The following is a 60,948-nucleotide window of genomic DNA, read 5'->3' on the forward strand; positions in this document are numbered from 1 at the left end:
TTCACATTCCTGCAACATCTTCACAGGCTCCCAACTCGATCAGATCGTTAAACATACAAGTCAGCGTTGCATATGAGCACTTGAGGACATTTAGCAGGACAGATCTGTTCATTTTCTTTGGCTGGAATGTTTTAGACCGAATGGAATTGGCCTCATGTATTTGCGCCGGGCCGTCTGTTTTTGTAATCCGCTCAGCAGCTTGCAAGTGGAAGGTCATTTCATGTCTGTAACATTTTGATCATTTGTCCATCATGGATGTTTTGGTATTCACTTTACTTTTTTTAGTATTGTCTGAAAGGATTGTTTATCTTGATTACCCAGATTTGACCACCTCCAGGGCCCTGCTTGAGGGAAGCACCCTACCTTACCACTGACCCACGAAAGAGCTTTGCAATGAATGCTGTGATGTCCAATGACTGAAAGCCTATGAAAGTCTCATTTCCCAGCGCGGTGTCCCTCCCAGCCTCCACCCGCTCACCCCCTCGCTCCCCTGGTACTCGCCCGCATCCTCTTTATTTAATTTTGTCCCTGTCTGTACAGCGTTTTCATTTATTCTGTGCCATAAAATAGTATCACCAGCGGTAGCCTGAGCGGAACATGAAAGAAGAGATTGTTCAGCTCATGTATCCTTCACAGAATAGCCTTTTTTTCTTCTTCTTCTTTTTTTTTGTCAGACAACTTTCCTCTGTGCTGATTGTCTGCAAACTGAGCCCTACGAGTTCTCTCATTAATGGTTCAGGGCCTGGACTACCGATGGAAACTGGGGCTCTGTCCCCTCACAGTCCTCCAGACAATCGACTCTCCTTTCAGTGTCCATTTGCTGAATGGTCTTCAACAGGGACCCTCTCAGAGTGTTAAAGAAGCTGCAGTCACAGCTTCTCTTGGGCCCTGGCTGGTGTGACTCAGTGCACTGAGTGCCAGCCTGCGAAGCAAAGGGACACCAGTTTGACTCCCAATCAGGGCACAAGCCTGGGTTGTGGGCTGAGTCCCCAGCAGGGGGAGCTCCAGAGGCAGCCACACATTGATGTTTCTCTCCCTCTGTCCCTCCCTTCCCCTCTCTAAATATAAATAAATAATAAAGTGTTTAAAAAAAAGCTTCTCTGGGCTTGGGTGGAACCGATTATTGTTTGTTACATTGATACTACAGGGAGCTGTCATTCAGTATGGACAGATTCTCCGCCTGTAATTGGCAAGTTTTCCGTCATTGAATCTTTCCAGTTTCCTGAAAGACCACTAGTCAAGTTGTCTCAGTGTTTTGGAATAGGAAACGAAAATCTGATGTCCTTTAAATTGAGGAGCCACGGACACATTTTGTCAGAAGGGAAGCCTTCTCCTGTCTCCCCACCCCGCAAGGTCCTTGCATGTGTTTCCCGCCCCCCCCCCCCCGGCCCACAGCCCCTCCCTCACTTTGCCCCCACTCCAGCCACCATTCGAGGAAGTTGTCTTCCACGAAACTGGTCCCTGGTGCTAAAAATATTGGGGACCGCTGCCTTGCCACCCCGGTCTGTAACGTCGTAACTTTGAAAAACACCTAGGCTAAAGCCCTAGCTGCTGTCCCCAGCTGCTGTGGCTCAGTGGGTTGAGCGCCGCTCTGCGAAGTGCCAGGACCCGGGTTGGATTCCCGGGTGCTTCCCCAACAGCTGTACGAGTCTGAGTTGCGGAGCCAGGAGCGCGTGAGAAGGAACTGATCCCTGTTTCGCTCCCGTACATCGGTGTTTTCCTCTCCGAGACGTTCCCTGTTCTCCGTACGTACATCGATGTTTTCCTCTCCGAGACGCTCCACGTTCCCTGTTCCCCGTACACCGATGTTTTCTCTCCGAGAAGCTCCACGTTCCCTGTTCTCCGTACCCCTCACTCTCCCTCACTCCTCGACCTGTCCAGGAAAGTTGTCTTACTTGTCTCCATGCTAAGCGGAAAAAAAAAGTTGGGGATTGTGGACCGCTGCTGTGTTTCACTACTCCTGACGCTTCAACACTAGGTTGAGCAGAGGTCCCCGTGTAAAAGACGTCAGGTTGGATTCCCGGATTGGTTCCGGTAGGGCACAGGCAGCGCCAGGAGGCCCTGTCCCCTGTTTGGGGAGTGCCAGCAACAGATCGCTGTTTCTATCCAGTACACCGTGTGCGCTCTAGGGGACAGCCAGCACTGCGATGCCCCATCCCGAGATCGGGCCGTGCGAAAAACACAGCGGTGTTTCTATCCGGTACATGGATGTGCGCTCTCGGGGACAGCCAGCACTGCGATGCCCCGTCCCGAGATCGGGCCCTGTGCAAAACACAGCGGTGTTTCTATCCAGTACATGGACGAGCGCTCTTGGAGACAGCGCTGCGATGCCCCGTCCCCAGATCGGGTCGTGCGACCAACAGATCGGTGTCTCCATCCAGTACACCGATGTGCGCTCTCTGGGACAGTCAGCCCTGCGATGCCCCGTCCCTAGATCGGGTCGTGCGACCAACAGATCGGTGTCTCCATCCAGTACACCATGTGCGCTCTCGGGGACAGCCAGCACTGCGATGCCCCGTCCCCAGATCGGGTCGTGCGACCAACAGATCGGTGTCTCCAACCAGTACACGGATGAGCGCTCTCGAGGACAGCCAGCGCTGCGATGCCCCGTCCCCAGATCGGGTCGTGCGACCAACAGATCGGTGTCTCCATCCAGTACATCCATTGCACTCTTGGGGACCTCTTCCTGGGCTTGCGTTCCGATCCCTTGGAGAAACCATCACGCTCTGATCCACGACGCTCAATACCCGCGGGTTCCACGGGTTCTGTGTAAAAGTGGCCTCTCTGCAGCCTGGACAAAAGTGTAGGAAAAGAAAACGAAAATGTAGGAAAGGCAAGGCGGGGCTCCCTGTGGAGTATTTAAGGCCATGTCCCCGGCAAGGCCGGGCACAGCGGATCTTTGCTCACGACGATCAGGATCCAAGCAGCACAAAGTTGCTGGGGGCGCGACGGCACGGTGTTTCTACTACTGTGCTGCGAACCGCACAGACCGAGCACACACGCGGGCTCCCGAGTTCGTGCTGCTAAAGTCCGGCGCCGGAGAAGGCCACCTGCGCGCCCTCTGGCGGTCCGCTGGAGAAGCGCGCTTTCCTCGGAACCTGCCCAGGACCGTGCCCTGAGTCGCCGGAATTCTCCATGGCCACGATCTGTTTGTGCCTGGCGGCGGGACTGATGCTCGGCTCCACCCCTGCTCGCTCTCTGGGCGGGGACCTGCTGTCTATCCACAGCCCAGACAACCACAAAATCTTTGCTCTTTTAAGACAGTTGAACAGTATCCCGACTCGGTCATGCCTGAATGACCGAAACGACTTCAAATTTCCTTGGAAAAGAGGGACCGTCACCCAAATGCAGGGGACACAACGCACCTGTTTCCATCTGATGCTCCAGCAAACCTTCGAACTCTTCACGACAGAACACAGCCGTGCGGCGTGGAACCGCACCGTCCTCTATCAACTACTCTCCAGCCTTCATCACAGCCTAGAACTCCTGGATGGGACAGAAGACGAAAGTCTGGCCTGTCCGTATTTAGAATCTCTTGTCCGCGAGTACTTCCAAAGGATCCGTGACTACCTGGAAGAAAGGAAATACAGCCCCTGTGCCTGGGAGGTTGTCAGAGTCCAAATTGCAGGGCGCCTTCTCCTGGTGTAACAATCCTCAAAGAAAGGTCCATAAATTAGAAAGTAGTTTATACTCGTGACTCTCCTGTTGAATTGCATTGTTTGCTAAGCTCGCAAACAATCTCCACTCACATTTCTGCTCCAGCTGAGAAATACACGAATCCAAAATCATGGGGTTGCTATAGAAAGAAAATACATAGGAACTCATGAGTTTACAAAATTATATTGAGAGAGAGGAACACGATCTACTTTCTTAATAAAACAATTGTATGACATAAAGAGTCTATTGGGGTTTTTGGGGGTGTGGGGCGCGGTGGGAGGAAGGAAGACCTTTGAAAGGTGACAGGCGATCACAGAAGATACGTTAAAGTCCGGAATTGCGGAGCCTTCCTCCTTCTGCTGAACTGGTGCACGCAGAAGAAGAGGTAGGGATGAGGGGAAGGGGAAAGATCAAAAACAAAAATGTACTTATCGACTTCTTTTATTGTTTATTTATTTCGTATGATCGTGTAGTCCGTTAGGGTTGTCTCCGTTTTCCCCCTTTGGCCTCGTCCGCCCAGCCCGCCGGCCCGCGCCCACAGCCAATCCCCACCCACACCGTCGTCCGTGTCCACGGTCGTTCCGTGCAGCCTTTCGCCTGATGGCTTCCCCTCCTTCGCACCGGATCCCACCTCCCCTCCGGCAGCGGCCTGTGCGCTCCGCGGCTGCGTGGCTGCGATCCAGGGCACAGACCCTCCCCTTGGGCCGCCCTGACGGCGAAGACGCTCCTCCCGGCGGCCCCGCCGGGGACCGGGCCTCACACCCGGCAGGCGGAGCCTGGCGGTGTCCTCGCTTTCACCCGAGTTGTGTGCTTCCCTGGCGCGCGGAAATTCCGGCGGGGCCGATTGGGCACAGAGTCCGTGCCGGGAGCGGTGTGAGGCTGCGGAGAGCGCGCTCGATCGTTCCGACGGCCGCGGAGAGGTTCCTGCGCGCGTCCGGAAGGCGGAGACCACCCGGCTCCCCGGGCGGCGTTGGGGGCGCCGTGGGAGTGAGTCGGGTCGCCGCCGGAGGAGAGCGCCTGAGCCCGGGAAGACGCCCCCGGGAGAGAACGTCGATGTGCTGGAGAGAAACGTGGGTCAGTTGCTTCTGGAACCGGCGCTGACCAGCAGTGTGGGTCAGAACTCCGTGCTCCGCACGGGCGCACGCCTCCTGCGGAGAGTGTCCCGCACTGCGGCGTCCCAGGGCCGTGGCTCGAGGCCGCGGTGCCGGGCACTTTTGGCACCAGGGAGCGGTTTCGTGGAAGACTGTTTCCAGGGACTGTGGGCAGGGTGGATGTGGTGTGTGTGGGGGTCGGGGGTGCTGCAGGGGAGTGGGGGTCAGGGAACGCAGGGGAGCTGGGAGGGACAGACAGGAGGTGGAGCTCAGGCGACCTTTGCTGGCCCCCAGGGTGTTGGGGACCCCTGGGGCAAGGTATAATAGCCCTGAGAAGAGGAAGGTTAGAGTTTTCAAAATATCACATTATTTTTATATTAAATATAAATATCGAACGTAAGATTTTAAAAGTATTCTAAACCTTAAAACATCATTTCATTAAACAATTTAAAATATTTCCACCAAAATAAGTTTTTAATATCATGTACGACTCTTGACAGTCACGGAAGTAGACTCAGAATCATACTGGGAAATTGACCAAAGAGAATAGTTTCTTTCATGGAGGTCCTGGCAGGGGAAACAGTGCTTAATGTTTTCGTCATCAAGTCGGCCCTTCTCGGTCTGTGAAGGACATGCATAAAATACGGAGACAGAGTGTAGCTCTTCAGTGTTACTCATGCTTTCTTGGAGAAATTTTTGTCTATGGTTGTTGATTCAATTACATCAAGTGTATGAATCAGAAACTGAAGTGAAACATAGAATCATAGAATTTAAATTTCTTCAAGTATGCAGTGTTTATGTAGCTCATGTTTGGGGGTTCTGTGGTGGGTTCTTGATGCAAGGCAATGCTGTGTATCCATTGCTTGCTGCTGCTGCTTTTGGGCTGGCGGAGCTGTGGATAATTAAGCATTCAGTTGAAGTAATGCTAATGCGTATGACATTAGCAGAGGCACCTGGGGTGTTGTAGGTGTTGTGTAGGTCAGGGAAAGCTAGCAGAACCAGCATCTGTCCCCTGACATCCCAAGGATCTTTAGAGTCAGCCAGGTAAATTCACGCTGATCCATTTTGGTTGTGTAGAGGGCAAGTATTCTAGGGTAGCAGATAAAAGCAGAGGTTTCACATTTGGAGTTATGTGGGGAACTGTTCCAAGAGTGGGAAATGTGGCTCAGCCCCCACTCGGAAAAGCCAGTGGGGAGCGAGGTTGGCAGGCAGGACCCACGTCCATGGGTAAGTTCTCCAGTGGGAAATCAGGCCTGCATTGTACCTAGGATGCTATGAGACTTGCTCTTGCTAAAACTCCCTCACCCTGAATTGAGGCAGCAAATGTTTACTGAGTATCTTCATCTTCCTAAAGTCTGTGCTAAACCTCCCAAGTATGGAGTGTGAGCAGTTTCCCCCTTGAGCTGTAACATCTTTCTCTTTGAGGTAATTAGCAGTGTCCTGTCCTTTGTCCTCCTTAAAAGGTAATCACCTGTGGTGAACCTGTGCATAGTAAATGAGGATCACCCTCAATGTAATGTGCCCAGAAAAACAATAAAAGCCTGTCAAGGCAAGGGTCTGTGTGCTCTCCTCTTGAGAGAGTGGCCGCGCCATCCCTTTTCCTCCACAGGATTTCTGTAGTCCGTGTGTATTTGAATATTGCTACCACAAGGATCCACATCACAGATAAGACTGAGCAAAGACATGCATATGCAAGTCATAATTATAGAGATGACATTTGGCACCATGTGGGAGGTTGAGGTTTTGTGCACAGAGGATGAAATGCAGCGCCTACGTTGGACTATTGAGGACCACCAAAATTCCCTAAGATGACAGGGGGTGGACAGCAGAGGAAGGAAGGCAGGAAGAGCAGAAAAACAGTAAATGACGATGACACAGAGGCCTGATAAAGATCAACTTTATTTATTTTTATTTTTAATTTATTTTTAGAGAGAGAGGAGGGGAGAGAAACATTGATTTGTTGTTACTCTTTCAAAAGATGTTTTAAAATTTATTTTTATTTTTAGAGAGAGGGGAAGGGAAGGAGAAAGGGAAGGAAAGAAACATCAATCTGTGGTTGCCTCTCGAGTGCCCCTCACTGGGGAGTTGGCTGGCAAGGCAGAATGTGCTCTAACTAGGGAATCGAACCGGCGACAATTTGGTTCACCAGTTGGTGTTCAATCTATTGAGCCACACCAGCCAAGGCTTTCAGAAGGTCCACTTTAAATGGAGGATGTGGTCAGTGTCACACGTTTGTGAAATTCCAGCTGTGTTGCCACCCTTCAAGGCCAGGCAGGGTCATGGTATTCGTGCAGACGGGAAAACATTCACGGAGCGGTTGGGATGTCTGGCATGCCTTTATTCACGGGTGGGTGAGCCACGAAGCTGCAAGCTGCATGTCTATCTGTGTGTCTCATGTCGTGGCCCTTGCTCCCCAGCGTGGCACCCATCATGGCACCTGTCCCCTCGTGTGTCTCTCATCATCATCGACCCCCACAGGGAGTCCCTACCTGTTTAAGTACTAGAGGGGAACAAAGCTGGCAAGATACCAGAAATTACATAACATAACATAATTCTGTGCATGCCCGCTCACTTCATGTTATGGAAACACTTTATCGGACCCAGTCTTAAGGCTATGCAAACACTAGATATCAGGCACCTCCAAGGCTATGGGAACACTACTTCCCTTAGTTACCCAGACACCTGTGGGGGGCGGGTGGAGCCAGACTGCCTCCACTTACCTACACCGGCCATGCTGCACTGATGCTGATCTCTGACCTGAGTAAGATGGGATTTACTGTGGACTTTGCCTGAGCAGGACAGGAGCAGAGGGAGGCTGAGGGCACAGGACGGGGAGTGGAGAAATGAGCTGCTTGTGCAGATGTAGGGTCAGACGCTTCATGTACAATGCATCCTCCATTTACTAAGAACTTCAAACATGAGAGGTATTTTCCTGTTTTTCTCCTGACAGCTCGATATGAAAGATTATTATTTGTCTCTTTCTATACATTCTTAGGATTAGCATCCTACTTTTCAGTACCTCACCTTCAAAAGAGGGAGGTAAAAAACAAAACAAAACCCAACAAAATGTCATGATGTAATTATGTCATGAATACTAGAAAAGCTGAAAAATTGTAGTTCCTCATTTTAAAGAAGTGTGTTATTTTTTTCCAGAATGATATGGTGTCTTGTATTAATATCTGAGAAAGGGGACTAAATGCCCAGATATGGGGCAGGAGCACGATATTTAGTGATCCTGTCACCTGCGCTTTCCCTCCCTCCCTCTCAGCATTCCAGCTGCTTCCCCACATCACACCAGTTTCCCTCCTGTCCAGGTAGAAACCTCACCTCCTCCTTCACTGTCTTTACCTCTCCACCCAATCACACAACTGCTTTTTTTCAGTCATGGTTTCAGCATCAAGGTTTCCCTAAGAGCAGAATGTCACAAGTAGAAATCAAAAGTTAAATGATATTTCTTGGTTTCACAGAAACACCTGCAAAGAAGGTGGGTTTTTTTAAAGACTTTATTTACTTATTTCCAGACAGAGAAGAAAGGAATGAGAAAAAGAGGGAGAGAATCAGTAGTGCGTGATTGCCTCTCACACACCCCCTAACGGGGACCTGGCCCTCAACCCAGGCATGTGCCCTGACTCAGCACCGAATCAGCAACCATTTGGTTTGCAGGCCTGCCCTGAGCCACATCAGCCAGGGCTGGAAAATGTTTCTTAATGTCTGTTCAATATGATGTAATAGAACCTGTATCGGAAAGGAAACAGAAAGCAGGATGCAGTAGGTGGGTGGGCATATGAAACTCCTCTCAGGGAAGGCTGTCCCCTGGTGACCAAGGCAATAAGCGCAGCACCAAGAGGAGGGGAGGCTTCTACTCTGGACAGAAATCCTACCACTTCCCTGGGATTTTCCTTCATGCTACAAAAAGGCTACTTCTTGGCTATTAGAATGGATTCTAATGCTGTCGTGAACCTGTTTCCAGAAGACGTATCCATTCCAAAAGAGTCTGCAGCATTGGGCAGTGAAAGGCAGAGAGAAAAATGGGTTCTCTGCCTACACCTTCCGTGCAGACCAGAGCCTCCTTGTGAATTTCCCATTGCACGGACTGTGGGACTCTAAGGGGCAGGTAGAGCTGCCAATGCGGGAATGAAATGAAGCACAGTGGTAATGAGGAAAATCTCAGTAAACATTAATTAAGCAACTCTCAACAGCACAATTTTAGCTCCACAGCTTATTCCTAATGCCAGACTTCATCTCTGAAAACAACATTCTTCTGGTCACATTGAACATCGGTCCTCACATCTCTGTCATGCAGTAGGAAACCCTCCCTGGAAGCAGAGGGGAGAGTTGTCACGTAAGCTAGAGAGTGTGAATGAATAGTATCATTGTTACCTGAGAGCTAGTGACCTTTTATTTATTCAAATGTATCAATTGTGGGATAATTTTGTAGGAAATTTCTACAATCAGCACAAAATGTTCACAGTGCCGTTCACCAGGACCTATGTGTGGATTGCTAGGGTGGCAGAGACCCTGCAACTGTGGAGGGGTCTGGCATCTGTTCCTTCCGTAACACACTCCTCATTTGGACGTGCTGCTCTCCAGCTTGGGCTTGCCCAGGACCTTGGTGACATTTCAACAGATTTCTGTGCTCTGCTGTCTCATCCCACCAGTTGGCGGAGTGATGAATGAAGTATTTTAGGAGGTGGAAAGTACTTGTAAACACTTGGTTTCTGAGCTGAGTTAGTGATGATTTTCCACAAAGAGAATGAACAGGTAGGAAAACCTGAGAAGAACAGCACCTCAAGTCTCCAGGCAGTTTGTGGGTGGTATTTTTTGTTGTTCTTGTTCTGGGAGATCATTGTTTTCCTATTATGCTCTTCAACTGATAGAATATTTGTAAAGCTCTCCACCCCCATTATGGAGGGTAATCTTCTTTACTCAAATTCTGTTAACTTAAATGTTAAATTGCCTAAAATCTCATGTGAAACATACATTGACAGAAACATCTAGAGTAATGTTTGCTCAAATATCTGGGTGCTGTGGCCTAGTGAGGTGACATGTAAAATTAACAATCACACTGCACCTCCCTCATTGATGTGCTGACATATTTGAATATTCTTCTTCCTCTAGTCTTTGCTTTGCTTGTGGTTTAAGTCTGCTTATGGGGTATTTTTGAGTATTTTTTTCATTGATTTTACAGAGAGAAAACCAGGACAGAGAAAAAGAGAGAAATATCAGTGTGTGAGAGAGATATTGATCGGTCTCCTCCCACACGCACCCCGGCCAGGAATGGAACCTGCATCCTAGCTTTGTGTCCTGACCGGGAAGAGAACCTGCAACTTTGTGGTGTACGGGATGACCCTCCCAGCAACTGAGCCACCAGGACAGGGCTGCTTATGCATTTTATATAATTTATTAATTTTCTTTAATTTGTGAATTTCATGTTGAGGTAATCGTGATATTCAACTTCAGTCAGCCACCTTGCCAGACAAGTCACTGTAGCCATATCCTATTTATATGATGTTAGAAATTTGTATACATTTTCAAATATCCAACCTTTCTTTTGTGGTTTGGCTTTCTCATAGGTTGAACATATTATCCTGGGCTTCCTCTGTCTTTTATAAATTCTAATCTTACTATCAACCTTTCATTTCCTCAAGATTTCATCATGATCTGTTGTAAAATGAGATTTTCCATAAATTTCTTCCTAGCTTGCTCCCTAATCCTCTGAGCACCGTGCATGCAAACCCTCTTTTCATCACATTAACATCAGATGTGTCTTTCACCTAAAATCTAAAGAACACAGGTAATACAGTTTCATAGATTATGTGCTTCAATAATTTGAGTACCGAATTTCTCTCTTTATCACACTGTTTTTCATGTCCCTACAAAATATCACTGTGCTTTTCAGACAGCATAGATAGGCCAAAAATTTTTGTGTTCTGAACATTATTTCTCTTCTTATTATTAAATTGATATTCCATTAAATTCATAAATCATCTATTTTTAAAAATCACAGGCTCTTGAAGGTATAGAAAAAAACTACATTATAGGGATGATAATAGTGACATAATTTTTTATAAGGTGTAAAGAGATTCTAGATCAAGGAATTTCCCTTCCACAATGTCTAAGGCAACTACAGGTGAATATCAGCAAAATAAAAGAAAAATGGCGCGCACCAAGAAAACGAAGACAAGGGCATTTAATTTGGGGATCAGAGTACATTTTAAAACTTAATGGAATTCTAAATATGATCATTTCAATTGGCTATTACAGTCTATACAATGTCAGCTTCTGTAATGAATGTTCATTCTGCCAGTAATTGTGTGGGATCCTGGGAAATCCACTTAATTTCTAGGGCTCCAGTTTTCTCAAACATAAAATAAAGTGGAAATATTCCTGGACTTTTAAAGAAACCGAAACATTTAAAAGACTTAAGCTATATTGCACCATACAAACTTAAATATGGTAACTATTTTCTTCTTTTTTCTATAGGTATGTACAGGAAGAGTGAACCTCCCACCTCTGGGGACCGATGCAGGACAGCAGAATAAACAAAATTCTGAGCTGTGTTGTGAACCAGACTCAGCGTAGTCACTATTCACATGGAAGGGAAGTCTGACTTGGACGTTCAGTTAGGGAATGGCGGCCTGCGTAGTCCTTTGGAAAGAAGTTTGTCACCGAGACTGGGAAACATACTCGTCTATAGTTCTTATCAATAACTCCTAGCACACGTTGGCCTTACCTCCCTGCTTTTCTAAATGACACTCTTCTATTCCTACACAACCATTTCCTCCTCTCCAGGGTAGACATTCCCAGCGTGCTCTCCTTTTCACTCCCCCTTCACAGGCACCCCCACCCCCACCCCCACTGCTGTGTCCTGTTCCTTTGAGCTTTGGGCCAGCAATTTCCATTTAAGAGTACAAAACCACCAATTGGAAGCAAAGTTGGGTGAAACTTCTAGGTTTTTCAGAAATCCCATATAAGAGAATATATTTGTTCCTCTGAAGAATAATTTTGGAACCCAGGAATGGCCCTGTTACAATGAAGTAACAATAGCTGAAGCTGAAGGAATTGGGGAGTCAGATACCTTTTACTCCCAGGACTGACTTCTTAGAACATTTACAGAGGAAGAGAGCCACCTATTGCCCATGACAGGCAAAGACAACCCCCAAGTGAGGGAAGAGCAGCCAGGCTTCTTTCTGTTCTGTGGGAAACAGTGTGGTCCTTTCCCCCGGTATCTTCAGAGCGACAAAGGTACTCTGTCCTGGAAAGAACTGAGCCTAACACTTGTGGATGCTCACTTCCTTAGCTTTTGTATTTTAGTGGAGAAAATGCACTGGGCATCAGGCAGGGCTTGTCCTCTCTGGGCAATGGGCAGGTCTATGGAGAGAAATAGTCAGAATGTGTTTCTGGCCTCCAGGCTGCTCAGCTGGCCAGAGCCTCCAGAATCAATATCCTTTACAGTTCTGTGGGCCACTGGGAGCTTAGAGTCTGTATTTCTGGGTGTGGAGAAGCAAGGGCCTATGAAGAGGAGTGAAAAAGAATGGCTCCTAGTCCATTTGGTGCTCAATTCTGACCGTGTTCCTCATTCTCTGTCAATTTGGCGTGTCTTCTCTGAACCACTGGCCTCCATGCCGCCTTTGAGAAGTAATGTGGAAAAAAAGGTCTTTAAGAGCAACTTGAGGATCACTGAAATGAAAAGGGAGAGAATGAGTCTTCCATTTATGATCAGACCCATGATTCTCATTTTGATGTTATAAATATTGAAAAGACATACTTGAAGAATATATGCCTGGAACCAAACAATTTTTTAAATACCACCTCAAACAATATTCTGTTATAACTTTTCTTGTAGAACCATGAAGTATTTATAAGGTACCTTTAGCTCTATTGTGTTCTCAGTTCATATCTATGAACTGAGTATATGTTGTTATTATTCATTCTCCTACTAGTATGATGATCGTTCTTTTTGTGAATATTGACCGAGCTCCTGAACTGTAGGGACTGGGATAGATACCTAGCAGACAAGGTTGGGTGAAATGATTTTTCCCTCCTTAATTATTTTACAAAATCCCGGGAGGTGTTCCAAAAAGAAAATAGGTCATGTCATACCTTAGTCCATTTGGACTACTTTAAGAAAGTAGCATAGGCTAAGTAGCTTACAAAGAATAGAAATTTTATGCTCACAGTTCTAGAAACTGAAATTCAAATCAGGGTATCAGGAAGGTCGGGTTCGGATGAGAGCCTGCTTCTTGGCACACACTGCTGATTTCTGCTTGTATCCTCACAAGGCAGAAACATGAGGGATCTATCTCAGTCCTGTTTTATGAGGGCTCTTATTTTATTACAGTGGACTTTACTATCAGGCCCTAAGTATTCCCCAAAGGCCCCACCACATTACACCATCACTTTGGGGGGTTGGACTTCAACATAGGAGTTCTCTGGGGACATAAACATTCAGACCATAGCAGGTAATTAAAGTCACATGCCCTGCATCTGGAAGAGAGAATATAGCCATGCTTAGAACATAAAGAAAAATGAGCAGGGCAGGAGGCAACACAGCAGTTGAAGGATCAGCATCCAAACTCTTGCCTTTTGACCTGAAGTAGCGCTGCCACTACTACATGCCAAGTGCCGGAGCTCCAGCTGAGGGGAGCAACTCTGCCCAGAAATGTTTGCAGGTGCCCGGAAGCATGTGATCCTTCACCAGTGTTTGGGAGGGGTCTCCAGAAAGCTCAGCGTGATGACACATCATTGCCACCTCGGGAGAGATCCACCGAAAAGTAGTGTGGTAAATCGTCTGATTGCTGTGAGCTGTGAATCAGGGAGAGCTTGAGTTTAGACTTACGGTTCTCTATGTGACACCAGGCTACTTATTTTTCTACCGTGACAAAGCAGGGAGCAAATTAGAGATTAGGGAGTACATGTGAGTTTAATATAAAGCTAGGCAAAGGCTGAACATTATGCTGCTGCTCTTGCAAGTTCACTTTCCACAGTCTAGGCACCTTTAAAAATTGCTAGGGATTTTAGCAATAAACTCAGTAGATGTTATTGACACCAGTATGAGGAGAGCGGAAACATTAGAGAGTGAAATATTACCATTGTCTACGATAATCCTAGTAAAATATGGCCATAATGAAGCCACATAGCCTGGTCATTCATGAATGCCTTCCAGTACATAGGAAATATCTGAGAAACCGCTTCAGTAAAGATTACTTTAGCAGCAATCACACTGGGCTTGGTGCCCAGGATAACAAGAAAATAAGACAGAGTCTAGTTCCTAGAGAGCTGATTTACCAAGGATGTCCTACCTACCATTTATTTTTTTAAAGACTGTTTACTTTTAAATGGAGGAAGGGAGGGTGAAAGAGGGAAACAAACAACAATGTGTGGTTACCTCTCATGTGCCCCTTACTGGGGACCGGGCTCAGTACCCAGGCATGCGCTCTAGACTTGTAATCGAACCAGCAACCCTTTGATTTACAGGCCAGCACTCAATCCACTGAGCCACAGCAGCCAGGGCTCTACCCACCATTTAAAGGGTAAGAATCTGGAGGGCTGAGACAATGTAACTTCTTAGGCAAAACAAAGAGAGTTTAGGATCCAATCTGAAAGTTAATTTTTTACATAGGCATAGTTAATAATAATTAAGTTTCATTACTTACAGACATTTTCCTTTTGTTTGAGAATAAGAGACTTGATGGGAAACTCTGAAAGTCCTTTGAGTATTTTGAGAAGTCATACAAAAAATAAAGAGAAGGATTCAAATTGATGTTGTGTAAATCATGTATTCTCACTGTGGGTAATATTGCCCCCAAGGGTGTGCAAAAATTAGTTCTTATGAGTGTGAACAAATCGTGCGTATTACAATGGGTTTTGGTGCTCCAGAACTCAACTTTATCCAAAAAATTGTATTTCTCAGTGTTCACTTTTCTCTTTGAATTTCCTTGTGTATCAATCACATTGGAAGGACTGGCCTTGAGCTGAGGGATGGGACACAACATGTGTGCCAGATCACTGCCACAGACCCATGGGGACCTGATGGCTCACTGGAGGACGTTCCTTCCATACTTCACTGGATCTCACAGTGATGTTGTGACAGGTGGCCCAGCCTTTGCTTACTCACGAGCTGCCGTCGACTGTCTCTGGATGCTGCTTAGGCTGGGGTCTCAGTGTGGGGGGCACTGAAGTTAAATGCAAATAGTTGTGTCATTTAGTGCTACTGAAGCTATTCAACAAAGTAAGTCAAATGCTACACAGAAAAAATGTTGACAAAATGTAGACATATATTAAGCAGGTGGTGAAGTTAAAAATTATTTTTTGGTATGAGTCAGATTTAAAAGTTAAATATAAATATTAAGAAAAGAATGTTAAAACAGTGTTTATTGGTTTTTAGTGATGTAAAATTATATCTATACATGGGTATTATTTTAAAGTGTTATAGAAATTTTTATTGGAATGTGTAATTGGATACATTAGTATTAATATAAGTTAATATATTATATTAAAGTTTGCTGTATAAAGCCCTGGCTGGTGTGGCTCAATGGACTGAGTGCTGGCCTTTGAACCAAAGGGTCTCTGGTTCAAAATAAAATGAAACTCAACCACTAACTTACACCATACACAAAATTAAGCTTAAGATGAATAAAAGACTTAAATAAAAGTCATGATACCATAAATTCCTGGCGGAGAATATAGGCAGGAAAATCTCAGATATTCCACACAGCAATATTTTCACCAATATGTCCCCTAGAGCAAGGGACATAAAGGAAATAATAAACAAACAAAATAAAAAGCTTCTGCATGGCTAAAGAAAATATTAGCAAAATGAAAAAGGAACCAACTGTATGGGACAATGAATTTGCCAGTGACAACTTGGACAAGGGTTTGATCTCCAAAATATATAAAGAACTCACATGACTATAGTTCAGGAAGACAAACAATCCAATTAAAAAAATGGGCAAAGGACCTGAACAGACACTTCTCCAAGGAGGACGTACAGAGGGACCAGAGACATATGAAAAGATACTCAGCATCACTAGCCATCAGACAGATGGAAATTAAAAGCACAATGAGATACCACTTCACACCAGTGAGAATGGCCATCTTAACCAAATCAACAAAAAACAAGTGTTGTAGAGGATGTGGGAAAAAGGGAGCCCTACTACATTGTTGGTGGGAATGCAGACTGGTGCAGGCACTGTGGAAAACAGCGTGGAATTTCCTCAAAAAACTAAAAATGGAATTGCCTTTTGACCCAGGAATTCCTCTGCTGGATTAAATCCTAAGAATCCTGAAACACTAATTCAAAAGAACCTACGCACCCCAATGTTCATAGCAGCACTATTTACAACAGCCAAGTGCTGGAAGCAGCCCAGGTGCCTGCCCATCAGTAAATAAATGGATCAAAACACTATGGTCCATTTACATGATGGAATTCTATGCAGCAGAAAAAAAAGAAGGAGCTCTTACCCTTTGCAACAGCATGGATGGAACTGGAGAGCATTATGCTAAGTGATATAAGCCAGGCAGTGATTTTATTTGAACATGTAATTGGATATATCACTATTTATATACATTAATATATTACTTTAAAAATTGCTGTATAATGCCCAGGCTGGTGTGGCTCAATGGGTTGAATGGTATCCTTTGAATCAAAGGGTGTCCTGTTCGATTCCCAGTCAGGGCACATGCCTGGGATGTGGGCCAGGGCCCCAGTAGGGGGCATGCAAGAGGCAACCACACATTGATGTTCCTCTCCCTCTCTTTCTCCCTCCCTTCCCCTCTCTCTAAAAATAAATAAAATCTTTTAAAAATTGCTGTACTACATTAGTTATAAAGTTACATTAAACTAATTAAAATAATCAAATATCACTTACATTGATATTTTAATTACATTAAATTGAATGACAATAGCTTTGAAATGTATCTGGAAGCATACAATTTATATTTATTCATTCTTAATCTGAATAAGAATAAATGTTCTCACTGAGTTAAATGAGTATATTTTACACTGTCTTCTTTTATTTATAAAACACAGGTATAAATACAGTACATTACTCTTTACACTCATATATATAATATATATACAATATATATCTGTGTTTATAGTTTTCTAAGGGCTCCAAGTAGAAAAATACCTGAAAGTCTCTGTGGACAGGGGGCGATAGTGAAAAAAATATGGTTGGGAAATACTGATCAAAATGCGTACAGAAAGTGCATAAAGGAAAGCAAAAGCAGAAGTAGAAAGGAAAGGAAACATTCAGAAATTGAAAAGTCCTATGGTCCCTATAAAGACCCCTGCACAAAGGGAGGTGTTACAGAGCCTAGAGAGCAAGGTTCAGAGAGTCACCCAGCTCAGCCAGGCGAGCAGCATCTGCAAGGTCCCCAATGGCCCTACGCTTTTCCTTCCTGGTGGCCCTGGTGGCACTCAGCTGCAACTCCATCTGCTCTCTGGGCTGTGACCTGCCTCAGACCCACAGCCTGGTAAACAGGAGGAGCTTGATGCTCCTGGGACAAATGAGAAGGATTGCCCCTTTCTTCTGCCTGAAGGACAGAAACGACTTTGGGTTCCCCCAGGAGGTGTTCAGTGGCAACCAGTTCCAGAAGGCTCAAGCCACTTCTGCCATCCATGAGATGGTCGGGCAGACCTTCCACCTCTTCAGCACAGAGGGCGCATTTGCTGCTTGGGACAAGACCCTCCTAGACCAACTCTGCAATGGACTTTATCAGCAGCTGAGTGACCTGGAAGCCTGCCTGACACAGGAGGTGGGGATGGAAGAGGCTCTCCTGATGAGTGAGGACTCCATCCTGGCTGTGAGGAAATACTTCCAGAGAATCACTCTCTACCTGCAGGAGAAGCAGCACAGCCCTTGTGCCTGGGAGATTGTCAGAGCCGAAATCAGGAGATCCTTGTCTTTATCAGCAAACTTGGAGGAAGAGGGGATTGCGTAGTGGGAAGGGACCCCTGGTTCAGCATGGACATGATTCTCTCTCATTAATAATATCACACTTCCCCCTGTTCTGCCAGCTCAGACTTCCTTTTGTTTCTGCTCTGATCTTTATGTGGATGGAATTGGTTTGTTAAAAGTTTTCAGGAATAGTAAGTCCAATCCTGTTCAGCCATACAGGCACCAGGGGCTACAGAGGCCTGTGCTGATGTTTTATTATGTGTGTATGTATTATTTATTTATTTATTCATTCATTCATTTATTTATTTAACTATTCATTTATTTATGTATTTGGAAAGTTTGCATTTTTTTCTGTTCATGTATTATTCGGCATGTGCACCTTTATATTGTGTTATTATAATAAAATATATTCTTTATTTTTAGTCGATTTATAATTATCTGTGTGTATTAAATTTTTACAATAGGAAACTTTTGTATTGCCTTATCTCAAAGTGATACAGCAAACCAGATTGTGCGACTTGATTAAGAAATGGATGGCACAATCCCTGTACCCATCACATTGTATTCACATTGTGAGTACTTCCTGGTCTTCTCTAAGGCAGGTTGGGCAGTGACCTCAGGATATAGAGGCGATTGTAACAAATACAGTTACTGTTCTCATGTACTTTTGATTTTTTTTGACAAAGAACCATAAACACAATAATGAAAATTAATCTCAGTTATATGAAATGGTATATTGAGAAGAAGGAAAGAGAAGTGAATTCTCTGAGCAGCAGCTACAGTGGAGAATGCCAGGGCTTACCAGTTGAAGCAGTAGGTCTGCTCTACAGTTGACTGGTGACATCTAAGTGCAAATGTCCATTGTCAGCTGGGTATGTGAGCTTGCGGTTTACAAGGATTGCCACGGGGGCATTCCAGGATACATGTCCATATCACACAAGTTTCCCTCCTCCGCAGGTAGAAATCCCCAGAGCACGCTTGCCATTCACTCTCTTATCTCTCCAGCCAACCACACAACTGCTTTTTTTCAGTCGTGGTTTCAGCATCCTGGTTTCAGTATCAAGGTTTCCCTAAAGAGCAGAAGGTCACAAGTAGAAAGCAAAAGTTCAATAACATTTCTAGGTTTTGCAGAAACATCTGCAAGAGACGCTCTCCTTAATGTCTGTGGACTATGATGTAACAGATCCTGTAGCTAAAAGGAAACAGCAAGATACAGTTTGTGGGATAGTGCAAGTGAAACTCCTCTCAGGGAAGACGGCCCCCTGGTGGCCAAGTGCAACAAGGGCAGCCACCAAGAGGAAGGCAGGCTTCTGTTGTGGACAGAAATGCTACCACTTCTTGAGGATGTCCCTTCATGCTACAAAAAGGCTACTTCTTGGCAACAATGGATTCTAATGCTGTCCCTAGTCTGTTTCCTTACCCTTTGTATTACAAAGAGACAGAGTCTCCAGCTTCAGGCAGGGCATGGACCCTTTGGGATTGGGCAATGAGAAGGAGAGAGAAAGAGATGTGTTTTCTGGCTACTCCTACTCTGCAGACCAAAGTCTCCCTATGATTTAGCCCTTCCACATACTACGGGACTCTAGCGGGCAGGGAGAGCTGCCTGTCCAGGAATGGGACCCCATGGTAATTCAGAAAATCCCATTAACATTAATTAAACAACTCTAAAACATGCACTTTTAATTTTATAGATTTGTTATATCAGACATCAACTATTACTTAATAGAACAATATTCTTATTGTCACATTGAATAACAATCTTTTTTACTGTTATTCTATTACAGTTGTCCTAATTGTTCCCTCTTTGCCCTCTTCTACTCAGCCCATCCCCACTCCCATAATCAATCACCATAGTGATGCCCATGCCCACGGGTCATTCATACATGTTGTTTGACTAATCCCTTCCCCTTCTTCCCAACTCATTCCCCTCTCTCCTCTACTCTGGCCATGTCAGTCTGTTCCATGTTTTCCCATCTGATTCTATTTTGCTCATCAGTTTCTTTTGTTCATTAGATTCCTTTTACAAGTGATATCATATGCTACTTGTCTTTCACTGGCTAGCTTATTTCACTTAGGATGCTATTCTCCAGTTCCATCCAATGAGTCCGCAAAAGGCAGGAGTTCCTTCTTTCTCTCTGCTGCGTAGCATTCCATTGTGTAAAGGTACCACAGTTTTTGGATCCACTCATCTACTGATGCACACCTAGGCTGTTTCTAGTACTTGGTGATTGTAAATAGTGCTGCTTTGAACAAATAGGTGCAAAAGTCCTTTTGAATCAATGATCCAGGATTTGTATTTCCAGAGTGGAATTTCTGGGTCAAAAGGCAGCTTGTTTTTGATTTTTGAGGAATTTCTATACTGTCTTCCACAGTGGCTTCCCTAGTCTGCATTCCTACCAACAGTGCATCAGGGTTCCCTTTTCTCCACATCCTCACCTGTAGCTGTTGTTTGTTGACTTATTATTGGTAGCCATTCTGACAGGTGTAATGTGATTCTCACTGTGGTTTTAATTTGCATGTCTTTGATAACCAGTGATGTTGAACATTTTTCATATGTCTGTGAACCATCTGTATGACCTTGGAGGTGTCTGTTCCTATCCCATGTTCATTTTTTAATTGGGATGCTTGTCTTACTGGTGTTTTGTACTATGAATTCTTTATATATGTTGGAGATGAAACCCTTGTCCAATGTATCATTGTCAAATATGTTCTCCCATACAGGCAGTTCCCTTTTCATTTGATGATGGTTTCTTTAGCCATGCAGAAGTTTTTAATTTGATATAGTCCCATTTGTTTATTTTTTCTTTTATTTCCCTTGTGCAAAAATTGTTATGTGGGATAACTGAAATTTTACTGCCTATGTTTTCCACTAGGACTTTTGTTGTTTCACAACTTATGTTAAGTCTTTTATCCATTTTGAGTTTATCTGGTGTACAGCGTAAACTGGTGGTCTAATTTCATTTTTTTGATGTCCCAGTCCAGTTTTCCCAACACTGTTTACTTTTTTTAAAAGATGTTATTTAATCATTTCTAGAGAGAGGGGGAGGGAGGAAGAAAGAGAGGGAAAGAAACATTGATGTGTGAGAGAAACATCAATGAGTTTCCTTTCCACGCCTCCAAGCAGGGCCCTGGCCTGAAACCCAAGCATGTGCCCAGACTTGGAATCAAGCCATCAACCTTTTGATTCATAGGCCAGCAGTCAACCCACTTACCCACACTAGCCAGGGCTGAACACCATTTACTGAAGTACAATTTTTATTTCATTGTATGCCCATGCCCCTTTGTCAAATATTAATTGATCATTGAGATATGGGTTTATTTGGGTTCTTTATACTGTTCCATTGATCCATGTGTCTGTTCTTATGCCAGTGCCAGACTGTTTTGATTAACTTGACCTTGTAGTATAGTTTTATATCAGGTATTGTGATCCCTCCAAATTTGTTCTTCTTTCTCAAGATTGCTATTTGGGGTCATTTTGGGTTCCATATAAATTTTTGGAGTATTTGTTCTAGATCCCAGAAATATGCCATTAGGATTTTAATAAGAATTGCATTGAATCTATAGATTGTTTGGGTAATATGGACATTTTAATGATGTTAATTCTTCCTATCCATGAACACGGTATTTGCTTCCACTTATTTGTGTCCTCCTCAATTTCCTTCTACAGTGTCTTGTAGTTTTCCAAGTGTAGATCTTTTACCTCATTGGTTAAATTTCTTCCTAGGTACTTTTGTTGTTGTTGCTATGGTAAATAGGATTTTTTTTTCTTATTTACTCTTTCTTAGTATTCACTGTTGGTGTACAAAAATGCCATCAATTTCTGAAGATTGACTTTGTATCCTGCTACTTTGCTGAAATCGCTCACTAGGTAGAGTACTGTTTTGGTGGAATCTATAGAGTATTCTATGTACACTATCATGTCATCTTGGAATAACTACAGTTTTACTTCCTCCTTTCCAGTTTGGATGCCTTTTTTTCCTTCTTCTTCTTGTCTGATTGCTGTGGCTAGATCTTGCAGTACTATCTTGAATAAGAGTGGTGAAAGTAGACATCCCTGTCTTGTTCCTGAACTTAAGGGAACTCTTCCTGTTTTTGCCTGTTGAGTATGATCTTGGCAATAGGTTTTTCTTATATGACCTTTATTATGTTGAGGTGTGCTCCCTCTATTCCCACTTTGCTGAGTGTTTTATCATAATTGCGTGTTGGATTTTACCAAAATTTTTTACCATCTATTGATATGATCATGTGATTTTTTCTCTTTATTTTGTTTATGTAGTGTCTTGCATTTATTGATTTGTGAATATTGTACCATTCTTGCATCCCTGGGAGAAATCCCTCTTGATCATGATGCATGATCTTTTTAATGCATTGCTGGACCCAGATTGCCAATATTTGGTTGAGGATTTTAGCATCTATGTTCATCAAAGATATTGGCTGTTAATTTTCTTCTTTGTTGTGTCTTCACATGGCATTGGACTTAGGATAATGCTGGCCTCATAAAGAGTTTGGGAGTCTTCCCTCTTTTTGAATTTTTTGGAATTGTTTGAAAGGGATAGTAGTTATTTCTTTTTTGAGTGTGTGGTGAAATTCACCTGGGAAGACATCTAGCTCAGGGCTTTTGTGTGCTGGGAGTTTTTGATTACTGCTTCAGTTTCGCTAGTCATCAGTCTAGTCAGGCTTTGTGTTTCTTCTTGATTCAGTAGTTGAAGATTGCATGTGTCTAGAAATTTATCCATTTTGCCCAGATTGTACAATTTCTTGTCATATAGTCATTCATAGTAATTTCTTACAATCTTTTGTATTTCAGTGGTATAAGTTGTTACTTCTCCTTTTTCATTTCTCCTTTTATTTATCTGGGTCCTCTGTCTTTTTTTATTCATGAGTCTGGTTAAAAGTTTGCCAATTTTGTTTATTTTTTCGAAGAACCGTCTCCTGGATTCATTGATCCTTCGAATTATTTTTTTAGTCTCCATGTCATTTAACTGTGCTCTGATCTTATTTCCTGCCTTCTACTTGCTCTGGACTTTGTTTATCAGTGTCCCTCTAGTTCATTCAGATGTAGGTTGTTTATTTGAGATTTTTCTATCTTCTTTACATAGACCTGTATTGCTAAGACATTCCTCTAAGGACTGCCTTCACTGTGTCCCATAGGATTGGGGTTGTTGTGTATTCATTGTCATTTTTCCCAGATATTTTTTTGATTACTTCCTTGATCTCATTGCTAAAACATTCACTATTTAACAGCATGTTGTTCAGCCTCCATGTATTTGAATCTTTTTGAGTTTTTTCCCATGAGGTTGGTTTCTAGTTTCAAGCCATTGGGATCTGGGAAGATGATTGATATGATTCCAATTTTTTTGATTTTAATGTTTATTTGGTGTCCTACCTTGTGGTCTATCTGTGGAAATGATTTATGTGCATTTGAGAAGAATGTATACTTTGCTTCTTTGGCATGAAATATTCTATAAATATCAACTAAGCCATTTGATCTAAAGTGTTGTTTCATGCAGCACTATCCTTGTTGATTTTTTGTTTGAAACATCTATCCATTGTTAACAGTGGGGTTTTAAGATCCCATATGATGAGCGTATGCTGTTTATGTGTTAAAATCCCCCACGATTTTCTTATATATTTAGGTGCTCCTATATTTAGGTGCATATATGTTTACTGGAGTTATATCCTATTTGGTAAATTCCCTTAGTATTACATAGTGACTTTTTTTAATCTCTCATTGGCCTTTGTCTTGAAGTTTAATTTGTGTGATGTAAGTGTTGCTACCCCAGCTTTTTTAATGTCCATTTGCATGAAATATTTTTTCCATCCCTTCACTTTCAGCTTGTGTATATCTTTTGTTCTGAGACTGGTTTCTTGTAGACAGCATATATGCAGGTTCTATTTTCTTATACAACCAGTTACCCCAAGTCTTTATCATAGCATGTAATCCATTTACAATTAAGGTTATTATTGATAGGTATTTATTCATTGACATTTTTCCCTTTGTACCTCTGTTCCTTTTTCTCTCTCTCTATTTCTTCTTCTTCTGAAAGTAGTCCCACTAGCACCTCTTGCAATGCTAGTTTGGTGGAGTTGTACTCTTTTACCCGTTTTTTTTTTTTTTTTTTTTTTTGTTATTGTTTGGGAAGCTCTTTATTTTCCTTTCCATTGTAAATGGCAGCTTTGCTGGATAGAGTAACATTGGTTGCAGGCCCTTGCTTTTCATCACTTGGTATATGTCAGTCACTCCTGGCTTGTAATGTTTCTGTTGAAAAATCAACTGATAGCTTTATCAGAGATTGTTTTATGTTACTAGCTTTTCCTCCCTTGCTGCCTTTAAGATTCTCCCTTTGTCTTTAAATTTTGCCATTTTGATTGTTAAATATCTTCCAGTGGGCCTCTTTGGGTTCATCTTGATTGGGAGCCTTTGTTTCCCTGGACTGGACTTTTCCCTCACCAAGTTAGAGACATTTTCTGTCAGTATTTTTTCAAACAGGTTTTCTATTCCTCGCTCTTTTTCATCTCCTTCTGGTATTCCTATGATGTGAATATGGTTATGTTTCATGTTGTCCCCAGGCTCCCTTAAACTGTCTGTATTCTTTCTGAGTCTTTTTCCCTTTTGTTGCTTTGATGAGTGTTTTTTTCTACCTTGTTTTCCCACTCACTGATTCGATCGTCTGCTTCATCTAGTCTGCTTTCAATTCCTTCTAGTGTACTCTCCATTTCAGATATTGTATGCTTCATTACTAGCTGGTTCATATTCACAATTCTATGTCCTTTTCATGCTGATGTAGTTACCACTACGTTCCTTGTAGCTCCCATAAAGTTCCTTGTAGTTTTCACAAAGCTCCTTGAGCATCCTTATAAGAATTACTTTGAACTCTATGTCTGATAAGTTGCTCCTCATTTTCATTTAATTCTGTTTCTAGGGATTCCTCTTTTCATTTTGACTGGGGGTTGTTTCTTTGTCTCCTTATTTTTGGTTATTCTTCTTGTTTGTTTCTACATATTAAATTGCTCTGCTTTGCCTGCCTGCCTTCATAGGGTGGTCTTCTCTGGGAGGACTCCTATGGGACTCAGTTGTGGAGTCTTGTTGGTCCCCTGAATTGGAAGCTCTAGGGATGTTCTATATGCAGTTTATGTGGTCCCTCCTATTGTATTTGTATTTTTATTTTTTGGGCTCATTCGTTGGTGGGGTTCTGCCCTCTGGTTGGCTGACTGAGAGACTCAAACTTCACCATCTCTTGTATGCTATCGTGCAGGTGCTGACAGAACAAAACTGAACAGCACAGAAAACAAACCCATGTCAGCAAACATACCCCCAACAACAACAGCAATATCAATGACAAATGAGCAAAGATTTAAAAGGGTGGAAAGAGAATAAGAATGTTATAAGAAAGAAAAAAGAGTATGAGATAATTAAAGTAAATAAAATTAATTTGAGAGTGTTGATGGAGAAGAAATAATAAGAATAGGAAATAGAATCAACACAAAGAAGGAGAAAAATAAAATTATAACATTGATAGGAAAGGGAAGTAAGAGGTAAAGTGGAACAAGAAAAGAGAAGTGTAAAATATGAGGCTTGAAATAAAGTGAAAAATTGGAACAAAATTGAAGAGAAACAGCAGCAATATCAATGACAAACGAGCAGTGATAAATAAATGTAGAAAGAGCATAAGAATATTATAAGAAAGAAAAAAGAATGTGAGATGACTAAAGGAAAGGAAATTGATTTTGAGAGGATAGAGGGAGGTGATATAACAAGAGTGAAGAATAGAAACAAGGTGAAGAAAGGAAAAAAAGAAAATTTGGTAACTTCTAGTCAAGATGGAGGCACAGGCAGACATGCTTTGCCTCCTCATGCAGCCACAAGAAGAATCACAGCTAACCTCAAAACCAACGTAGGAGGGGTCACAATACCTGATATCAGACTGTATCACAAGGTTAGTGTAATCAAACAGCCTGGTACTGGCAAAAGAACAGACTCATAGACCAATGGAAGAGAATTGAGAGCCAGAAATAAACCCAAGTCTCTATGGTCAATTATTGGACAATGGGGGCAGGAGCAAAAAATGGTGTAAAAAGAACCTCTTCAACAAATGGTGTTAGGAGATCTGGACAGCTATAGGCAAAAAAAATGAAGCTCGATCCCCAACTTACACCATACACAAAAATAAATTCAAGGTGGATAAAGGACTTAAATATAAATCATGACACCATAAAAGTCCTAGAGGAAAACATAGGCAGGAAAATCTCAGATATTGTACGCAGCAATATTTTCACCAATATGTCCCCTAGAGCAAGGGACATAAAAGAAATAATAAACAAATGGGACCTCATCAAAATAAAAAGCTTTTGCATAGCTAAAGAAAATAGTATTAAAATGAAAAGAGAACCAACCATATGGGAAAACATATTTGCCAATGATAACTTGGACAAGAGTTTGATCTCCAAAATATATAAAGAACTCACACAACACCACTGCAGGAAGACAAACAACCTAATTAAAAAATGGACAAAACACATGAATAGACACTTCTCCAAAGAGGACATACAGAGGGCCCAGAGACATATGAAAAGATGCTCAGGAGAGAGAAGATGGCGGCGAGATAGTTGGGAGCAGAGTTAACTTCCCCCTGCACCTGGGTGAAACACCTACCCACTCTACTGAGAAACAAAGTGAACAGCCAAAAGCAGCCCAGTGTTTATGAAGATAGGAGAACAAAAAGTACAGAGGACACTGAGAAAACAGAAGGTAAGGGGATTGCTTCAAGACAAAAAGGTCCCTGGGACCAATGGGGGGACCTGGACAGCTGCAGCCCCAGGCTCGCCCATGTGGGGCCTGCTGCAGGACTCCTGGGAGAGAGCCAGGTTAATGGCCCCCTCTGCTGCCAAACAAGGCCTGAGCAACACTGTGAGAGAACTGGTTGCCTGAAGTCACAGGGAGAAGAATAAGGACCAAGTGGAAAACCCAAGGAGACCACAGGCACTGGCCGAGGAGAGTTGAAAGTTGGGCCATGTGCGATCTTGACCTGGACAACCCCCGGCCGAGCTGGAGAGGTGGGCTGTGTGAGAGGTCAGGCCCCTCCTTGTACTGAGGGAGCCACAGGATCAAGCAGGAGGAGTTTTCCCAAAAAGAAAAAGACCCTCTGGGGCACTTTGGGGAATTCCCCTGCAGCAACAGCTCCAGTCCCCTCTCCACCCCACCACTCGTCTTTCAGGGACTGTGCGCACCTCATGCCTATCCACTGGGGAGTGCTTGCACCTCATCTCTGAGGGAGCTGAGACTACAGGAACCACCCGGGGGAGGGTGCTCAGCGAATTTGGAGTGTCTGCACCTCAACTCGGAGTGAACTGAGACCACAGGAACCAGGGAGAGTGCAAATCAAGGAAGGCTCCTCACTCACACCCATAGCCCAGAGAAGGCCTACCATAAAAAAAGAGTGGGTAGAAGCTGGGAACACCAGGATTCCTCCTGGAAGAGGAAACCCACCAACAAAGGAATCACCAACAGATAACAACAGAAGAAGGTGAAAGAGGGAGTGGAAGTCACACTAACTCAACCCAGGACCTATCTGGAGATACACTAAATAGTGAGAACAACCAACTGAACAAGAGCAAGAGAAAAGCCTCAAAACCTTGCCACATGGAAGAAGCAGCTCCAAAACAACCTGCCCACACCTGCACAACAGAAAACAAGAAGTGGGGGACAGACTGACCCTCAAATAACCAGTTGGTGGGAAAGACCCACCAAAGAAAGACCCAACAAGAACCAAAAACCAAAGACATACACAGAGCCAACAGAAACCACAGCCCAAGATCAGTAAGATCAGGAGATCAAGGAGACTGTACACAAAATCTCACAGGTATTCTACCACAGAAGTTTACACCAAAAACTCAGGGGGTCAGAACAGAGCAACTTAAGAAGCAGAGGTTAGCAGGGAGATTCTCACAAACAATGGGAAGACAAAGAAACAATCCCCAAATTAAAGGAAAGGGGGAAGTCTCAGAAACAATGCTAAATGAAAAAGAGGCTAGTCAACTATCAGATTCTGAGTTAAAGGAATTGGTTATGAGGAAGCTTAATGAGCTCACACAGAATTACCAAAAACTACAGGGAAACTACAGTGAACTCACTGTAAACTATATCAACATGAAAAAGGAAATACAAACTATCAACAAAGGACAAGAGGAAATGAAGAATACAATTTCTGAACTGAAGAACACAGTAGAAGGAATCAAAACCAGGCTTGATGAAGCAGAGGATCAGATCAGCAAACTGGAGGACAAGGTAGAAAAAAACACAAAGAATGAACAAGAAAAGGAAAAGAGGCTCAGAAAGAATGAAGAGGAGTTAAGGGAAACGCAGGACAATGTGAAACATAATAATATCCATATAACAGGGATACCAGAAGGAGGAGAGGAAGAGCAAGGGATAGAAAACCTGTTTGAAAAAGTACTGATGGAAAATTTCCCTAATCTGATGAGAGAAAAAGCCACACAAATCCAGGAAACACAGAGAGTCCCAATCAAGAGGAACCCAAAGAGACCCACTGCAAGACACATCATAATTAAAATGGCAAAATTCCAAGACAAAGAGAGAATCTTAAAGGCAGCAAGGGAAGAACAGGAAGTAACATATACAAGGGAGCCCCAATAAGGTTAACAGCTGACTTCTCAATGGAAACGCTCCAAGCCAGAAGAGAATGGCAAAAAATATTCCAAGTAATGAGAACCAGAGGACTGCAACCAAGACTACTTTACCCAGCAAGGCTCTCAATCAAGATAGAAGGCCAAATAAGGAGTTTCCCAGACAAAAGAAGTCTAAAAGAATATACCTCCACCAAACCAGCTCTGTGAGAGATGCTAAAGGGGCTGCTGTAAGGAAAGGAAGGAAAAGAGAGAAAGAGGGAAGAACACAGGTACAAAAAATTGGTAATGAATAAATACCTATTAATAATAACCTTATATGTAAATGGATTAAATGCTCCAATCAAAAGAATAGCTGAATGGATAAGAAAGCATGACTCACACATATGCTGCCTACAAGAGACCCACCTCAGGACAGAAGACCTACACAGACTGAAAGCTAAGGGCTGGAAACAAATTTTCCAAGCAAATGGACAGGAAAAAAAGAGGGGTAGCAATACTCATATCAGACAAAATAGACTTCAAAAAAAGGGCCACAAAGAGAGACCCAGATGGTCACTTCATAATATTCAAAGGAAGAATCCATCAAGAAGACATAAACATTGTAAATATATATGCTCCCAACATAGGAGCACCCAAATACATAAAGAAAATCTTGGAGGACTTCAAGAAAGATATTGACAGCAACACAATTATAGTAGGGGATTTTGATACCCCACTGTCAAAGATGGACAGATCTATACAAAATATCAACAAAGATATTGTGGCATTGAACAAGGCCTTGGATGAAATGGACTTAACTGATATATATAGAGCCTTTCATCCCAAACAAGCAAAATACACATTCTTTTCAAATGCACATGGAACATTTTCAAAGATAGACCACATGATAGGACACAAAACAAGCCTCAAGAAATTCAGAAAAATTGAAATCATATCAAGCATTTTCTCTGACCACAAGGGACTGAAACTAGAAACAAATCTCAAGGAAAAAACCCCCAAACACTCAAAAACATGGAGATTGAATAGCATGCTATTAAATAATGAATGGGTGAAAAATGAGATCAGAGAAGAAATCAAAAAGTTTCTGGAAACAAATGAAAATGAACTCACAACAATCCAAAACCTATGGGACACAGCAAAGACAGTCCTGAGAGGGAAGTTTATAGCGATACAGGCCTACCTGAAAAGAATAGAAACAGCTCAAATAAATAACCTAACCATACACCTACAAGAACTCGAGGAACAACAACAAAGACAGCCCAGAGCAAGCAGAAGGAAGGCAATAACCAAGATCAGACCAGAATTAAATGACATAGAGACTAAAAGCACAATTGTAAGGATCAACGAATCCAGGAGCTGGTTCTTTGAAAAGATAAACAAAATTGACAAGCCCTTAAGCAGGCTCATCAAGAAAAAAAGAGAGAGGACCCAAATAAACACAATCAGAAATGAAAGAGGAGAGACTACAACGGATACCACCAAGATAGAAAGGATTGTAAGAAATTACTATGAAGAACTGTATGGCAGAAAATTTGAAAACCTAGATGAAATGGACAAATTTCTAGAAAAATATAACCTTCCCAAACTCAATGAGGAAGAAGCACAAAGCCTGAGCAGACCAGTAACGCCTGATGAAATTGAAACAGTAATCAAAAATCTTCTGACACAGAAAAGCCCTGGACCAAATGGTTTCACAGGAGAATTCTACAGAGCATTTAAGGGGGAGCTAACCCCAATCCTCCACAGATTATTTCAAAAAATCCAAGAAGATGGAAGACTCCCAAACTCGTTTTATGAAGCCAACATCATCCTAATCCCAAAACCAGATAGAGAAATAACAAAGAAAGAAAACTTCAGGCCAATATCACTGATGAACATAGATGCTAAAATTCTCAACAAAATATTGGCAAACATCATCCAGCAATACATTAAAAAGTTCATATGCCATGATCAAGTGGGATTCATCCCAGGGATGCAAGGATGGTACAATATTCATAAATCAACAAACATAATACACCACATAAATAAAAGCAAAGACAAAAACCACATGATCATAGCAATAGATGCAGAAAAAGCATTTGATAAGGTACCGCATCCATTTATGATAAAAACATTCAGCAAAATGGGAATAGAGGGAGCATTCCTCAACATAATAAAGGCCATATATGAGAGACCTACAGCCAACATCATACTCCATGGACAAAACTTAGAGCTTTCCCACTAAGATCAGGAACAAGACAAGGATGCCCTCTCTCACCACTCCTATTCAACATAGTACTGGAAGTCCTAGCCACAGCAATCAGACAAGAAAAAGGAATAAACGGCATCCAAATTCGAAAGAAGGAAATGAAACTGTCATTGTTTGCAGATGACATGATAGTGTACATGGAAAATCCTATAGACTCCACCAAAAAACTACTCGACCTGATAAATGAATTTGGCAAAACAGCTGGATACAAAGTCAATACTCAGAAATCCAAGGCATTCCTGTATACCAACAATGAAAGAGCAGAAACAGAAATCAGGAAAAAAATCCCATTTGATAGAGTAACAAGAAAAATAAAGTACCTAGGAATAAACCTAACCAAGGAGGGAAAAGACCTGTACTCAGAAAACTACAAAACACTGAAGAAAGAACTTAAGGAAGACACAAACAAATGCAAGCATGTGCCATGCTCATGGATTGGAAGAATTAACATCATCAAAATGGCCATACTACCCAAAGCGATGTATAGATTCAATGCAATCCCTATTAAAGTACCTATGACATATTTCACAGATATAAAACAAACATTTCAGAAATTTATATGGAACCATAAACAACCCCGAATAGCTGCAGCAATTTTGAGGAAAAAGAACAAAGCAGGAGGGATCACAATACCCGATATCAAACTGTACTACAAGGCCACTGTAATCAAAACAGCCTGGTACTGGCACAAAAACAGGCACATAGACCAATGAAACAGGACAGAGAGCCTAGAAATAAACCCAAGTCTTTATGGTCAATTAATATTTGACAAAGGAGGCAGGAGCATAAAATGGAGCAAAAGTAGCCTCTTCAACAAATGGTGTTGGGAGATCTGGACAGCTACATGCAAAAAAATGAAACTTGATCACCAACTTATGGCATACACAAAAATAAATTCAAGATGCATAAAAGACTTAATTATAAGTCATAACACCATAAAAGTCCTAGAGGAAAACATTGGCAGGAAGATCTCAGACATTCCACGCAGCAACATCCTCACAGACACGTCCCCTAAAGCAAGGGACATAAAGGAAAGAATAAATAAATGGGACCTCATCAAAATGAAAAGCTTCTGCAGGGCTAAAGAAAACAGCATTAAAATACAAAGAGAACCAACAGTATGGGAAAACATATTTGCCAATGATACCTCAGACAAGGGCCTGATCTCCAAAATATATAAAGAACTCACACAACTGCACTCCAGGAAGACAAACAACCCAATTAAAAATGGGCAAAGGACTTGAACTTCTCCAAGGAAGACCTACAGAGGGCCCAGAGACATGTGAAAAGATGCTCAACATCACCAGCCATCAGAGATGCAAATTAAAACCACAATGAGGTACCATCTCACACCAGTCACAGTGGCCAACATAAACAAATCCACAAACAAATGTTGGAGAGGATGCGGAGAAAAGGGAACCCTAGTGCACTGTTAGTGGGAATGCAGACTGGTGCGGCCACTGTGAAAAACAGTATGGAATTTCCTCAGAAAACTAAAAATGGAACTGGCCTTAGACCCAGCAATTCCGCTGCTGGGATTATACCCTAAGAGCCCTGAAACACCCATCCAAAAGAACCTATACACCCCAAGGTTCATAGCAGCACAATTTACAATAGCCAAGTACTGAAAGCAACCTAAGTGCCCATCAGCAAATGAGTGGATCAAAAAACTATGGTACATTTACAAAATGGAATTCTATGCAGCAGAGAGAAAGGAGCTTATACCCTTTGCAACAGCATGGATGGATCTGGAGAGCATTATGCTAAGTGAAATGAGCCAGGCAGTGAAAGCCAAATACTATATGATCTCGCCTTTAAGTGGAACCTAAGCAGCAAAACAAATAAGCAAGCAAAATATGACCAGAGGCATTGAAATTAAGATCAAATTGACAGTAACCAGAGGGGAGGTGGGGTGTTGGGGAAATGAAAGGAAAAGGGAGAAGGGTTTTCAGGGACAACTATAAAGGACACATGGAAAAACCAAGGGGCGCTGAGATCAGTAGAGGAATGTGGGGATGGCTGGCATGGGGGCAAGTGGTGGGGAGAAAATGCAGACAACTGTACTTGAACAACAATAAAAAAAAGAAGAAAAAAATATTTTTCTACTGATCTTTCTTTTTTTAGTTTAATAAATAAGAGGTTTTGTGCCTGTGGTCTTTCATTAGTATTTCAGACTGTGGTCCTTTGTTGAAAAGGGGCACAGACCCTCAGAACTTCAATGACATGTATGCTCCATCCCACAGGACCTGCTCCCTGAGGATGAATCAAGTCGGACCTGATCACAGTACTTCAGAAGCTCAGCACTGCTCTGCGTGTGTCTGATCCAGTGCAAGGGACAGGCCCGGCCCAGAGACCCCTGAGATGGGAAAGTGGCTGATGAATCGTGTGGATAGATTCTGCCCCTGGAGTGGGCAGACTCAAATATGGGGGGATTTTACCCTGGAATCTTCTACCACACCTAAGTCCATGGTCTGTGAGTTTTGGATAGGAGCCCTAGTCTCTACCCTGTGCCCTGACATTCCAGTTCTCACAGGTGGATGATGATATTATGTTTCCTGAGAGTTCCATTCCTGATGTCTCTTCATGCTCACCATTGGTTTAGAATAGTGGGAAGAAAGAAAATAGAAACAAGATTCTCTCCTTCTGGGCTGCACATCAGATTTCCTTACCTAACTACTGTCTTTTTTTCTTTCCTTTTTTATAACATTGGTATATGCGGACATCACTGAATGCAGTAAACTGACAGAGAGGATTCCAACTGTATAGAAATAAAAATGGGGTTAGAACCAAAGCCCCTGGGTTTCCTAAAATTTGGAATAAACTAGCCAATGTTCTCCATCTAAAGCAACTGCTGCCCAAGGAAACTGAGCACAGAGAATGCCTGTGCCAATAAATTCCAGGCCCATGTGCCAGTTCTGGAGCACTCATGAAGGCTTCTTGAGTGTGGGTAAGGGGACAAAATGTAGAAGGGGAACACAAGGAATTCCCCTCCTCATCCAGCCTAGCAGATGCCACCACTATTCATGGCCACAAATGGCATTCACTGAGCCTAATTTCTTCCTTTCCATTTTTTAGCTTTTAATTTTAATTTAATTTTTTTAAAAAATATTTTATTAATTTATTTTTAGAGAGAGGGGAAAGGAGGGAGAGAGAGAGAGGGAAGCATCGACGAGTGGTTGCCTCTCACATGCCTCCAAATGGGGATCTGGCCTGCAACCCAGGCATGTGCCCTGAGTGGGAGTCCAACCAGGAACTCTTTGGTCAACAGGCCAGCACTCAATCCACTGAGCCACACCAGCCAGGGCTATGTAATCTTTATTGTATTTTTTCCATTATCATTTAGTACCCTTTCTCCCCATCCACCAGCAATCACCACACTGTTGTCCCTGTCCATGAATCCCTTTTCCTTTTTGCACAATCCCTCCATCTCCTCTCCTTCCCCCACCAATTGCCACTCCTGTCCTCAATTCTCTGTCTATGAGTCTGGCCTCATTCTCCTTGTTACTTCAGTGTGTTCATTAGATCCCACATATGAGTAAAATCATAGGGTATTTATCTTTCTTTGACTGGCTTATTTCACTTAGCATAATATTCCCCAGTTCCATCCATACTGTCGCAAAGGGTACAATTTTCTTCTTTTTGTGTGACTGAGTAGTATTCCATTATGTAAGTATCCCATAGCAGTTTATCTACTCATCTATTGATGGACTTCTGGGCTGCTTCCATATCCTGGCCCTTGTAAATAACACCACAATGAACATAAGGATGCTTATGTTCTTCTGAGTTAGTGTACTGGGTTCCTTCGGATATGTTCCCAGAAGTGGAATCATTGGGTCATAAGGCAGATCCATTTTTATTTTTTTGAGGTATGTCCATACTGCTTTCAATAGTAGCTGCATCAATCTGCATTCCCAAGAGCAGTCCAGAAGGGTTCCCCTTTCTCCACATCATGGCCAACACTTGCTGTTTGCTGATTTATTGATGATACCATACAGACAGGTATGAGATGTATCTTACTGTGGTTTTAATTTGCATTTCTCTGACTATTAGTGACACTGAAGATCTTTTCATATATCTCTTGTCCATCTGTATGTCGTCTTTGGAGAAGTGTCTGTTTAGAGCCTTTGCCCATTTTTTAATTGGATTGTTTGTTTTTTCATGTTGAGGTTTGTAAGTACTTTATTAATTTTGGATATTAACCCTATTAGATGTATTGGTGAATATGTTCTCCCATTCTGTGGATTTTTAAATCTTGTTGATATTTTCCTTTGCTGTGATAAATCTTTTAAGTTTAAAATAGTCCCATTTGTTTATTCTTTCTTTTATTTCCCTTGCCTGAAGGATATTTCTGATAAAAAAGTTGCTATGAGCAATGTCCGAGACTTTGAGGCCTATGTTTTCTTCTGGTATTTTTATGGATTTGGGTCTAACATATAAGTTTGACCCATTTTGAATGTATTCTTTTGTGTGGTGAGGAAAAGTGGTCTACTTTCCTTTTTGTGTAGATACCTCTCCAAATTTAAACACCATTTATTGAGTAAAATATTTTTATTCCACTATATGTGCTTGCTTCCTCTGTTGAATATTTTTCCAATTTTTAAATTATTTTATTGTTGTTCAATTACAGTTGTCTGCATTTTCTCCCCACCCCTCTAACCCACCCCAGCCAATGCCACCTCCCTCCCCTACCTCTACCCTCCCCCTTGGTTTTGTCCATGTGTCCTTTATAGTAGTTCCTGAAAACCCTTCTCCCCACTATCCCTTCCCCACTCCCCTCTAGCTATTGTTATATTGTTCTTAACTTCAATGTCTCTGGTTATATTGTGTTTGCTTTTTTCTTCTGTTGACTATGTTCCAGTTAAAGGTGAGATCATATGGTATTTGTCCCTTATCACCTGGCTTATTTCACTTAGCATAATGCTCTCCAGTTCCATCCATGCTGTTGCAAAGGGTATAAGCTCCTTTCTCTCTGCTGCATAGAATTCCATTTTGTAAATGTACCATAGTTTTTTGATCCACTCATTTGCTGATGGGCACTTAGGTTGCTTTCAGTACTTGGCTATTGTAAATTGTGCTGCTATGAACCTTGGGGTGTATAGGTTCTTTTGGATGGGTGTTTCAGGGCTCTTAGGGTATAATCCCAGCAGCGGAATTGCTGGGTCTAAGGCCAGTTCCATTTTTAGTTTTCTGAGGAAATTCCATACTGTTTTTCACAGTGGCCGCACCAGTCTGCATTCCCACTAACAGTGCACTAGGGTTCCCTTTTCTCCGCATCCTCTCCAACATTTGTTTGTGGATTTGTTTATGTTGGCCACTGTGACTGGTGTGAGATGGTACCTCATTGTGGTTTTAATTTGCATCTCTGATGGCTGGTGATGTTGAGCATCTTTTCACATGTCTCTGGGCCCTCTGTAGGTCTTCCTTGGAGAAGTTCAAGTCCTTTGCCCATTTTTAATTGGGTTGTTTGTCTTCCTGGAGTGCAGTTGTGTGAGTTCTTTATATATTTTGGAGATCAGGCCCTTGTCTGAGGTATCATTGGCAAATATGTTTTCCCATACTGTTGGTTCTCTTTGTATTTTAATGCTGTTTTCTTTAGCCCTGCAGAAGCTTTTCATTTTGATGAGGTCCCATTTATTTATTCTTTCCTTTATGTCCCTTGCTTTAGGGGACGTGTCTGTGAGGATGTTGCTGCGTGGAATGTCTGAGATCTTCCTGCCAATGTTTTCCTCTAGGACTTTTATGGTGTTATGACTTATAATTAAGTCTTTTATGCATCTTGAATTTATTTTTGTGTATGCCATAAGTTGGTGATCAAGTTTCATTTTTTTGCATGTAGCTGTCCAGATCTCCCAACACCATTTGTTGAAGAGGCTACTTTTGCTCCATTTTATGCTCCTGCCTCCTTTGTCAAATATTAATTGACCATAAAGACTTGGGTTTATTTCTAGGCTCTCTGTCCTGTTTCATTGGTCTATGTGCCTGTTTTTGTGCCAGTACCAGGCTGTTTTGATTACAGTGGCCTTGTAGTACAGTTTGATATCGGGTATTGTGATCCCTCCTGCTTTGTTCTTTTTCCTCAAAATTGCTGCAGCTATTCGGGGTTGTTTATGGTTCCATATAAATTTCTGAAATGTTTGTTTTATATCTGTGAAATATGTCATAGGTACTTTAATAGGGATTGCATTGAATCTATACATCGCTTTGGGTAGTATGGCCATTTTGATGATGTTAATTCTTCCAATCCATGAGCATGGCACATGCTTGCATTTGTTTGTGTCTTCCTTAAGTTCTTTCTTCAGTGTTTTGTAGTTTTCTGAGTACAGGTCTTTTCCCTCCTTGGTTAGGTTTATTCCTAGGTACTTTATTTTTCTTGTTACTCTATCAAATGGGATTTTTTTCCTGATTTCTGTTTCTGCTCTTTCATTGTTGGTATACAGGAATGCCTTGGATTTCTGAGTATTGACTTTGTATCCAGCTGTTTTGCCAAATTCATTTATCAGGTCGAGTAGTTTTTTGGTGGAGTCTATAGGATTTTCCATGTACACTATCATGTCATCTGCAAACAATGACAGTTTCATTTCCTTCTTTCGAATTTGGATGCCGTTTATTCCTTTTTCTTGTCTGATTGCTGTGGCTAGGACTTCCAGTACTATGTTGAATAGGAGTGGTGAGAGAGGGCATCCTTGTCTTGTTCCTGATCTTAGTGGGAAAGCTCTAAGTTTTGTCCATGGAGTATGATGTTGGCTGTAGGTCTCTCATATATGGCCTTTATTATGTTGAGGAATGCTCCCTCTATTCCCATTTTGCTGAATGTTTTTATCATAAATGGATGCGGTACCTTATCAAATGCTTTTTCTGCATCTATTGCTATGATCATGTGGTTTTTGTCTTTGCTTTTATTTATGTGGTGTATTATGTTTGTTGATTTATGAATATTGTACCATCCTTGCATCCCTGGGATGAATCCCACTTGATCATGGCATATGAACTTTTTAATGTATTGCTGGATGATGTTTGCCAATATTTTGTTGAGAATTTTAGCATCTATGTTCATCAGTGATATTGGCCTGAAGTTTTCTTTCTTTGTTATTTCTCTATCTGGTTTTGGGATTAGGATGATGTTGGCTTCATAAAACGAGTTTGGGAGTCTTCCATCTTCTTGGATTTTTTGAAATAATCTGTGGAGGATTGGGGTTAGCTCCCCCTTAAATGCTCTGTAGAATTCTCCTGTGAAACCATTTGGTCCAGGGCTTTTCTGTGTCAGAAGATTTTTGATTACTGTTTCAATTTCATCAGGCGTTACTGGTCTGCTCAGGCTTTGTGCTTCTTCCTCATTGAGTTTGGGAAGGTTATATTTTTCTAGAAATTTGTCCATTTCATCTAGGTTTTCAAATTTTCTGCCATACAGTTCTTCATAGTAATTTCTTACAATCCTTTCTATCTTGGTGGTATCCGTTGTAGTCTCTCCTCTTTCATTTCTGATTGTGTTTATTTGGGTCCTCTCTCTTTTTTTCTTGATGAGCCTGCTTAAGGGCTTGTCAATTTTGTTTATCTTTTCAAAGAACCAGCTCCTGGATTCGTTGATCCTTACAATTGTGCTTTTAGTCTCTATGTCATTTAATTCTGCTCTGATCTTGGTTATTGCCTTCCTTCTGCTTGCTCTGGGCTGTCTTTGTTGTTGTTCCTCGAGTTCTTGTAGGTGTATGGTTAGGTTATTTATTTGAGCTGTTTCTATTCTTTTCAGGTAGGCCTGTATCGCTATAAACTTCCCTCTCAGGACTGTCTTTGCTGTGTCCCATAGGTTTTGGATTGTTGTGAGTTCATTTTCATTTGTTTCCAGAAACTTTTTGATTTCTTCTCTGATCTCATTTTTCACCCATTCATTATTTAATAGCATGCTATTCAATCTCCATGTTTTTGAGTGTTTGGGGGTTTTTTCCTTGAGATTTGTTTCTAGTTTCAGTCCCTTGTGGTCAGAGAAAATGCTTGATATGATTTCAATTTTTCTGAATTTCTTGAGGCTTGTTTTGTGTCCTATCATGTGGTCTATCTTTGAAAATGTTCCATGTGCATTTGAAAAGAATGTGTATTTTGCTTGTTTGGGATGAAAGGCTCTATATATATCAGTTAAGTCCATTTCATCCAAGGCCTTGTTCAATGCCACAATATCTTTGTTGATATTTTGTATAGATCTGTCCATCTTTGACAGTGGGGTATCAAAATCCCCTACTATAATTGTGTTGCTGTCAATATCTTTCTTGAAGTCCTCCAAGATTTTCTTTATGTATTTGGGTGCTCCTATGTTGGGAGCATATATATTTACAATGTTTATGTCTTCTTGATGGATTCTTCCTTTGAATATTATGAAGTGACCATCTGGGTCTCTCTTTGTGGCCCTTTTTTTGAAGTCTATTTTGTCTGATATGAGTATTGCTACCCCTCTTTTTTTCCTGTCCATTTGCTTGGAAAATTTGTTTCCAGCCCTTAGCTTTCAGTCTGTGTAGGTCTTCTGTCCTGAGGTGGGTCTCTTGTAGGCAGCATATGTGTGAGTCATGCTTTCTTATCCATTCAGCTATTCTTTTGATTGGAGCATTTAATCCATTTACATATAAGGTTATTATTAATAGGTATTTATTCATTACCAATTTTTTGTACCTGTGTTCTTCCCTCTTTCTCTCTTTTCCTTCCTTTCCTTACAGCAGCCCCTTTAGCATCTCTCACAGAGCTGGTTTGGTGGAGGTATATTCTTTTAGACTTCTTTTGTCTGGGAAACTCCTTATTTGGCCTTCTATCTTGATTGAGAGCCTTGCTGGGTAAAGTAGTCTTGGTTGCAGTCCTCTGGTTCTCATTACTTGGAATATTTTTTGCCATTCTCTTCTGGCTTGGAGCGTTTCCATTGAGAAGTCAGCTGTTAACCTTATTGGGGCTCCCTTGTATATGTTACTTCCTGTTCTTCCCTTGCTGCCTTTAAGATTCTCTCTTTGTCTTGGAATTTTGCCATTTTAATTATGATGTGTCTTGCAGTGGGTCTCTTTGGGTTCCTCTTGATTGGGACTCTCTGTGTTTCCTGGATTTGTGTGGCTTTTTCTCTCATCAGATTAGGGAAATTTTCCATCAGTACTTTTTCAAACAGGTTTTCTATCCCTTGCTCTTCCTCTCCTCCTTCTGGTATCCCTGTTATATGGATATTATTATGTTTCACATTGTCCTGCGTTTCCCTTAACTCCTCTTCATTCTTTCTGAGCCTCTTTTCCTTTTCTTGTTCATTCTTTGTGTTTTTTTCTACCTTGTCCTCCAGTTTGCTGATCTGATCCTCTGCTTCATCAAGCCTGGTTTTGATTCCTTCTACTGTGTTCTTCAGTTCAGACATTTTACTCTTCCTTTCCTCTTGGCCCTGTTGATAGTTTGTATTTCCTTTTTCATGTTGATATAGTTTACAGTGAGTTCATTGTAGTTTCCCTGTAGTTTTTGGTAATTCTCTGTGAGCTCATTAAGATTCCTTATAACCAGTTCTTTGAACTCTGTATCTGATAGTTGACTTGCCTCTTTTTCATTTAGCATTGTTTCTGAGACTTCCCTCTTCCCTTTCATTTGGGGATTGTTTCTTTGTCTTCCCATTGTTTGTGAGAATCTCCCTGCTAACCTCTGCTTCTTAAGTTGCTCTGTTCTGACCCCCTGGATTTATGGTGTAAGCTTCTAACTTCTGTGGTAGAATACCTGTGAGATTCAGTGGTGTTGTCTCTTTGATCTCCTAAGCTTGCTGGTCTTGGGCTGTGGTTTCTGTTGGCTCTGTGTATGTCTTTGGTTTTTGGTTCTTGTTGGGTCTTTCTTTGGTGTGTCTTTCCCACCAGCTGGTTATCTGAGGGTCAGTCTGTCCCCCACCTCTTGTATTCTGTTGTACAGGTGTGGGCAGGTTGTTTTGGAGCTGGTTCTTCCATGTGTACAAGGTTTTGAGGCTTTTCTCTTGCTATTGTTCAGTTGTTTGTTCTGAATAATTTCTCCACTATTTAGTTGTATTTCCAGATAGGTCCTGGGTTGAGTTAGTGTGGCTTCCACTCCCTCCTTCACCTTCTTCTGTTCTTAGCTGTTGGTGGTTCCTTTGTCAGTCGGTTTCCTCTTCCAGGAAGCATCCTAGTGTTCACAGCTTCTAACTACTCTTTTTTTTGTGACAGGTTGTAGGGGGAAGGTGAAATGGTTTAAAACAGCAGGCGTGTATTATATGATATTTAAAGTACCAGCCCTTAGAGAAGAGATAGGAGATCCTTTGAATATGTATAGTGTTAACCATGATAATTCACCCACCTAGCCACTTTTTAAAAAGGGTGGAAAGAAGATAGGACTATTGTTGCAGGGGGGAGGGACTGTGAGTTGGATCTAGAAAGCTGTGAGCTTGTGGGAGGTCAAATTTTGAGGTAAAGTGAGAGTAAAGGGTAGAATATAGGTGTAATGTGTGGGAGGATAGAGTTAACCACACCACGAATAAAGCTCAGGAAACAGTGAAGTGGGCTGAGATGTAGGAGGGGTTCTGTGTAGTATTTACAAATGTATGGGACAGCTATTATTTACAATAGTAATGGAGCAACAATCACATGACAGAATCTATGTGATCTGGATAACTAGAATAGGGAGTATAGTTCCTAGAGTAGTGTGCTAATGGAACCCAAGTGAAGTGAAAGACAGTTAATTAACAATAGACTGTGAAAGAGAGAACAAGGGGAAACCAGTCAAACAATGCAAATTAACCAGGCAGGCGAAGAAGACTAAACAGAAAGAAGAGAACTACAAAAATACCAATAAAATGAGTGGTATAAGGATAATGAAAAATAATAATAATACAAATATACAATAACTTGCAAGTTCTCTGGTGTAGCAAGGTGAAATTTGTTTCACTGTCTCAGCTGTTGGGATGCCCCCTCTTTGGGTCCAGCTCTGGTCTTTTCAAAGTTTCAGGTTTTATTGTCTCATTTGAGGGGATTAAACAAACAAACAAACAAACAAACAAACAAAAAAGGTGGAAGGAAGAAGAGATATAAAGGGTGAGAAAGAAGAATTAGAATGAGAAGGAAGGAAAGAGAGGAAGAAGGTGTTAAAAGAAAGAAAAAAAATAATAATAAAGATTTGCTTACAGAAAAAAAAAGAAAGAAAGAAAAAAAACAAACAAGCCTGTTGGCTTCAAACTGGCCAAGCCAGTTTTGCTAGTCCTTTTTGCTCCAGCCAACTCAGGGGGCCTAGCCCAGCTTTTCTCAGTTCCTGACCAACACTCAGGCATCCTCCAGCCCAGTTCTCCAGCAGCCCCCAGACCCACCAGTTCAGGCACTCACCCTCTTCTGGGCTATGGGTGCACACTCAGGGCTTTCTATGGTGTGAACTCTCCCTGGTGCCTGTGGTCTCAGGCCCGACCCCCCAGGTGCGCACTCTCCCTGGTGCTTCAGATTTGGGTTTGATGACCCCCACATCCCCGCCTGGGAGCACCAGGCAGCCGGGTGGAGAGGAGACTGGAGCTGCTGCTGCAGGATAATTTCCCAAACTGCCCCCAAGGGTCTTTTTCTCTTTGAGAAAATCCTCCTGCTCAATCCTGTGGCTCGCTCCATATAAGGAGGGGCTTGTCCTCTCACACAGCCCACCTCTCCAGCTAGGCCAGGGGCTGTCCGGGTTAGGGCTCCACACGGCCCAACTCTCAACTCTCCCCAGCTGTCGCCCATAGTCTCCGTGGGTTTACCACTTTGTCCTTATTCCCCTCCCTGTGACTTCAAGCAACCAGGTCTCTCCCCATGCTGCTCAAGCCTTATTTGGCAGGGGAGGGATCCATTAACTCAGCTCTCTCCCAGGAGTCCTGCGGCAGGCCCAGTGGGCACCAGGCCTGGGGCTGCAGTGGCCTTGGTCCCCGTGCTGGTCCCAGGGACTTTTTTTCCTGAGGCAATCCCCTTACCATCTATTTTTTCTGTGTCCTCTATACTTTTTGATCTCCTGTCTTCATAAACACTGGGGTACTGTTGGCTGTTCACTTTGTTCCTCAGTAGATTGGCTTGGTGTTTCACCCATGTGCAGGGGGAAGTGGACTCTGCTCCCACCTATCTCGCCGCCATCTTGAAATGCCCTCTGTTGAATATTAATTGACTATAGAGGTGTGGGTTTATTTATGGGTTCTTTATTCCATTCCATTTATCTATGTGTCTGTTTTTATTCAAATAACATGTTGTTTTGATTAGTATGTCTTTATAGTATATTTTGGTATTAGGAGTGTGATTCCTCCAACTTTGTTCTTCTGTCTTAGGTTCACAGTTGGTGTGTGGGGCCTTCTGGGGTTCCATACAAATTTTTGAAATATTTGTTCTAGTTCTGTGAAATACATCATTGCACACACAGAATAAAAATAAAGGAATGGAAAATATATTTCATATAAATGGGAAACAAAACAAAGCTGGAGTAGCAGAACTTATCTGACAAATTAGACATTAAAACCAGGGGTATATTAAGAGATGAAGGACACTACATGGTGAGAAAGACAACAATCCTATAAGAGGGTGTAACCCTGGTAAACACTTATGCACCCAACACACGAGCACCTAAATATATAAAGTAAATATTGGTGGACATAAAGGAGAAATCGACAGAAATACAGACATAGTCAGGGATTCTAACACCCCATTGACTTCAATGGATAGATAATCCAGGCAGAAAATCATCAAGGAGACAGCGGCCTTAAACAACACACTAGATCAAAAGGATTTAAATGATATAATCAGAACATTTCACCCCAAAGCAGTAGAATATGCACACTTTTCAAGTGCACATGGAACATTTTCTAGGATAGACCACAAGTTTGGACACAAAAGAAGTCTCAATAAATGTAAGAAGACTGAAATCATATTAAGCACGTTCTCTGACCACAATGCCATGAAACTAGAAATCAATCACAAGAAGAACACTGAAAGACATGCAAAGACTTAGAACATAAATAACGTGTTATTTAATGATGAATGAGTCAACAATAAGATCAAGGAAGAAATCAAAAGATATCTTGAAACAAATCCAAATGAGGACACAAAAATCCAAAACCTGCGGGACACTGGGAAAGCAGTCCTAAGAGGGAAATTCAGAACATTACAGGCCTATCTCAAAGAACAAGAAGAAGCTCAAATAAACAATCTAACTATACCCATAAAGCAACTTGAAAAAGAACAATAAACAAAGCCCAAAGTGAGTGGAAGGAAGGAAATATTGAATATCAGAGGTGAAATAAACAGCATAGTCTAAGAAATGATTAAAAAAAGATCAATGAATCCAACAGCCGCTTCTTTGAAAAGATAAACAAGACAGAAAAACCTTTAATCAGGCTCCTCAAGAAAAAAGGGAAAGAACCAATACATAAAATCAGAAATGAAAGAGGAGAAATAACAACCGACACCAAAGAAATACAAAGGATTGTGAGAAAACATTATGAACAGCTATATGTCAACAAATTGGACCAGCTGGATGAAATGAACAAATCCTCAGAAACATACAATTTTCATGAACAGACATCAGCAAGAATCAAAGAATCTGAATAGACAGGTTATACTTACTGAATGAAATTGAAGCAGTAATCAAAAACCTCCCGACAAACAAAAACTCCAGAACAGGTAGCTTCGCAGGTGACTTTTACAAAACATTACTAGAAGAAAATACCTCTCCTTCTCAAACTATTTCATGAAATTCAAGAGGAGAGAAGGATCCCATGTTAATTTTCTGAGGCCAGCATTATCCTAATTGCAAAACCAGATAAAGACACTACAAAGAAATAAAACTATAGACCAATATCCCTGATGAACATAGAGGCTAAAATCCTCAACAAAATATTATCAAGCCAAATACAGCAACGCATCATAAAAGATCATACACCATGATCAAGTAGGATTTATGCAAGGAATGCAAGGTTGGTACAACAATAGCAAATCAAAAATCTCATACACCACATAAACAAAATGAAGAATAAAAATCACAAGATCATATCAATAGATGAAGAAAAAGCATTTGATAAAACCTAGCACCCATTTATGATAAAACATTTCAGCCAAGTGGGAAGAGTGGGAACATACCTAAACAAAATAAAGGCCAACTATGAGAAACCCACTACCACGATCATACTCAATGGGCAATAACTGCAAGCATTCCATTTAAGATTGAGAACAAAACAGGGATGTTCCTTTTCATCACACATATTCAGGATAGTACTGGAAATCCTAGCCACAGCAACCAGACAAGAAGAAGAAATAAAAGCATCCAAATTGGAAAGGAATTAGTAAAACTCTTTTTATTTGCAGATGACATGTTATTATACAAAGAGAACCCCAAAGATTACTCCAAGAAACTACTAGAACTACTAAATGAATTCAGCAGACTAACAGTATACAAAATTAATATGTAGAAATCAGTTGTGTTTTTATATGCCAACAGCAAAGTTACAGAAAGGGAAATGAGAAGCAATCTCATTCACACTTGCTTCAAAATTAATGAAATAATTAGTAATAACCTAATCAAGGATGTAGAAGACTTGTACTCAGAAAATTATGAGGAACTGAAGAAAGAATTTGAAGAAGATACAAAAGAGTGGAAGCACATACCATGTTTGTGGATAGGAAGGTTTAACATCATTAAAATGCCCACACTACCCAAAGCAATCGATAGAATCAATGCAATTCCTATCATGGTCCTACTTTCCAACCACAACCTTTGGGCAGCTCATATATGTGTGTGGCATGTAATATACATATATGCATGTAAGATATCTGGTATTCTTGATGTGTAGGTACGGGCATGTTCAAAGACTGTAGGTGGAAAGTGGTAAAGGCCATTAAAGGGTGGAGGAATATTTATACTTTGTACTTCAGTTTTATCTCAAAATATTAGATGGGTTTCCCATTATTCCTTAGAAAAATAGGCCTGGACCCCATCACATCTAAGCTCTTGGGAGGAAAAAAATCTACCAACTATGTTTCTTAATTCCCAGAACACATTTAGAAGTATAATACACAGAAATTGCAAGTATCTTCAGCAAATTGCACAAGGAATATTCATTCACTGAATGTACTATGAAACTAATACCCAGGAAACACAGCAAACAAATAAAAATGGTTTTCCCAGGACCTAAAAGGCTCCCTAGTGTTGCCTTCTAGTTACTCCCTCAACCAGCTCTCCTGCCTCCTCTCTGCAGATAGCCCCTCTATCTCGACTACTTTTCCCAGCCACACTTTTATGCCTTTTGTGTGTATTTACCCATTAGTCCTGACAAAACTCCTATGAAACCATGGTACTATTGTCGTTATATTAAAGACAGTGAAACACAGGAGATTAAGAGTTTATGTTATTTGTCAAGCTCCCACTGCTCTTAACTAGAGTTAGAATCAGCCCATAGCCCTGGCTGCAGAATCATATTCTTTATCCAAGAACCAATGCTGTGAAAACATGACAAGCTGAACAGACAGTCCAACTAAACACCATTAGGGGTGTTGTAGAATAACCACTGACCTCCACATAGCAGTTTCCAGATAGATTCACAGGTCTTAAACACCTTATTGTCTAAGTTGTATCTCAAAAGACAATGTAGAGGCCCAAGGCTCAGAGGAGACACCTGCCCAAAGTCCCGAGAAATTGAGGAACACAGTCAGATTTGGGCACAAAATAGACTAGGTGTCATTCCTTTTCACTCCTCTTAATAAGAGCAAGATCCTTTTATTTCAGATCCTTGTGGTGGTTAAGTTTATGTGTGAATTTGACTGGACCATGAGGTGCCCAGATACTTGTAGAGATTGTTCTGAGTGTGTCTGTGAGGGTGTTTGGGGGTGAGATTGACACTGAAGTGATGGGCCAGGTAAAGCGTGTTTGCCTCCCTGATGTACAAGCCCTGATCTAACCAGTTTTCAGGCCTGAATAGAAAAAAAAGGCTGACCTTCGATTAACAAAATGAGAAAATACAATTTAGCTGAATTTAATGCAACAAAATTTGTAGCAAAGGAAAGGATCAAGGGCACAGTAGAATGAAGAAAGGACGGAAGCTGATTGCTCTGGCAGGGTCTTAAAGGAAAGTAATTCTTGTCCAGTGGCCAACCTCCAGCTCAGCAAAACCAGCCACAGGACCATTCTTTTATTTTTTCCTGCCAGACGTCATCAGTTTGTAAATCCTGAGGTGGAATCACACTCACCCACTAACAAAGGACTCACTTTAAATAAGATCACCCAACTGGAATTCTACCTGGCAAAATAATGGATGTTATCTCTTCTCAATGTGCATTTCATGTGATTAATGAAACCATTCAGGAACTTGATATTTACCTCAATATCAGTAATACTCGGGATGACACAGCTGGAAAATTATCACCATCTTAAAAATAAGAATATGCATTATTGAGCACCTACTGTGGTCTGGGTCCGATACTGAACATGTTAATTACTCCTGCAACCCATCCCCCTGAACACTCCTGTGAGTACAGCACCCTAAAAACAGGAGTTTGTCAAGCACTTTCATGCGTCAGTCTCGTTCTACTGGCTTTAGCACACCTGAATTAACAAAGTAGACAGATAGAGTTCCTTTCACTATCCCCATTTTATGATGAGGAAAACACAGACACAGGTTGATACATTTTTCAAGACAATAGTAACATTTTAGAAGCTAGGCCTTCTGACACCAGACTCTGAGCTCTTAACGTTCTAGCAATTTCACTGTTCACAAGAACCAAAGAGGCTACTGAGAGTCCGGACATCCTTGTTCCAGGGCAGCTTTTGTGATGGTTAATTTCATGTATCAACTTGGCTGAATCACCAGCTAGCCAGGCTGAACCTTGCCTTAAAACGTAGCTGGAGGTTGACTAAACAAACAGACATTTTAGCCAACCCAGTACATAGTGCATCTTCCCCAGCTCCCCGTACAGATGGGGTCATGATATTCGAGAGGTGCTAGGCAATCAAGAAAGGTATATGAAAGTCCAGAACTGCCAAGCTTTTCCTCTTTTGCTGAACTTGTCCACCTAGAAGAGGTAGTAAGAAGGAGAAAGATAAAAGACAAAAATGTATAACATATTACACACAATTTATGGAAAAGCAAACTAATGCATTGGCTAGGTCACCTGAGGCAATGATTCAAAAAAATCCTCTCACATTGATATCTCTGCCTGTTGTCTGAGAAATCCACACAACACACACAGTAAACTGAATTGAGCTGATTCCTCTTATGTCAGCACCTGTTTCATCATTGTAACAATGGCCTTCACTCAGGGCCCAAAATATGCATCAGGACACTCAGAGAAAGAGGCCTGACTCCAACAGTTTTGAAGAACAAAGAGCTTCCACTGAACGTTTGCTCTGTCCCTGTGGCTTTTCACCCTGAATGAAACCATGAAGCTGAAACCACAAGAGAACCGCATCACCTGTGGGTGTGGGCAGTAGGTGGGGGGGAGTGAAGGGATAGTAAGCGGGAGTGAGAGCAAGCAGTAGAGCGGGACTGGGGAGAGGGTGGGAGGAAGGGTACCAGGTGCCAGGGTGAGCCAATAAACACCGTGTATCTCTCCCACTGCAGTCTAGACGACTCCTCTCAGACATTTCTACCCACCGCTCCCTGTGGGCTGAATATCAATCAGTTACAGCTCACACGTAAGTACTGCTCGCACTCCACCTATTCCAGGACTCTTCTCAGGTTCATGGATTTCCTCGTTTTCATAGGCATTTTATGGCACAGGTATTATTCTGAGATAGACTTATATAGGGAAGGAAGTAAAGATTTCAGTTTTCAGAGTAAAAGAACCCAAGAAGTTTTCTTTGATGAGAATGTAATTATAAAAGCAACATGCAAACTTAATAACATAAGAAAATAAACATGTTTTGTAGATTTTAATACAAGATAAGGGCAAATATTTGTTGTATAAGTACTTAATTATGATAACATAAAAGAATAAATAGTAATAAATATACAGACAAGCAATAAATAAATGACATCAAGGCCATCACCTCTTAAGGACTGATGTCCTAGGAGCTGAATTTTGTAACACAATCTTGCCTAACACTCCAACTAAAGATGTGCTCAGTTAACATCATTAAATTCTGTGACTAAAGCAGAAAGAAGAGCCTTTTCCCATGACCTCAGTCCTGTGTGCAGGGGCGATCCAGCACACTCGTCAGTGACACCGGGATCAAGGTGACCGCTGGTCTCTGTCTATGTTACTTAACCTTTCTTGCAAGGTTATTATTGAAGACAAGGATCTCATGATTTCCACTCGGACAGCCTCCCAGGCACAGTCACTGTATTGCTTCTCTTTCAAGTAGAAACAAATGCCCTCGAAGTACCTCCTCACAGGCAGAGTAGGTCCATGGGAAGGCGGGGCAGTTCCTTCCTCTCCCATGTCCCTCACCAAACAGGCCTCCAGGTCTTCCAGCTGCCGGTAGAGTCCCATGCGCACTTGGTTCAGGAGGGTGGTGTTCCAGGCAGCAGAGGTGTTCTCTGTGAGCAAGAGGTCCGAGATGTGCTGGAGCATCCCGTGGAGGACAGAGATGGCCTGGACCTTCTGGACCTGGCTGCCTTTTACCACTGCCCGGGGGAATCTGAAGTCTTTTGTGTCGTTCAGACAGGTTGAATTGGAGATTCTCCGCATTTGCCTCATAAGCACCAAGTTGTCCTTGCTGAGCTGGATGTGGTTCTGGGGTAGGTCACAGCCTAGAGATCCACTGGGGCCACAGCTGACCACCACCAGGACCAGCAGTAGAGACAGTGGGAGGGCCATGAGCACAGGAGGGGCTGCTGGCCTGGCTGAACTGGGCTTCTGGTGAACAACCTTGGACCCTAATTAGCCTGTGACCTTCTTTCTAAGCATGGCCATTAAATAGGGAGACACAATAATTTTCATTTTCTAAACATTGCTTTACACTTTTACTTCCTTTTTTGTTTTCATTCATGAGCTCTCCATGTGGTCTAAGAAGATGTCATCATCATTCTATACTGTCAATTTTGATATTCTAATTTTCTCACTCAACTAGAGATGTGTCAGTCCAAATGGATACTTAACAGTCGATTGAGAAGCATCATTGTCCTAAAGTCAGAACTGTATGTAGGTGTTAAGTACTCACACTCATACGCATACTCGTGAACAATTTTTATTGCATAAATCTTGCTCTTCTCTGTATTAAAAGCAAAATTTGGTTTTCAATCCGGACCACATTTTTGCCATCTTTACCTAGGGAGCCAGGCTCCCTATACCATGTGGGTTTGTGTATTTTGTTAGGTACGTACCAGACCATGTATGGTAAATAAGCTCTTCAGCAATAGCAAATAACCAATTGAGGGGGCTTTCTCTTTCATATCTAGCACATCCTATATTGTCTTCATATGCCAAACATTTATGATGATTTTAACACATACAGCGATACATTGTACTAAGAAACAGATCTTGAGAGAATGTTACCAAGTGTAAAATAAAGAATATTTTTATACATTTAATGAGTCTTGTTTCATCAGTAATTCACTTCTTTCCTTAGCTGCCCTTTACAGACAGCTATTGCATACCAAGTTTCAGACTGAAGGGTATTTAGGCTGACTAAGAAACCAGACACAAATGGCCTACTGCCTTAAGGATATCTTTCCCTGAGCTGATTAAATTAAAAAAACATTATTTGCCTGGTCTATTTAAAAGTGCTAGGAAATATAAATGATTATACCCTGGAATCGAATAAGTTCTTTTGTTTCACTAACCAGTTGGCAGGAGGCCCTGGCCCTCCTTCCGTTTGCTCAGACTATTGTCCGGATACGCCAGCATTGCAGGGTTGCGCCCTGCTCAAAGCACATACAAGAAGCAGCCAATGAATGCATAAGTAAGTGGACAACAAATTGATGTTTCTCTTTCTTTCTTTTTATATCTCTTTCCCCCTCTCCCTCTCTTTAAACATCAATCAATCAGTCACTGAAGTACTTTACAAGAGAGGAAGATAGTAGTGTCTCTCATAAAATCTTGATCCCATCACTGGGGCTCCACCTTCTTAAATTCATTTAATCTTACTTCTGCCCAAAGATCCAACCTTCTAAGATATCACATTGGGGGATACAGTCTCAACATATGAAATTTTGGTACAAGCCAACCTTCAGTCCACAACACCATCATAAAAAGAACTCAAGGTATTATAGTTATGACAAAGTTTCATTAGAATATTTTTCACCCTCCACATTTACTTGAGAATAAAGAACACATTCCCTCAAGCTTCCTTCATTTCCTTGTGACCCAGGAATTCTGAACCGATTACTGATTACACAGGACAGTTGGACCGTGCTCATGATTACCAAGCACCTACCAGGGATTTACCAGAATAATTAAGCTCTTCAGAACAAAAGAGTGGGTTTTGTTGGCTGATTTTTTCACAGCAGAGGCTGATGAATTTTAGCGAACGAGTCTCTGGGATGTTTCTCTTCCTTCTGGAACCCATTTGTGCAGGTCCATGTTGTTATGCTTCTTCCCTGGGGCCACTAGGTCAGGACTTCTGTGGACGTTGCCATTCTTTCCAACCTTTTATAACTGGTCATTCGATCTCCTCAGGCCATGTCAGTACCCAAGCAGGAATCCTGATTCTTTTCCAGTGGAGAAGGTGTGCAGAGGTGTGGAGATTCGAACATCAAGATAGTTTTATGTTCCCAGCACCATCTCATTCACAAGGGAGATATCAGGTCTAGGAACCCCTTTGATTGGAAGTGACGGTGTCCTCAACCCAAAGTCTCCTAGAACCACACTCCCTGAGGGCAGGCTGACCACGTCCTGAGGTTTTTAGAATTCCCCTGCTGGGGAGGGGCTTGGGTCCTTAATGGCAAGATAATTTTCCCCCTGGGGTGTTTGAGTACCCTGGTTCTGAGTGCTGACATTCTCATTTCCTGACCCATGTCCCCAGGTATCAAAATTGTCAGCAGCCCTCAATGCTGATAGCAAAAGTTTGTTTTGTCAGAGTAGGCGGCAAAATTAATTACTCAATTGTAACCTGTTTATTTATAGTAGGCCAGTAATTTTTATTTTGCCAGTACAGCTTTGTTGTTCAACTCTTACATTATTGGACATATTATGCTTAATGATGACTCTCCCGATAGAGGCGCATAATATCGAATTCGTCCTCTATTCACTCAATCAGTGTGATTCTATCATGATATTTAGTGATCCTGTCACCTGCACTTTCCCTCCCTCCCTCTCAGCATTCCAGCTGCTTCCCCACATCGCACAAGTTTCCCTCCTCTGCAGGTGGAAACCTCACCTCCTCCTTCACTCTCTTTACCTCTCCACCCAATCACACAACTGCTTTTTTTCTATCATGGTTTCAGCATCCAGGTTTCCCTAAAGAGCAGAATGTCACAAGTAGAAAGCAAAAGTTAAATCACATTTCTAGGCTTTTCAGAAACATCTTCTACAGATGCTTTCCTTAACGTCTGAGGACTATGATGTAATAGAACATGTAGCTAAAAGGAAAAAGAAAGCAACAAGCAACAAACAGCTTGTGGGTGGGCAAGTGAAACTCCTCTCAGGGAAGACAGCCCCCTGGTGGCCAAATGTCAAAAGGGCAGCCACCAGGAGGAGGATCAACTTCTGCTCTGGACAGAAATCCTACCACTTCATGCTACAAAAGGTCTACTTCTTGGCAACAATAGATGCTAACGCTGTCACGAGCCTGTTTCCAGACATCTTATCAATTCCAAAAGAAAGAGTCTGCAGCATCGGGCAGTGAAAGGGAGAGAGAAAATTGTGTTCTCTGCCTACACCTTCCGTGCAGACCAGAGCCTCCTTGCGAATTTCCCATTGCACGGACTATGGGACTCTGGGAGGCAGGTAGAGCTGCCAATGCGGGAATGAAATGAAGCACAGTGGTAATGAGGAAAATCTCACTAAACATTAATTAAGCAGCTCTCAACAGCACAATTTTGGCTGCACAGCTTATTCCTAATACCAGACTTCATCTCTGAAAACAACATTCTTCTGGTCACATTGAACATCGATCCTCACATCTCTGTCATGCAGTAGGAAACCCTCCCTGGAAGCAGAGGGGAGAGTTGTCACGTAAGCTAGAGAATGTGAATGAATAGTATCATTGTTACCTGAGAGTAGTGACCTTTTATTTATTCAAATGTATCAACTGTGGGATAATTTTGTAGGAAATTTCTACAATCAGCACAAAATGTTCACTGTGCTGTTCACCAGGACCTATGTGTGGATTGCTAGGGTGGCAGAGACCCTGCAACTGTGGAGGGGTCTGGCATCTGTTCCTTCCGTAACACACTCCTCATTTGGACGTGCTGCTCTCCAGCTTGGGCTTGCCCAGGACCTTGGTGACATTTCAACAGATTTCTGTGCTTTGCTGTGTCATCCTACCAGCTGGTGGAGTGATGAATGAAATATTTCAGGAGGTGGACAGTACTTGTAAACACTTGGTTTCTGGATGGTATTAGTCAGGATTTTCCAGAAAGAGAACGAACAGGTAGGAAACCCTCAGAAGAAGTGCATTTCAAGTCTAAAGGCAGTCTCTTGGCAGAATTTTTTCTTGTTTTTCTGTGAGATCATTGTTTTCCTGTTAAGCTCTTCAACTGATAGAATAAGGCCCACCCACATTATAGAAGGCAATCTGATTTACTCAAAGTGTTAACTTAAATGTTAAATGGCCTATAATCTCATGTGAAACATACATTCACAGACACATAGAGAATAATGTTTGTTCAAATATCTGGGTACTGTGACCTAGGTAAGTGACAGGTAAAATCAATAATCACACTCTTTCTCCCTCATTCATGTGCTAACGTTTTTGAATATTCTTCTTGCTCTAGTCTTTGGTTTGCCTATGGTTTGGGGTTTTTTTTTTGAGTATTTTTTTTAATTGATTTTACAGAGAGAAAAACCAGAACAGAGAGAAAGAGAGAAACATCAGTGTGTGAGAGAAATATTGATCAGTCTCCTCTGTAAGTGCCCTGGCCAGGGATGAAACCTGCATCCTAACCTTATGCCCTGACCGGGAAGAGAACCTGCAACTTTGTGGTGTACGGGATGACCCTCCCAGCAACTGAGCCACCGGGACAGGGTTGCTTATGCATTTTATATAATTTATTAATTTTCTTTATTTTGTTAATTTCTAGGTAAAGTAATCTTGATATGAAACTTCACTCAGCCAACTTGCCAGACAAGTCACTGTAGCCATGTTCTATTTATATGAAGTTAGAAGTTTGTATACATTTACAAACATCAACTTTTCTACTGTGGTTTGGCTTTCTCATAAGGTGAACATATTACCCTGGGCTTCCTCTGTCTTTTTAAAATTCTATTCTTACTATGAACCTTTCACTTCCTCAAGATTTCATCATGATCTACTGTAAATGAGATTTTCTATCTATTTCTTCCTAGCTTGCTCCCTAATCCTCTGAGCACCGTGCATGCAAACCCTCTTTACACCACAGTAATATCAGATGTGTCTTTCACCTTAAATCTAAAGAACACAGGTTTCATAGATTCTGTGCTTCAATAATTTGAGTACCAAATTTCTCTCTCTTTTTTAAAAATATATTTATTGATTATGCTATTACAGTTGTCCCATTACCCCCCTCACTCCACTCCATCTGCCCACCCCCTCCCTCCCACATTCCCCCCCTATAGTTCATGTCCATGGGTCATACATGTAAGTTCTTTGGCTTCTACATTTCCCATACTATTCTTAACCTCCCCCTGTCTATTTTCCACCTATCATTTATGCTACTTATTCTCTGTACCTTTCCCCCTCTCTCCCCCTCCCAATCCCCTATTGATAACCCTCCATGTGATCTCCATCTCTATGGTTCTGTTCCTGTTCTAGTCATTTGCTTAATTTGCTTTTGTTTTGGTTTTAGGTGTGGTTGTTAATAACTGCGAGTTTGCTGTCATTCTTACTGTTCATAGTTTTTATCTTCTTTTTCTTAGATAAATCCCTTTAACATTTCCTATAATAAGGGCTTGGTGATGATGAACTCCTTTAACTTGACCTTATCTGAGAAGCACTTTATCTGCCCTTCCATTCTAAGTGATAGCTTTGCTGGATAGAGCAATCTTGGATGTAGGTTGTAGGCCTTTCATGTTTTGGAATACTTCTTGCCAGCCCCTTCCTGCCTGTAAGGTCTCTTTGGGGAAATCAGCTGACAGTCTTATGGGAAGACCTTCGGAGGTAACTGTGTCCTTTTCTCTTGCTGCTTCTAAGATTCTCTCCTTCTGTTTCATCTTAGGTAATGTAATGATGATGTGCCTTGGTGTGTTCCTCCTTGGCTCCAGCTTCTTTGGGACTCTCTGAGCTTCCTGGACTTCCTGGAAGTCTATTTCCTTTGCCAGATTAGGGAAGTTCTCCTTCATGATTTGTTCAAATAAGTTTTCAATGTTTTGCTCTCCCTCTTCTCCTTCTCGCACCCCTATAATTCGGATGTTGGAACGTTTCAAGATGTCCTGGAGGTTCCTAAGCCTCTCCTCATTTTCCCAAATTCTTGTTTCTTCATTCTTTTCTGGTTGGATGTTTCTTTCTTCCTTCTGGTTCACACCATTGATCTGAGTCCCAGTTTCCTTCACATCACTATTGGTTCCCTGTACATTTTCCTTTGTCTCTCTTAGCATAGCCTTCATTTGTTCATCTAGTTTTTGACCAAATTCAACCAATTGTGTGAGCTTCTTGATTACCAGTGTTTTGAACTGTGCATCTGATAGGTTGGCTATCTGTTCGCCGCTTAGTTGAATTATTTCTGGAGCTTTGAAATGTTCTGTCATTTGGGCCAATTTTTTTTTTTTTTTTTTTTTGTCTTGGTGCTTCTGTTACTTAAAGGGGCAGAGCTTTAGGTGTTCACCAGGGCGGGGTAACACTGGTTGCTGCACTGGGATGCTGTACACGGGGGAGGGGCTGAGAGGGAGCAATGACTCCTGCTCCACTCTCTGCCGGATTTCAGTCACTCCCTCCACCACCCACAATCAAATTGGGCCCCTCTGGTGCTGGTTCCCGAGTGGGTGGGGTTGTGCATGCTCTAGGCCCCTGTGGGTCTTTCCAATGACCTCTCCTGTGAGGCTGGAAGTTTCTCCTGCTGCTGCCCCAACCTCCATGGACGTTTTTTTTTTTTTTTTTTTTTTAAATATATTTATTGATTATGCTATTACAGTTGTCCCATTCCCCCCCCACTCCACTCCATCCTGCCCACCCCCCTCCCTCCCACATTCCCCCCCCATAGTTCATGTCCATGGGTCATACTTATAAGTTCTTTGGCTTCTACATTTCCTACACTATTTTTACCCTCCCCCTGTCTATTTTCCACCTATCATCTATGCTACTTATTCTCTGTACCTTTACCCCCCTCTCCCCCTCCCACTCCCTTATTGACAACCCTCATGTTCTAGTTGTTTGCCTAGTTTGCTCTCGTTTTTGTTTTATGTGTGGTCGTTAATAACTGTGAGTTTGGTGTCATTTTTACTGTTCCTATTTTTGATCTTTTTCTTAGGTAACTCCCTTTAACATTTCATATAATAAGGGCTTGGTGATGATGAGCCTCTTCAACTTGACCTTATCTGAGAAGCACTTTATCCTCCCTTCCATTCTAAATGATAGCTTTGCTGGATATAGTAATCTTGGACGTAGGTCCTTGCGTTTAATCTTGGGTAATGTAATTATGATGTGTCTTGTTGTGTTCCTCCTTGGGTCCAGCTTCTTTGGGACTCTCTGAGCTTCCTGGACTTCCCGGAAGTCTATTTCCTTTGCCAGATCGGGGAAGTTCTCCATTATTTGTTCAAATAAGTTTTCAATTTTTTGTTCTTCCTCTTCTCCTTCTGGCACCCCTATAATTCGGATGTTGGAACGTTTCAAGGTGTCCTGGAGGTTCCTAAGCCTCTTCTCATTTTTTTGAGTTCTTGTTTCTTCATTCTTTTCTGGTTGAATGTTTGTTTCTTCCTTCTGGTCCATACCATTGATTTGAGTCCCAGTTTCCTTCTCATCACTATTGGTTCCCTGTACATTTTCCTTTGTTTCTGTTAGCATAGGCTTCATTTTTTCATCTGTTTTTCGAATAGATTCAACCAAGTCTGTGAGCATATTGATAACCAGTGCTTTGAACTGTGCATCCGATAGGTTGGCTATCTCTTCGTCGCTTAGTTGTATTTTTTCTGGAGCTTTGAAGTGTTCTGTCATTTGGGCCATTTTTTTTGTTTGTTTGTCTTGGTCCATGGACGTTTTCAATCAGAGGTTTGAGTCTTTATTTCCCCCGCGCTGGAGCCCCGGGTTTCGCGGTCTGCTTCGCTCTCTGCCATTCTTCCTGGTCTATCTGTGCGTGAATGTGGGGCCGCAGGGTCTGCTAGTGCTCAGACTGCCTGCCCATTTTCTCTGCTCGCCCCACACTCCGCCAGTCTCCGTCCCACTGGGGCAACTTGAGTCCTCTCCGCCCCGGCTTCCCGTCTCCGCCCCTTCTACCAGTCTGGATGAATGTTTCTTTTTTATCTCCTTGGTGTCGGACTTCCTCGCCATTCGATTTTCTGTCAGTTCTGGTTGTGTGAGGAGACACAGTGTGTCTACCTACGCCGCCATATTGGTTTTCAAATTTCTCTCTTTACCACACTGTTTTTAGTGTCCCTACAAAAATATCACTGTGCTTTTCAGACAGCATAGATATGCCAAAAAATGTTCTGTTCTGAACATTATTTCTCTTCTTCCTATTAAATTGGCATTTCATTAAATTCATAAAGCATCAATTTTTTGAAAATCACAGGCTCTTGAAGGTACCCAAAAAGCACATTATCAGGATGATAATAGTGACGGAATTTTTTTGTAAGGTGTAAAGTGAGTCTAGATCAAGGAATTTCCCTTCCACAATGTCTAAGGCAATTACAGGTGAATATAGGCAAAATAAATAAAAAAAATAGCATGCACCAAGAAAACGAAGACAAGGGCATTTAATTAGGGGATCAGAACACATTTTAAAACTTAATGGAATTCTAAGTATGATCATTTCAATTGGCTATTACAGTCTATACAATGTCAGATTCTGTAATGAATGTTCATTCTGCCAGTAATTGTGTGGGATCCTGGGAAATCCACTTAATTTCTAGGGCTCCAGTTTTCTCAAACATAAAATAAAGTGGAAACATTCCTGGACTGTTAAAGAAACCGAAACATTAAAAAAGCTTAAGCTATATAGCACCATACAAACTTAAATATGGTAACTATTTTCTTCTTTTTTCTATAGGTATATACAGGAAGAGTGAACCTCCCACCTCTGGGGACCGATGCAGGACAGCAGAATAAACAGAATCTGAGCTGTGTTGTGAACCAGACTCAGCGTAGTCACTATTCACATGGAAGGGAAGTCTGACTTGGATGTTCAGTTAGGGAATGGCGGCGTGCGTAGTCCTTTGGAAAGAAGTTTGTCACCGAGACTGGGAAACATACTCGTCTATAGTTCTTATCAATAACTCCTGGCACACGTTGGCCTTACCTCCCTGCTTTTCTAAATGACACTCTTCTATTCCTACACAACCATTTCCTCCTCTCCAGGGTGACATTCCCAGCGTGCTCTCCTTTTCACTCCCCCTTCACAGGCACCCCCCCCCCCACCCCCACTGCTGTGTCCTGTTCCTTAGAGGTTTCAGGCCAGCAATTTCCATTTAAGAGTACAAAACCACCAACTGGAAGCAAAGCTGGGTGAAAGTTCAAGGTTTTTCAGAACTCCCATCTAAGAGACTACTTTTCTTCCTCTGAAGAATAATTTTGGAACCCAGGAATGACCCTGTTACAATGGTGTAAGCATAGCTAATGCTGAAGGAATTGGGGAGTCAGATACCTTTTACTCCCAGGACTGACTTCTTAGAACATTTACAGAGGAAGAGAGCCACCTATTGCCCATGACAGGCAAAGACAACCCCCAAGTGAGGGAAGAGCAGCCAGGCTTCCTTCTGTTCTGTGGGAAACAGTCTGGTCCTTTCCCCCGGTATCTTCAGAGCTACAAAGGTACCCTGTCCTGGAAAGAACTGAGCCTAACACTTGTGGATGCTCACTTCCTTAGCTTTTGTATTTTAGTGGAGGAAATGCACCGGGCATCAGGCAGGGCTTGTCCTCTCTGGGCAATGGGCAGGTCTATGGAGAGAAACAGTCAGAATGTTTTTCTGGCCTCCAGGCTGCTCAGCATCCCTTTTCAGTTCTGTGGGCCACTGGGAGCTTAGAGTCCGTCTTTCTCGGTGTGGAGAAGCCTAGGCCATCAGGAAATACGTCTCCTATCCAAATGTGCACCCACTCTCTTTAAAAAGGAGTGGACACTTTTTTCACATTCATTCCCACCATGAGATGACGTTGCTTAACATTATAAGTAAGGAGAAAATCCTCCTTGTCACTTGCAGTGATAACTCCACTTGCTTGCCTTCCAACATCACTGCACTGAGTGGAAAGAGACAGCACTACGTAAAGGAATTTCAGAGAATACAATTGTTGCCAACTGACAGCCCGAGGTTAACTATTGGGGAGGAACTGAGAGGTATTAAGGTTATCCAAACTGTACTTGGAGGAGTTTATCTGAGAGCTTGTGTTGTGTGAAATGCTCAGGCAGGTAGCAGGGATCTCTTCAATCTTGCCTCAGGTTACACACTGAATCTTTTGATTGCTCCTCTCCATTGAGGACTGAAAGGCCTGTAATTAACATGTGAAAGGATTTTTGTCCCTTTTATTTACTTCTTCCTTCACCACATGTAGGGGCGGGAGGGAGATGGACACCAAGGTCATTTTTGGTTTTTTCACCTGGCTCTGTCCTTGTGATGCCTGACAACTTTCAAATGTCATGACACTCTCCAGTATTTGGCTGCTTTCTTTTCACTTTTACTTTATGATTTTTGTTGTTTCTTCCTTATATTTTCAGGGCATAAAAGTAATACTGTATTTTGCCTTGCATAGGGGGCGCCCACGTCTTTGGCCCAAAGAGTCAGGAAAACACTCTCCTTTTAATGTTTTAATTCAATTTTTTCTTTATTTCCCTTCAGAATCAAATCTGATTGTTGTATTCCAGGGTATTATTTCTCATCTGGATATGGTTATTGTTTTCTGGAGTTACGCTTTTAGGGCATAACCATGTATCAAAGAGTAAAGACATTTATGTAGATATGGAAGTAGTACTACCCATGTACAATGCATATCCTTATTTTCCCCTCAACTACTGGGTCAAGAAGTGCACCTTATATATAGCAAAGTGTGGTATTTTGGTTCCATACTGCCACCTGCCTTGAAAATAACTCTGGCCATACCCGGTTTCTTATCCAGGAGTTCTTCTATAGGCGAAAGTGTTCCAGGATCCAGCAGCGGGGTTGGGGCCCAGAGTGAGAGGGAGGGAGGGAGCCGCCACAGTCCTGCACAGGTCCCACAGTGGATGGAGCTGGCCTTTATAGCCCAGTTGTGATAAGGGACGCAGGTGCCCAGGGATCGCCTGTGAGGGATCACTGTGCTGCAGCAGCTGGAAGCAGCAGAGGTTCTCCAGAGTTTAGTGGGGAATGTGAACCTGGCCCCACCTCCACCCTCCTGCCAGCTGATTCCTGGGCTGCAGCTGTCAACAACCCCTGAACTGCAGTCTCCCAGGGAAACTTGGTGATGTCCTGGAGCCTGGAGCACATGTGACTTGGGAAAGAATCCAGAAGCTCATCTGAGCCTCTGCTTAGGCAGTTTCACATCTGATTCCACTGGGAGGAGGCTGCATCCCTGGAGGACTCACCTCTGCTCAAAAACAGCAGCAGCAACAACAACCACAATCCCCCTGCCCACTCCCCAAAAGCCCACAGGGCACCTCTAGGAACAGGAAGGAGTTGAACGTGAGCAGCAGCAGTAGAACTCGGAAGAAGGGAGACATTGAAAGTGGGGGCTGCAACAGGCAAGTGCTCAGGACGGGGAACAATGGGAAAGGCCAGCTCTGAGTTCACTGTTTCTCCAGGTCCCTGCTCTTCAGAGGTGAGAGGATGGAAGTGGACATTCATGCATGGACTTCTCCCTCAGAGACGAGGCCAAAGCAGGGTCCCCAGCATGGGTGACACCGAGAGCACAGCAGCCTTCTGGGTATTGGAAGGGACAAGGATTACTCCAGTGCCAGCTGTAAACTTGGATCACTTGGCAGAAAAATCTACTTCCTTAAAACTATTTAAAAGTCATTTTGTCTATTTTTCCTTGGGAAAAATTTAAAGTCAGTCAGTTCAATGGACTCATCCCACACCCCTGTTGCCTGCAGTAGACAGCAATCCTTTGGCATTTGAAGTGGAACTTGGAGTCCTTTAGCACCTCATGTTCGCTGCTCCCGGACTTTACGCCAGGCCTCCACCTGGTTCACAAGGCCCAGGTCCATTTCTCTGCTTGAGTTCCTGTGACAGGTCTTTCCAGACAAGTCCTTATCTCAAGGTCCTTAAGTTTTTGACCT

General features: G+C 42.2%; 3 protein-coding genes across 3 annotated transcripts; 2 read left to right on the forward strand and 1 right to left on the reverse strand.

Annotated features, from left to right (window-relative positions):
- Positions 1–3,135: 3,135 nt before the first annotated feature.
- LOC128781161 (interferon omega-1-like) lies at positions 3,136–3,648 on the forward strand. The gene has a single exon (XM_053926101.1). The coding sequence runs from the start codon at positions 3,136–3,138 to the stop codon at positions 3,646–3,648; it is 513 nt and encodes a 170-aa protein (XP_053782076.1).
- A 13,481-nt stretch (positions 3,649–17,129) lies between these two features.
- Positions 17,130–17,693, forward strand: LOC112297048 (interferon alpha-4). The gene has a single exon (XM_053910730.1). The coding sequence runs from the start codon at positions 17,130–17,132 to the stop codon at positions 17,691–17,693; it is 564 nt and encodes a 187-aa protein (XP_053766705.1).
- A 31,013-nt stretch (positions 17,694–48,706) lies between these two features.
- Positions 48,707–49,294, reverse strand: LOC112302887 (interferon omega-1-like). Its single transcript, XM_024558402.2, has one exon. The coding sequence runs from the start codon at positions 49,292–49,294 to the stop codon at positions 48,707–48,709; it is 588 nt and encodes a 195-aa protein (XP_024414170.2).
- Positions 49,295–60,948: the final 11,654 nt, after the last annotated feature.

This window comes from Desmodus rotundus, chromosome 1, assembly GCF_022682495.2.
Source record: "Desmodus rotundus isolate HL8 chromosome 1, HLdesRot8A.1, whole genome shotgun sequence".
Taxonomy (NCBI): Eukaryota; Metazoa; Chordata; class Mammalia; order Chiroptera; family Phyllostomidae; genus Desmodus; species Desmodus rotundus.

Excerpts from the sequence above, each read along its gene's own strand:
- LOC112302887 (XM_024558402.2), bottom strand. The coding sequence starts at position 49,294 with ATGGCCCTCCCACTGTCTCTACTGCTGGTCCTGGTGGTGGTCAGCTGT.
- LOC128781161 (XM_053926101.1), top strand. The coding sequence starts at position 3,136 with ATGGCCACGATCTGTTTGTGCCTGGCGGCGGGACTGATGCTCGGCTCC.
- LOC112297048 (XM_053910730.1), top strand. The coding sequence starts at position 17,130 with ATGGCCCTACGCTTTTCCTTCCTGGTGGCCCTGGTGGCACTCAGCTGC.